The 72,089-nt window shown below is 41.1% G+C and overlaps 1 protein-coding gene and 1 long non-coding RNA gene across 2 annotated transcripts; one reads left to right on the forward strand and one right to left on the reverse strand.

Moving 5' to 3' along the window:
* Window positions 1-9,890: 9,890 nt before the first annotated feature.
* Window positions 9,891-60,523, forward strand: si:dkey-157g16.6 (uncharacterized protein LOC561837 homolog). The gene is made up of 3 exons (XM_034172326.1): window positions 9,891-9,997; window positions 11,722-11,865; window positions 57,914-60,523. The coding sequence occupies exons 2-3, from the start codon at window positions 11,841-11,843 to the stop codon at window positions 59,956-59,958; spliced, it is 2,070 nt and encodes a 689-aa protein (XP_034028217.1). The 5' UTR covers window positions 9,891-9,997; window positions 11,722-11,840; the 3' UTR covers window positions 59,959-60,523.
* LOC117512308 lies at window positions 14,924-20,002 on the reverse strand. The gene is made up of 3 exons (XR_004561269.1): window positions 19,755-20,002; window positions 19,159-19,161; window positions 14,924-14,950 (listed from the first exon to the last, which is right to left on the reverse strand). It is a non-coding gene; the product is annotated as an uncharacterized LOC117512308 (long non-coding RNA).
* Window positions 60,524-72,089: the final 11,566 nt, after the last annotated feature.

The following is a 72,089-nucleotide window of genomic DNA, read 5'->3' on the forward strand; positions in this document are numbered from 1 at the left end:
CAGTGACCCGTCATCACCTGCAATATTTTAAAGATAAGATAAAGAATCTAACTGGAGATACACAGTCAAGCACGCTATCTGTGTATTGCAAAGCAGATGGAGTGAGCACATGAGCTTTCATTTTCTGTTAAGGCTGGTATCAGTGATTTGTGTTTGGAATGTATTTTTGTGTCAAAGCACAGGTTGTAAGTAGTTTTTTTTTTTTTTTGTACCCCCTGTGAAAACTGAGTCCCCAGCACAACCCTCGGTCATCCATCTCATCCAGACAGCCCCAACCATCAACCCCCAAGGAGGAAGAAAAGCAGTGTAGAAAGATGTTATGAACTCTTTATTAAAGCATTATTAAGTTTTGTTTGTTCCATTAATGTTTAGTTTTATTTTATTTCATGGTTGTTTTCAATTCCTTTGGTGTGTGTGTGTGTGTGTGTGTGTGTGTGTGTGTGTGTGTGTGTGTGTGTGTGTGTGTGTGTGTGTGTGTGTGTGTGTGTGTGTGTGTGTGTGTGTGTGTGTGTGTGTGCAGAGCAGGTGCATTATGAGCCCCCCTATGTAAGGTGTGTCTGATTGTTAAATATACTCTGCTCCCAACTTTAAACCAGGTTTTTGCTGGTCTATGGCAAAAATGTGTCCTGCTATCAGATGATACCAACATAGCACTGCACCTGACCACACCTCATTTTCAACAAACATGCCCATGGTCCAGTGGTGGGCACAGATAACCAAAAAATTAACTTCAATAACAGATAATCAGATAACTAAAAAGTTATCTTCGATAAAGATAAAACAATAAACCACCCAAAAATGTATCGGAAGTTACAGATAACCGATAAATTCCAATATTACCTCTGACACATCTACAACTAGTAGTAGAACAGATTTAATAGCTTATAATAATATTAAAAACAGCAACAACAAGCTCTTATTTACTATAGAGCTCCGAACACAGAGGCACTCCGAGAGCAGCCATAAAGCCAACTCTCTATTACGACGCTCCGGTCAGGCGCAGGTCTTGAAAAATAAAGTCATGCTGACTTATGGTTTTGATTATAAATAACATTAATACCGATAGAATAACTCCATTAATGTCAATTATGTCATTTGTACATAGTTAAAATATAACATATATCTTTTAATGTTGAATAATGCACTAATTCTGAGGTTTTGTAACAAACAGACAGATCGCAAAGGATTCTGGGTAAAAGTGCCTCTGCTAAACACTGGCTGAGTCTCTCTTTTTGGAGCGAGGTGGAGGGGAAGGCGAAGGGCTACAAATCCCTCCATTTGGAGGGGTAGGAGGAGCTTACTGCTGTCTCTGAAAAAACAAACATGGTGCCGAAAGAGCCACATAAATGAAGCGGATTTCATTACAAATTACGCTGTTTAGAAAGTTAGAACTTGCCAAAAAAACTTTACAGGCAGTTGTCTATGACAGCAACGTGTATGCTGCTGGATGCATGTTGCGTATGTTGTCGTTCTGAAGAATATCGTAACGTCGCTCGTGCGCTGCGTTATAATGCACATACACACGAACGCTACAATAAGACACTTTTATATCTCACAATGGAGAAAATCATGATAAAGTGTAAGCACGTTAATTTGTATGTTCATAAATCTTTGGATAATATCAATCCCTGCTGTTGGATTTCAAGGTCTTTAATGTGTGTGTATTTTGTAAACAAACGGAGCCCTGAACACACTCATCTAATAAGCTTTCAGGCAGAAAATGAAAAGTTTCATCAATGGGAATAAGTTGGAAAATATATACACACACATGTATATGTGTAACACAACCTGACGTCCTAATAGACTGATATTATTTGTCAAGGAAATTTCTAAAGGAAATAAGGCTGGATGCAAAAAATGGGAGAATATGAAAAAGAAATAAGGTTGTAATTCCATTAAAAAAGTGAAACTTGTATAATGTATACATTCATTGCACACAAAAAAAGCCATTTGCAAAGCCAAAAAGTTGATTTGACAATCATCTGACATAACCGGGGTCAAAATAAATAGAACACTGCTATCTACTGGTTCCCACATGCTTAGTGAACACTACTGACCAGTAGATGGCAGTAGAGGCCTTGAAAACAAAATTCTAGATACAGTAATCCCTGTCTACTACATTTAAAATGCGTGGAATTTAACAAACGCAAATAAAACCAACATCTATAAATGCAGAGAATATATTCAAGAGAGTTTTAGGCACTAGAGTTTAATGCTGTTGTCCGTGGAGCCTGAACAGAGTGTCTGAAATGCATTTGTCCTGTCGTGATGTACTGAGATTACATCATCCTACCCAAAATGCATTGCGGGTCACAGGATGTGCTCACAAAACCTTAAAAATTAGCACATTACTTTAAAACTAAAACATATATCTGATATTTTCACTTAATAAAACTTCAGACATGACAGTAATTTTAAATAACTTGTCCAAAATTTGTTTGGTTAAAATTTGAACCATAAGTTAAAAATGTATGCCTCTGGATGACTTAGGTGATATCGCCAGCCTGTTGGTATGGTGTTAATGAAAATGTTTTTTTTTTCTTTTGGGGCTGTTTCTCCTTTGCTTGCAGAGGATTGAGATGCTTTTTATATAAGCGGCTCTCTTCTGTTTGCAAAGGTTATAGCTGTGTGTCTGTTACAAAACTTTTAACAGGTGAGTGCTAAACTAATTTTAAAAATGCTTGTTGCTATTCAGTTTTGTTTTTGTTTATTGGTGGTTTTTAAAGTTATCTAAAAAGATAATCCGATAAAGAAAACATTATCTTTGATAATTATCTGTTATCGGAAGTGTGCCCACCACTGCCATGGTCACACAGTTGAACACAATCCTACTTGCAATTTCCATGGCGTGGTCACCTAACGTGAAAATCACAAATGAACCAGGGAGAAACTACATATGATGCTTGTGCTGCATTGTGTGGAACTTTGTGGCAAGTGGAAGGGCCCATATGTTCAACGATGAGGTAATTGTTGTGTGGGCCGCTGAAGAGGAGGTACTGCTGGCCCACCACCACCAGAGGGCGCCCTGCCTGGAGTGCGGGCTCCAGGCACCAGAGGGCGCCGCCGCCTCACGGGAGCAGCCTCGGTGACAGCTGTCACCCATCACCTGAGACAGCTGACGGCAATCATCAGTGGGGTATATCAGCAGGACGGCATCTCCACCTCATTGCCGAGATATCGTTTTTACCGGAGAGGTAACGTATTGAAGCTAACAGAGTGTATCTTTTTGGATTGAGCTAGTTATTTGGATTACTGTTCCAACAAGAGGTGGAGGTAACTTTCCTGCTGTTCGGAGTCCTGGGTGCAAACGCGCCCCCATCTGACTGTACTTTGTTTCCTCGCCAGCAGTACCAGGTCCGACACGCGGAGGCAGTGGCCACCTGGGAGTTCGGGACTTGGCGGCTCCAGTATTCCCGGGGTCCTGTGGCGGAGGAAGCCGTGTGGTTCCGGTCTTACCTTGGAGAGGCGTCTCCTATCTTCGAGCCTGCCCACACGACACTTTTGTGAATTGACTGTTGTCCATTTCTGTGATTGGTTGTATTCGTTGTGCACATTCACAACAGTAAAGTGTTGTTATTTGACTTACTCCATTGTCCGTTCATTTGCGCCCCCTGTTGTGGGTCCGTGTTCCTACACTTTCCCAACAGTAATGATGTTTAGTGATGAAAGATGTAACTTCATAAACCATGTCAGCTATAGTGTACGTCCTCACTGCTCTGACAGATAACACTCTGGACAATCCTGTCACATTAAAGAGTGCAAGGGACACTGCGGACACTGACTCACTGCATTTTCAGCTGGCACGCTCACGGTTTACACGCACAAGTGCGTGTGTGTGTGTGTGTGTGTGTGTGTGTGTGTGTGTGTGTGTGTGTGTCTTAGAGCTTTACTGGAGTACCGGCTCCATGTAAGTAGAAGACCGGATCGCGTAGCGCTAAAAACAGCCTGACAGCTGTGTGTGTGAACGGAGAGAGAGGATGAATGAATGGAACGGCACCTGACCGCGAGATAAATGCCACTCTGAAATATTTTTGAGTATTTGTTAAATTTAGCGTGGCGGCTTCTGGTTACATTCTTTACCAATGAGGCCTGTTAACTGTTTGCTGTTCATTATTTAGTCTATTAAATAAAATAGTATTAAATTTTTCAATTCAATTTATTTAATTTATGCAGCGCCAAATCACAACAAAGCTGCCTCAAGGTGCTTCACACAAGTAAAGTCTAACCTTACCAACCCCCAGAGCAAGCACACAGGCAACAGTGGTAAGGAAAAAAGTCCCTCTGATGATATTGAGGAAGAAACCTCAAGCAGACCAGACTGAAAGGGGTGACCCTCTGCTTGGGCCATGCTACTGACGCAAGACTTAAATGCCATCAAAATTCCAAGGTGACAACTTCAAAAGACCTGTTTTGTTTGAACAGATCAAACAACACAAATAAAGATAAAAACAAAAGTCACTCAGAAAAATGAAACAAATGTTTGTACTTTTACTTGTTCAATGATTTATAATTGTATATGAAAAGAATTTTAATAATTTTCTGTTGTTTTCAGCTGCAATAAAACTGCACAATAAAATGTATTCTTGACACAATTTTAATTGAAATATTTTTGCTGGAAATACTAACAGTCTTGTGTGGCAGTATTGAAACAAATCTTTACACTTGGGTTCAAAATCTAGGATTTTAATGTCCTGCCACAATGAACATTATCATATTTACTTCTTTCTGTGTGTGTGTCTGTGTGTGTGAACACATTCTGGTAAACATGTTACTTATAATTACAACTAGAAAGGCACTCAGAGAGTGCATCCCTCTTCCAAAGTCAACTCACTCACCTTTTGATGTCTAATTACATTGTGTGAGGGTTATTACTTTGATGTGTTCTTTAAAATTATTTGATCCTAAATGCTGCCCTTTTATCCTGATTGCTGTTCTTGTAATCCTGATCTTGACCTCTGTTTCTAATTTCTGAGCCCCAATCTCTGTAAATAAAAAATGAAGCCTACATGGAAGTGGCAAACTGTGCAGTTCCTTGAATGGCCCGTTGATGCTGGTTTCAAAAATTAGTCACCCCCGATAGAATCCCAAGTGAACATGTCTAACTTTACAGTAGAAATAATAATGGATTATTAACTGAGCGAGAGGTCTGTACAGGGAAATATCAGACCGAGGTGTTGACAGTACGGACCAAGCGTCACCTCAGTCTGATATTTCCCTGTACAGACCAATGGCGGGCTCGGTCGCTTTCTTCACCTCCACTAGCTTAACAGATGGTCCGGTCGTTAGCTGTTAAGTTTTCAATCTGTGTTTTTTTTCCAGTGCTGTTTAGATATTTATGGAGTACGTTCATGTCCGACTTGGTTTTTCTCATCGTGTTTTCTTACTGGTTTGTAACGAAAATACAGGTTGCGTACCGATTGACATGGTAACCGGCCTGATATGGGAAAATATCCGACCGGTAATCAGCCAATCAGAGCGCACGTAGCGCCACAGCATGTTTACAGTCTGGCACACACACACACACACACACACACACACACACACACACACACACACACACACACACACACACACACACACACACACACACACAAAAAGCTTTTGTTCTTTATAGCTAGTTTCCCCCTCCGTGACAACTGTACGCAGGGTGAATCTTTATTTATTTATTTATTTTTGGTAACTCATCAGTTTAAGCAATTTCAAGCCATAGCTATGAATAATTAGGGGTGGAGTTACTGTGAGTGATGGCTAGTGTGCTGGAGAGATGATTTAAGGCCCCGCTAGCAGCCAGTGCTAGCTGGGCCCTGAGCTTTTTATTACAAATATCTGAGATAATATAGGTTGCTGTGTTATTAACTGCAGTAATGAAACATCTAAAAGTTTGTGCTTCAGTATTTCTATTGTGTGAACCTTTAGTATGATTTCATTTGTATGTTAGCACTAATTAGCAGGTATAACTGTAAAAAAATTAGGTTCACTGATGGTGCAATGGTTACTGAGGCAACATGCCAGTCATACATTTTAAAACTTGCACGCAAGTCAGCTGTTATGAAAACCACCACCCAGCCCATAAAAATATGCCATTGATCAAAGACTCAAACCAAAGTTAGCCTGTTAGTTTGAACATCTTTGGTAACTGTGAGATGGGGGCACATGTTCAGGCTTCATCTGTCCTGCACAAGTCACTCTAGTCCTGCCAACACTACACCTCTTTACTGGCTGATCATTTAGAGCTGCTCTATTTGAACTTCAGTCCTGCTCTTCAGAAAACCTATGGGTGACTTCACCGGGGGGTTGTCCATTATATATGCAGTCAATGCTGTTCACTCTTCTTTGTACATACCTGATTTAATACCTTCAGTCCTGAACTTTGATTGACATTGGTGAGCTCTGATGCTCATTGTTCATCATTCATCACTGAACTTCACCAAGGAGGTTACATTTTTGTCTGTCTTGTTTTGATCTTGAGTCTGTTCTCGTGCCTCCTGTTATCCTGGGGGCAAGGGGAGAGCATCTGTGTACTGACAGTAGCAACATGGCCTATCTATGTGACACATGGAACCTTTTTGTTTCCAAACTTAGTGTCTTCAGTTGAGCATCACCTGATGACAATATGAGGGGTTGCTACACCTTTGAGTGTCGTAATAAGTCAGAGAAAAGGCACAGAAGGCACAAGATCCCTACAAATCCTGAAAGGAGAAAGAAATAGGAGATCAATGTCATTTGCAAAGGAGGGAAACCTCCAGCAATGAAATTTGAAATCAACATAATGAGTGAAAAGGAAAGAAAAAGGTGACGCAATTTAACAAAGTATAAATAAAATCAGAAAACCTGACTCTTGACACTTCACTGTGATGCAGATTATACAATTGAAGCTATATCATGAATATGGGCCAGGATTTTGAAGTATAATTTTTTTTAATTAAGTAAAAAATATTAAAACTGCAGCCAATGATTAATAATAGTATCTTATTTCAATATTTATACTTTTGTTAATATATTTCTTATAAATATATATATATATATATATATATATACACTGAACAAAAATATAAATGCAACACTTTTGTCTTTGCTCCCAATTTCATGAGCTGAACTCAAAGATGTAAAACATTTTCTATATACACAAAAGGCACAGTTCTCTCAAATATTGTTGACAAATCTCTCTAAATTTGTATTAGTGAGCACTTCTCCTTTGCTGACATAATCCATCCCACCTCACAGGTGTTGCATATCAAGATGCTGATTAGACAGCATGATTATTGCACAGGTGTGCCTTAGGCTGGCCACAATAAAAGGCCACTCTGAAATGTTTAGTTTTATCACACAGCATAATGCCACAGATGTCACAAGTTTTGAGGGAGCGAGCAATTGACATGCTGACTGCAGGAATGTCCACAAGAGCTGTTGCCTGTGAATTGAATGTTCATTTCTCTACCATGAACCATCTCCAAAGGTATTTCAGTGAATTTGGCAGTACATCCAACCAGCCTTACAACCGCAGACCACGTGTAACCACACCAGCCCAGGGCCTCCACATCCAGCATGTTCACCTCCAAGATCGTCTGCGACCAACTACGCGGACAGTTGCTGCAACAATTGGTTTGCAGAACCAAAGAATGTCTGCACAAACTGTTAGAAACCATCTCAGGAAAGCTCATCTGCATGCTTGGCATCCTCATCGGGGTCTCAACCTGACTAGAGTTCATTGTTGTAATCGACCTGAGTGGGCAAATGCTCACATTTGATGGCGTCCTGCTGCTGACCAACTCTATGCAAAGGAGATATGTTGCATTGCATGAGGCAAATGGTGGTCACACCAGATGCTGACTGGTTTTCTGCCCCCCCCCCCCCCAATAAAGTGAAACTGCGCATTTCAGAGTGAGTTTTTATTGTGGCCAGCCTAAGGCACACCTGTGCAATAATCTTGCTGTCTCATCAGCATCTTGATATGCCACACCTGTGAGGTGGGATGGATTATGTCGGCATAGGAGAAGTGCTCGCGAGCAGAAATTTGGACAGATTTGTGAATAATATTTGAGAGAAATAGGTCTTTTGTGTATGTAGAAAATGTTTTAGATCTTTGAGTTCACCTCATGAAAAATGGGAGCAAAAACAAAAGTGTTAAGTTTATATTTTGTTCAGTGTCTATCTATCTATCTATGCACACACACACACTATATATACACTCAACAAAAATATAAACGCAACACTTTTGGTTTTGCTCCCATTTTGTATGAGATGGACTCAAAGATCTAAAACTTTTTCCACATACACAATATCACCATTTCTCTCAAATATTGTGCACAAACCAGTCTAAATCTGTGATAGTGAGCACTTCTCCTTTGCTGAGATAATCCATCCCACCTCACAGGTGTGCCATACCAAGATGCTGATTAGACACCATGATTAGTGCACAGGTGTGCCTTAGACTGCCCACAATAAAAGGCCACTCTGAAAGGTGCAGTTTTATCACACAGCACAATGCCACAGATGTCGCAAGATTTGAGGGAGCATGCAATTGGCATGCTGACAGCAGGAATGTCAACCAGAGCTGTTGCTTGTGTATTGAATGTTCATTTCTCTACCATAAGCCGTCTCCAAAGTCCTTTCAGAGAATTTGGCAGTACATCCAACCAGCCTCACAACCGCAGACCACGTGTAACCACACCAGCCCAGGACCTCCACATCCAGCATGTTCACCTCCAAGATCGTCTGAGACCAGCCACTCGGACAGCTGCTGAAACAATCGGTTTGCATAACCAAAGAATTTCTGCACAAACTGTCAGAAACCGTCTCAGGGAAGCTCATCTGCATGCTCGTCATCCTCATCGGGGTCTCGACCTGACTCCAGTTCGTCGTCGTAACCGACTTGAGTGGGCAAATGCTCACATTCGCTGGTGTTTGGCACGTTGGAGAGGTGTTCTCTTCACGGATGATGCGAAGGAGATGTGTTGCACTGCATGAGGCAAATGGTGGTCACACCAGATACTGACTGGTATCCCCCCCAATAAAACAAAACTGCACCTTTCAGAGTGGCCTTTTATTGTGGGCAGTCTAAGGCACACCTGTGCACTAATCATGGTGTCTAATCAGCATCTTGGTATGGCACACCTGTGAGGTGGGATGGATTATCTCAGCAAAGGAGAAGTGCTCACTATCACAGATTTCGACTGGTTTGTGAACAATATTTGAGGGAAATGGTGATATTGTGTATGTGGAAAAAGTTTTAGATCTTTGAGTTCATCTCATACAAAATGGGAGCAAAACCAAAAGTGTTGCGTTCATATTTTTGTTGAGTATATATATATATCCTATATAAGAACATGTAAAATAATTTAACTATATTCAGTTTATCATATTGCAAATAATAGTAATTTATCTTATGTGCTAAATGTTCATTGATACTTTGTGATTTATGTCAGCTTGCTGAAGGCTGAGAGAGATTTAAAATAATGCCATCATGACAGACCTACGTACACATGCAAAGGTGATTGATGCTTTGCAATACAAGGTACTGGGCCGGATGAAGTCATATTTTTGTATAGCATACATGCGTGGATGTGCATACGTAAACGTGTACACATCTCTGCTTTATGTTGAATGCACAGTATATACACTGGATCATAATGAAACTATGGATCCATGGTTTAGTGCACTGTTGTGATTTAACACTGGAAACAAAATGTTCAAATGTTCAGTTGTTGCTACTCTCAATATATAGGTACTCTAAGGCTAGGGGGATGGGAGATCCATGGGGGAAGGGGGCTGACTGAACACAGTGTTGTCACTGGAGAGAGAGAGAGAGAGAGAGAGAGAGAGAGAGAGAGAGAGAGAGAGAGAGAGAGAGAGAGAGAGAGAGGAGTTGTGGTATTCCATGTGTTAAAAAGCATAGCAGTGCGCACACACACACACACACACACACACAGGGTCTGCTTGGCTCCAGGGATTATCCCAACACTTTGAGATATGACGGAGGACATGCAGGTATGAACAGGTAAGACTGTCTGTCTCCTCTGCATCTCTGTGCATGTGCTGTCACTGTACTGCTGCTGGACTAGGCTGTGCAGGATGAAGTTGGAGATGAACATCAGACATTTCACTGAGCACAGCGAGTGCCTGTGCAGTGTGCACACACACACAGGGCTGTGTTTAGTTTCAGTGGAACCTGCGGTCTGTGGATTCTAGGACAAGCTTCAGAAGTTGGCTGTCAATTGCCAGAGAAAGGGGTCAGAGGTACAGAGGCGGTGTTGTGTGTGAACCCTGTGGGTGTTGTGAGGCAGCTTTGTGCTCGTTGCGTAATTTCTCTTCCATATTAATGTGCACGACTGAAACAGTAACTGACATTAATTTTATTTGTAGGCATGTTAAGGAAGTACAATTCACTATTGTGCAAAAGCACAAAAGAAACATATGTAAATATATAAGATTTACTTGTCTTCAATATGTTGTATACTTTTTTGATTGTGCAGCATTTTCCCTGATGATTTATTTTAGCCTTGAAACAACTGGTTAATTTATAATTTACTCCATCAACAAAAATGAATTGTGAAATATTCTGAATAATAGTCATGACATGACATGATGATTTAAATGTGCAAAAAAACAAAAAAAGCAAACCAGTTTGACTGGTTTCAGTGTCTCAAAATGTATTTTCTGCTTTTCTCTGTTATATATTGTATGAAGTATAATATGACATTGTATTGGGCTCTGTAAAGTTGTGATCTTTTTTGTTTCTTTGTTTTTTTGTTTTTTTTACATGATACAGATCAAATCAAACAAAATATCAGCAGAATAATCAGCAAAAATAACAAAATCATTGTAGTTCCAGTCCTATTTTTTTTTCACTCTAAAGTTGTTTTTTTTACACAAACTAATGACAGAGAAAATGATCATTTATTATTATTTTCAAGAGATTTAAAAAATCTGTGTTGTTGAAATAAATCCTTTTGCAACAGCATATAAAATATTATGTTGCAATGTTCACATTATTAACAAGTATTGCAAATTGTTGCCCTGAAAAAAATATATTTTTGTATCGTTGTTTTATTCTTATCAGTCACATATGCTTTTCATAACAGAATGAAACAGCAGAAGGTGTTTAAATTTGTGAAAGATTACATGTTACAAACATAAGAAAATAATGACTTTGCCTTATGAACATTCTCCTAAGAAATACGTTAAATCAGAAATTCTCAAAGATCAGCTCCAATAATTCATCTTTATTTATTGAAAAACTGGAATTTCAAATGTTTGTATGCTTGTTTGTTTGTTTTCTTGTGCTCGCTACTCCACATTTATCTTATGCAACTCCAAAAGGGTTTGGTGTCTTAAAAATGCCGTCTTTATTGCCTCAGTGCACAGAGCGATGGTATGCACGAGTGTTTTTGTGAAGGAGATTTAGAAAGCCCTCTTTGGAGCCCGGACACAGCTTCACAATCAGCTTAATGCCTGACAATAATGAATACCCTTGTGTGCGTCAGTTTGGCAGACCGTGTGTGTGTGTGTGTCTAAACTTTGTTTTTGTTACATTGATAGGCTTCTCAGGTTGGTCAGTAATTCTATCGTGCTCTGAATTCTGCTGTGTGTATGTGTGTGTGTGTGTGTGTTTGTGTTACTGTGTGAGCTTGTGTCAAAGGACTAGTTGTCATGTGAGTGTTTGTCCAGACATTGTGCAGCAGTCTGTAAATGCCCCCCCTCCTCTCTCTCTCTCTGTCTCAGGGCTCTTCTGTTGTCAGTGCTGCGAGCTCATGTCAGTGATGGACTGCAGCCGGGTGGACACTAACCTTAGCTGGCATTCACAAAGCAGCATTCCTCTTTACTGAGACCAGCCCCACAGAATGCTGAGTCCGATTGTCTCCTATAGTGAGTACGCTGCATCTTACTTTCTGCTGCATGTCCCACTCGTCTTGCTTGGACTTTGTCTAAATCAATGAGTTCCCAATCTGAACAACAAGCGAGGTTGAATGTGGTCTTCTGTCATTTGCACAGAGAAGTGTGAAAATGTATGCTGCAGGGCCTTGGTGCAGAAGTGTGACTTTTTTCCTTGATGTGCACAGTGGAAATGCTAAACCCTGGATTCTGGCCCTGCCTGAATGTTTCATCAGCAGGCAGAAGACACAGCTGGGGAGGGAAGAAAGAGAGCAGGAGGTTGGAGGACTGATGGTTTAAGCAGCAGAAACCCCACTGATTTGCCAGTGTCCTTTTACCTCCTCCTCAGTCCTGCTCGCTCTCTGCTTCCTCTTTAACACTTTTTTCGAATACCTGATCTGTCCACTTTGTACCCCCACCTTTTGTATCCTCTCACCAGATTTCATTTGGGTCCAGTGTGCTACGTTTCCAACACAGCATTGTTTGCTTGCCAGCATGGGGACGCCTCTGTGGCCTCAGCCTCAAGAGACCCCTTTACGTTAACTGAAAAGGCGCATTATTGGCATAACAGTCACAAGCAAACAGAGGAGGGAAATCAAACAGATTTATTTTGAAGGTATTATTTTGTGATGAATGGTTAAAAAAAAATCTGTTATATTTTCTGGGCATGCCGAATTGGATTGCAGTATACGGTGCATCTGGAAAGTATTCACAGCGCTTCACTTTTTCTAAATTTTGTTAAGTGACAACCTTATTCCAAAATGGAGTAAATTCATTTTCCCCCCTCAAAATTCTACCCACAACACCCCATAATGACAACACGAAAAAAGATTTTTTATTTTTTTATTTTTGCAATTAAAAAAAAAAGAAATCACATGTACGAAAGTATTCACAACTTTTGCTCAATACTTTGTTGATGCATCGTTGGCAGTAATTACAGGCTCAAGTCTTCTTGAATATGTTGCTACAAGCTTGGTGCACCTACCTGAACAGTTTTGCCCATTCCACTTTACAACACCTCTCAAGCTCCATCAGGTTGGATGGGGAGCGTCGGTGGACAGCCATTTTTCAGATCTCTCCAGAGATGTTCAATCAGATTCAGGTCTGGGCTCTGGCTGGGTCACTCACGGACATTCACAGAGTTGTCCCGAAGCCACTCCTTTGATATCTTGGCTGTGTGCTTAGGGTCATTGTCCTGCTGAAAGATGAACCGTCACCCCAGTCTGAGGTCAAGAGCACTCTGGAGCAGGTTTTCATCCAGGATGTCTCTGTACATTGCTGCATTCATCTTTCCCTCAAACCTGACTAGTCTCCCAGTTCCTGCTGCTGAAAAACATCCCCACAGCATGATGCTGCCACCACCATGCTTCACTGTAGGGATGGTGCCTGGTTTCCTCCAAACATGATGCCGGACATTCACGCCAAAGAGTTAAATTTTTGTCTCATCAAACCAAAGAATTTTGTTTCTCATGTTCTGAGAGTCCTTCAGGTGCCTTTTGGCAAACTCCAGGTGGGCTGCCATGTGCCTTTTACTAAGGAGTGGCTTCTGTCTCCCCATCTCTACCAAACAGCCTGATTGGTGCATTGCTGCAGAGATGGTTGTCCTTCTGGAAGGTTCTCTTCTCCACAGAGGAATGCTGGATCTTTGACAGAATGACCATCAGGATCTTGGTCACCTCCCTGACTAAGGCCCTTCTCCCCAACTGCTCAGATTAAATAGGCGACCAACTCTAGGAAGAGTCCTGGTGGATCCAAACTTCATCTGTTTATAGATGATGGAGGCCACCAGTGGTGGCCATAGCTAACCAAAAAGTTAGCTTCGATAACTGATAATCAGCTAACTGAAAAGTTATCTCTTTTAACGCTAAACCGTCTAAAAACTTATCAGAAGCTACAGATAAGCGATAACTTTCAATTTTGCCTCCCAACGCTCTCAGCTACTAAGAAGCTGATTTTGAGTTTAAACACCGCCAAAGCCTCTAATAGAAACAACGGCGATGACAAACCCAAACAGCCAATGAGCCAGCACTTCTGCTTTGTGCACTCTGCCCTCTGCTGTAGGAAAGCATCATTTATCCTGACAGGATACAGTGGTCCCGCGATGAGGCAGAGGTCTTGAAATGGAAAGCAGGTTTGAATTATGGTTTTGCTTTATAAATAAAATTATTTCAGATAGAATAACTACATTAATGTAAACTCTTAAAATGTACAAAGTGATATACGTACAGTGAGGAAAATAAGTATTTGAACACCCTGCAACTTTGCCAGTTCTCCCACATAGAAATCATGGAGGGGTTTGAAATTTTCATCTTAGGTGCATGTCCACTGTGAGAGACATAATCTAAAAAAAAAAAAAAATCCGGAAATCACAATGTATGATTTTTTAAGAATTTATTTGTATCTTACTGCTGCAAATAAGTATTTGAACACCTGTAAAAATCAATGTTAATATTTGGTACAGTAGCCTTTGTTTGCAATTACAGAGGTTAAACGTTTCCTGTAGTTTTTCACCAGGTTTGCACACACTGCAGCAGGGATTTTGGTCCACTCCTCCATACAGATCTTCTCCAAAACTTTCAGGTTTGGAGTTTCACCTCCCTCCAAAGATTTTCTATTGAGTTCAGGTCTGGGGACTGGCCAGGCCACTCCAGGACCTTGAAATACTTCTTACGGAGCCCCTCCTTAGTTGCCCTGGCTGTGTGTTTGGGGTCATTGTCATGCTGGAAGATCCAGCCATGACCCATCTTCAATGCTCTTACTGAGAGAAGGAGGTTGTTTGCCAAAATCTCGCAATACATGACCCCATCCATCCTCCCTTCAATACGGTGCAGTCGTCCTGTCCCCTTTGCAGAAGAGCACCCCCAGCATATGAAGTTTCCACCCCCATGCTTCACGGTTGGGATGGTTTTCTTGGGGTTGTTCTCATCCTCTAAACATGGTAAGTGGAGTTGATTCCAAAAAGCTCTATTTTGGTCTCATTTGACCACATGACCTTCTCCCATGCCTCCTCTGGATCATCCAGATGGTCACTGGTGAACTTCAAATGGGCCTGGACATGTGCTGGCTTGAGCAGGGGGACCTTGCTGCCCTGCAGGATTTTAAACCACGACAGCATCATGTGTTACTAATGTAATCTTTGTGACTGTGGTCCCAGCTCTCTTCAGGTCATTGACCAGGTCCTCCTGTATAGTTCTGAGCTTTCTCAGAATCATCCTTACCCCACAAAGTGAGATCTTGCATGGAATCCCAGACCGAGGGAGACTGACAGTCATCTTGTGTTTCTTCCACTTTCTAATAAATAATCATAACAGTTGTTGTCTTCTACCAAGCTGCTTGCCTGTTGTCCTGTAGTTCATCCCAGCCTTGTGCAGGTCTACAGTTTTATCCCTCGTGTCCTTAGACAGCTATTTTGTCTTGGTGGACAGGTTGGAGTGTGATTGACTGAGTGTGTGAAAAGGTGGCTTTTATACAGGTAACAAGTTCAAACAGGTGTAATTAATACAGGTAAAGAGTGCAGAATAAGAGGGCTTCTTAAAGAAAAATTAACAGGTCTGTGAGAGCCAGAATTCTTGCTGGTTGGTAGGGGTTCAAATACTTATTTGCAGCAGTAACATACAAATAAATTATTAAAAAAATCATACAATGTGATTTCCGGATTTTTTTTTTTTGTTGTTTTTTTAGATTATGTCTCTCACAGTGGACATGCACCTAAGATGAAAATTTCAGACCCCTCCATGATTTCTAAGTGGGAGAACTTGCAAAATTGCAGGGTGTTCAAATACTTATTTTCCTCACTGTATAATACATATCTGTTAATTTTAAAATAATGCACTAATTCTGAAGATTTGAACATTAACACACCAAAGGGTTTTGGGTAAGTAAGCCTCCGCTCATACTGATTGTTTGATTCATTCGTTGTATGTAAAAACCAACACAAGTGAATCAATGTAACGTGTGTTAGTGTTTACAAATAAATGTGCTTTTGTAAAATATGTCATTTTTCTCATTTATCTAAAAAAAAAGAAAGAAATTTTCAAGAGACTGCTAGACAGTACATAAGTGCACGCGTGATGACATCACAACTCTATCCGGTTAGGGAGACAAGGTTGCTTTCAATAACAAGAACTGTCAAAACACTTTCTCGTGTGTGGTTGCTGGAGTTCTGTGGCGATGGGATTCGCTGTTTGAATGCTTGAATAACAATGTCAGTTGCACAAAGAAATCAAATCATACTGAAAACATGTTCGGTGCTGTGTCATAACGCATCAATCAGTCACTCCGTGAGGCGTCATAACATCCGATTGGTTAGTGGCTCGGTTCGGTGTTATAACAGATCAATCAGTCGCTCTGTGTGGTGTCATAACAGACTAATCAGTCGCTCTGCAAGGCGTCATAACATCCGACCGGTTAGCGGCTCGGTGCAGTGTTATAACAGATCAATCAGTCGCTCTGTGTCTTGTTATAACAGATCAATCAGTCGCTCCGCGAGGCGTCATAACATCTGACCGGTTAGCGGCTCGGTGCAGTGTTATAACAGATCAATCAGTCGCTCTGTGTGGTGTCATAATAGATCAATCAGTCGCTCCGTGAGGTGTCATAACATCAAGCCTGGTTCACATGGCAAGATAATTAGGCCAATATTGGACCTGATCTTCCCCTTCCAATCCGACAATCTTAAGGACACCCTGACAATCATGATGATGCTAAATATAATCTTATCAGATATTCCTGCCGTGTGTGGTGTGTTAAGAAGGACGTGAGGAGCTAAATGTGACATGCAGCCAATCAGAAAGCAAGGTGTTTGACCTGGGAATGTTCATGTGTTAAATCTGTTCCTGTGTGATGTTTTTTTTACCATGTGGCTGACACCACACTCTGTACAACTAAACCTGTCAGATCTACATTATTATTATTATTTTTTAATCTCCACATGTGTGGTCTCAGGTTTTGGAAACCTACAGATAATTTTAAAATCCTGTGGTCGACAACACTGTGATATAACTGGTCACCAGTAGATGGCAGTGTTCTATGCATTTTGACGCCGGTTATATAACATGGCCTGAATCACAATTTAACAGAGTTTTTGGCTTTTGGATGGGCAACCTGGGCTTCTTCTGGCATTTTTACATAAAACAACCACAATAACAACATCTATAAACCCAGAGAATATATTCACGAGAGTTTTAGGCACAATATACAAAGAGTTTAATGCTATTGTCCGTGTGAAGCCTGATCAGAGCGTCTCAAATGCGTTTCTGCTGTTGTGAACTTTTACCCAGAATGCACTGCGCACACACCATGTCCACACTAAAACCTTTAAAATTAGTCCAATACTTTAAAACTAAAACATATATCTGATATTTTCACTTTATAAAACTTCAGACATGACGTTATTTAAATAACTTGTCCAAAATTAATTTGGTTAAAATTTTAACCATAAGTTAAAACTGTATGCCTCTGGATGACTTGGGTGCTATTGCCAGCATGTTAGTATGTGGTCAAAAGAAATGAGTTTTTTCTTTTCTATGACCAGTTCTCCTTTGCCTCCAGAGGATAGAGCGGTTTCTTCTATAACCAGGTCTTCTCTGTTTGTAGAGGATAGAACTGCGTATCCACTACAAAAAGGTATGTCTGCAAAAATGTTAGCAGTCCAAAAACTATCGGACCAGAACTTATTGGAAGATAATTGATCCGATGATGGTTTTCAAAGTTATCTAAAAAGCTAATCTGATAATGAAAACATTAACTTTGATAATTATTGTTTAGCAGATTAGTGGAACTGTGCCCACCACTGGAGGCCACTGTGTTCATTGGGACCTTCAAAGCAGCAGAAATGTTTCTGTACCCATCCCCAGATTTGTACCTCAAGACAATCCTGTCTCGAAGGTCTACAGACAATTCCTGTGACTTCATGCTTGGTTTGTGCTCTGACATGCACTGTCACCTGTGGCAGTGGCACACACCTGTAGACAGGTTTGTGTACCTGTAGACAGGTGTGTGCCTTTCCATATCTTGTCCAATGAACTGAATATACCCCAGGTGGACTCCAATTAAGCTGTCGAAACATCTCAAGGATGATCAATGGAAACCGGATGCAGCTGAGCTCAATTGTGAGCTTCATGGCAAAGGCTGTGAATATTTATGTACAAGTGACTTCTTAGTTTTGTTTTGTTTTGTTTTTAAATCAATTTGCAAAACTCTCAAATGAATCTTTTTTTACATTGCTATTATGGGGTATTGTGTGTAGAATTTTGAGGAAAAACATTGATACCATCCATTTTGGAATAAGGCTGTAACAAAAAATGTGAATACTTTCTGGATGCACTGTAATTGCAAAGATGCATGTCAGACTTGAGAAGTGATTTTTGCCTCGAATAAAGGGAAGAATAAATGATGTTGATGTTACGGGGTGTTCCAGTTGTGCTTGGAGGTGCTTGAATTTCCAATTTATAAGTAGAATGTTTTAACCCGGAAATTTGGAATTTCCAATTTGTCAACTTGTTCCAAAACCACATAATCAAAGTTCATAATCCAACATGGCTGCGTCAATAAACAGTAGTAAAAGCTTTAGTATTTACTGTTTTTAGGGCTTCTGTTTTTTTAGTGTCCAGTTTAATAAATCATACACACAGTGCTTTCCTGCTGCTGTCTGTGGACATGTTGCTACCTCATGTTTATGTGTGAAATACACCATTATATTTTTATGAACTCGTGTTGTTTGTATTTGCTAACTGGTAGATTTTTCTAACAGTGGCTGTGATACAAAGAGCAATAACCTGAAGCACGAATGTACCTTCTGCACCAGCTGTCCTCTGGATATTTATTGCTATGGCTGCTTCAAACATGCGGTTGTCTCAGTTATCACCCAGGCAATGACTGTGGTGTTGTTATGATTCTGATTCAGTAATTAGCCCGTAAACTGGTAATATGCTGACAAGCGAGGAGAGTGTGTTGAGAAGGTGGAGCGAATATTTTGAACATTTGATGAAGGAAGAAAATGAAAGAGAAAAGGCTGGATGATGTGGAGAGAGTACATCGGGAAGTGCAAGACATTAGTAACAATGAAGTCAGGGCAGCTATGAAGAGGATGAAGATTGGAAAGGCAGTTGGTCCAGATGACATTCCAGTGGAGGCATGGAAATGTCTAGGAGAGATGGCAGTGGAGTTTCTAACCAGATTGTTTAATAAAATCTTGGAAAGTGAGTGGATGCCTGAGAAGTAGAGAAAAGGTGTGCTGGACATGTACAAGGATAGTGTGACAGCAGTGAGATGCACAGTAGGAATGACAGTCTCATTCAAGGATTACACAAAAGATTAGCTCTGAGTCCTTTCTTGTTTGCAATGGTGATAGACAAGTTGACAGATGAGATCAGACAGGAGTCTCCATGGACTATAATATTTGCAGATGACATTGTGATCTGTAGAGTAGAGAGCAGGTTGAGTCTCTCCAGGAAAGGTGGTGATATGCTCTGGAGAGCAGGGGAATGAAAGTCAGTAGGAGCAAGACTGAGTACATGTGTGTGAATGAGAGGAAGCCCGGTGGAATAGTGTGGTTACAAGGAGTAGAAGTGGTGAAAGTAGATGAGTTCTAATACTTGGGGTCAACTGTCCAAAGTAATAGTGTGGTAGAGAGGTGAAGAAGAGCGTGCAGGCAGGGTGAAGTGGATGGAGAAAGGTGGCAGGAGTGATTTGTGATTTGTGTGCAAGACTGAAGGGGAAGTCTACAAGACAGTAGTGAGGCCAGCTATGGTGTACAGCATAGAGATGGTGGCACTAACAAAAAACAGGAGGCAGAGCTGGAGGTGACAGAGCTGAAGATGTTGCAATCCTCTTTGGGAGTGATGAGATTGGACAGGATCAGGAAGGAACATATCAGAGGAAACTCAGATGGGATGGTTTGGAGACAAAGTAAGGGAGGCAAGATTGAAATGTTCGTACATGTGCAGAGGAGGGACCCAGAGTATATTGGGAGAAGGATGCTGAGGATGGAGCCACCAGGCAAGAGGAGAAGAGGGAGGCCAAAGAGCAGGATTATGGATGTGGTGAGGCAGGACATGCAGGTGATTCAGAGGAAGTTACAGAAGACAGGTGAGAAGGAAACAATTCATCTGCTGTGGCGACCCCTAATGGGAGCAGCCGTAAGAAGAAGAAGAAGAAAAATAAACTGAACTGCAGTTAGATTTGTGAGATTGCATTGTGTGACAAGGTTGGATAATATGGTAGCTTCCTCTGTTTTGGACACACTTTACTTGACACCTCATCAAAAAGTAGTGCTTTCAAGAGGGTTTGTTATTAAATATACAACTTAACCATGTTGATCTCATTGCAAACAATGTCTGTGATTAAGTCAAACAAATATCTTTCCTAAACAAGCAATTCCAAGAGAATATATTAATCATGGGTGCATTATGTATATGTGACGGTGGCCAGCATATGGTAGTCAATAGCCTCTCTCCCCCAACAGTTACTGGAGTCTCTTGCCAATCAGGCAAGAGCTCAAGTCAAAACATCCGCCTCCCATGCTGGAGAATCTGAGTTCGCCCCCTGATTTACAAACTCAAGTTCAAACAACTTAATTAATTCAGGTTTTACCAATTGTAATGCTTTTTAAAGTTGGTTCTTCTTTTTTCAGAGTGGTATCCCAATGCAATATATATATATATATATATATATATATATATATATATATATATATATATATATATATATATATATATATATATATATATATATATATACATACAGTGGTGGGCACAGATAACCAAAAAATTAACTTCGATAACAGATAATAAGATAACTGAAAAGTTATCTTTGATAAAGATAAACCGATAAACCACCCAAAAATGTATCAGAAGTTACAGATAATCGATAACCGATAAATTCCGGTGTTGTCTATGGGACATTTGCAGTTACTAAAGAGCTGAAATTGATTTTTAACACAAAAAGACCTAAAGAATAACCAAGAATGTTTGACCATGCTGCCCCCTGCAGGAACCAGCACAGACAAATCCTGAGAGCACCCACAAAATCAACTCTTTACTAATCATAATCATTTTTCTTTCAACATTCTGCTCCTGCTGGAAGCTCTTGTTTACAACAACACTCCCACCACAGAGGCACACCGAGAACATCCATAAAGCCAGCTCCCTATCAATTTCAACACTCCGGTCAGGCGGAGGTCTTGAAAAATAAAGTCATACTAACTTACGGTTTTTTGAGAATACTGATAGAATAACTCCATTAATGTAAATTCTGTCATTTGTACAAAGTTAAAATATAACATATATCTTTTAATGTTGAATAAGGCACTAATTCTGAGGTTTTGTAACAAACACAGACCGCAAAGCATTCTGGGTAAAAGTGCTAAACAGTGATTGGTTCAGTAATCCATTATGTAAACCAACACGTTAATGTGACGTGTGTCGTGTGTGGGTTTAAAGATAAATGTGCTTTTGTAAAATATTCCATTTTTATTTGTAAAAACAGGCATTTTTACGGAGCCCTGGAAGTGTCATCGCAATTGCATGTTTTAAAACTTTTATGATGTTGTAAAACGTGCACTCAATATTAGTAAGTAAGTAAGTAAATTTATTTATATAGTGCCTTTCACAGACATAAGGCCATGTACACACGTTGTCGGGTATTTGTAAAACCGAATATCTTACCCATTTGGGGTAAGATAACTGGGTTTTCCCCAGTTTGGGGAAAAAACTTCATCCACACTACGTCGTTTAAAAAAAAATCCATCCACATCGAACCGCATAAATGTGTTGTAATTAGTCTGCCAAACCTTTGGGTGGCGGTACTGATTAAAATTCTATCCAATCAGGAGCCTTATTCTCTTGTCGTCACTTCCACAAAACTAAAAACTGCGCCAACCTCGTTCGTGTGGACCGATAAGGAGTCGGAATTACTTCTAACCGTAGTTTTAGAATACAAAGTTAAGTACCCAGACGTTTAATACTGCCATGAACACTCCTGGCCAGTAGATGGCAGTAGCGGCCTTGAAAAAATGTCAAACAAAATTCCAGATAATCCCCAGAGCAACAGTGGTAAGGAAAAACTCCCTCTGAGGAAGAAACCTCAAGCATACCAGATTCAAAGGGGTGACCCTCTGCTTGGGCCATGCTACAAAACATAAATTACAGAACAATTCACTGAACAATTCACGGTCAAATATACAAGAAATACTATTGCGCACTTGACAGGAGGATCGCCAACACGAATACAACTCCCATCTCTGGATGGAGCTGCACTTTAAACAGAGAAAAAACAGAATCAGGCATCAGAAAGACAAAAAATACTGTATAATTTGCCAGCATTAAACAACAAGAAAAACAGAGAAATACTAAGGTGATCGCCGGCCACTAGCCCAAAACTTCACTAAAAGACCCAGAATTTAGGTCAAGCTGAGGCCGCAGCCCGCTCCAATTACTATTAAATGAATTAAAAGAGTAAAGCGTAAAACAAAACTGTACCAGTATGCTAGCCATATGAAAGGGAAAATAAGTGCGTCTTAAGTCTGGACTTGAAAATCTCCACAGAATCTGACTGTTTTATTGACGCAGGGAGATCATTCCACAGAACAGGGGCACGATAAGCGAAAGCTCTGTGACCCGGAAACTTCTTATTCACCTTAGGGACACAAAGTAGTCCTGCACCCTGAGAATGTAAAGCCCGGGCCGGTACGTGAGGTTTAATTAGGTCAGCTAGGTAGGGAGGTGCCAGTCCATGAATAATTTTATAGGTTAGTAGCAGAACCTTAAAATCTGATCTCACTGGGACAGGAAGCCAGTAAAGGGATGCCAAAATGGGTGTAATGTGGTTGTACTTTCTGCTTCGTGTCAAACGTCTGGCTGCAGCATTTTGAACCAATTGGAGACCCCTAATGCTAGACTGTGGTAAACCAGAAAATAGAACATTGCAGTAGTCCAATCTAGAAGAGATAAATGCATGGATCAGGGTCTCAACATCAGCCATAGACAGGATGGGACAAATCTTCGCTATATTTCACAGGTGGAAGAAAGCAGTCCTACTAATATTTCTAATGTGTAGGCCAAAGGACAATGAAGGATCAAAAATTACCCCAAGGTTCCTCACTTTGTCAGTGTGATGTATGACACACGAGCCGAGGCTGAGCGTTAACTGGTCAAATTTATGCCGATGTCTCACTGGACCAAGAACCATCATTTCAGTCTTATCAGAGTTTAAAAGTAGGAAGTTTCTAGACAGCCAACTTCTCACTGCTGCAAGGCAATCTTCTAAGGATTTTATGTGAACGAGATTACCAGCAGTTATCGGCATGTATAACTGAGTATCATCTGCATAGCAGTGAAAGGTAATCCCAAAACGCCGTAATATGTGCCCAAGGGGTGCTGTATAAAGGGAGAAAAGCAGGGGGCCTAAGACAGACCCCTGTGGAACCCCAAATTTCATGTCGCTAAGATTAGTGGTAGTGTTACTGTACAAAACACAGTGAGAACAACTGGTCACATATGACGTCAGCCATGCAAGGGCACTCCCAGTAATCCCAAAATGATTTTCCAGCCTATCAAGTAGAATATGATGATCCACTGTATCAAATGCAGCACTGAGATGTAACAGCAACAGAACCATAGTGGTGTCCGAATCCATTGTAAGCAGAAGATCATTCACCACTTTAGTGAGAGCTGTCTCTGTGGAATGATCTTTTCTAAAAGCAGACTGCAGTGGCTCACAGAGATTATTCTCAGTAAGATAGTCTACGAGCTGCTGTGACACCACTTTTTCCAGAATTTTAGAGAAAAATGATAGATTTGATATCGGCTGATAGTTTTTCAGTACACTAGGGTCAAGATTGGGTTTCTTAAATAATGGTTTAATCACTGCAGATTTGAAACATTTAGGAACAGATGCAGAAGTTAAAGAAAGATTAATAATTTCCAGCACAGTCAGCCCAAGAGTGGGCCACAGGTCCTTAAACAGTTTTGTTGGTATAGGATCAAATAAACAGATTGTGCTTTTTGTTGACATTACGAGTTTTGTCAGCATGCCTAGTGAGATACTATCAAATTCTGTAAATCTAGGTAATACCTCAGTAGTGGCACCCACCTCAATAGCAGGGTGTAGTGGCTGGGTTAAGGCATATGTTTAACCTGATGTCTTCTATTTTCTTCCCAAAGTAATCCAGGAAATCTTGTGCTGTAAAAGGAGAGTGAACTACAGGTGGTTGTCCATGCATAAGTGTTGCCACCGTGTCGAACAAGAACTTTGAGTTATGCTTGTTTTTGTTAATCAAATCAGAGTAGTAGGTCTGCTTTGTAGCCAATAATGCATGCTTATAGTCTAAGATGGCATCACGCCACGCAAGGTGAAATACTTCTAATTTTGAACGACGCCATTTCCATTCTAGACCTCTTGCTTTGTGCTTGAGGTCACGCAGATAATCATTGAACCAAGGTGACTGTGATTTGGGGGAGTGCGGTTTTAACACAGGTGGTGCAATCATGTCGAGTGTAGTTTTGAGCACTGAGTTTAAACTATCCACAAGTCTGTCTACTGACTAGGTATTTGTCAAATGTGAAGCTAAGACATCAGGCAGTCTAGCTTCGAGTTCAGTCTTAGTTGAGGAGTTGATGCATCACCGTAATGATATATAAGGTTGTTGTTCCACTAAACACGGCAGCGAAAACTGTAAACTTAATAAGTGAGTGATTAGACACCTCTGATGTAAGAGGCATGATGTCAATATTCGTCACAGCAATACCACATGCGAGAACCAGATCCAGGGTATTTCCAATAATGTGCGTCGAATCCCGAATGCATTGCCAAGAGCCTAATGCATCCACAATTTCCATAAATGATTTGCAGAGGGGATCAGAAGGCTTATTTATATGAATGTTAAAGTCACCAATGATCAGAATGTTATCTACACTAGTTGACAAGTTAGAGATGAACGCACCAAATTCAGCTAAGAATTCAGAATATGGGCCAGGAGGCCCATATACAGTGACAAAGTAATACGACTGATTTTTTTTTTTTCTTCTGACCTTGGCAATGTGTAATATCCTGAGCAGAGCGGAGAATCAGATGCTCAAACGAGTTATATTTGTAACCCCCAACAGCTAATAAGCTAAACCTAGATTTATAAATAAGAGCAACACCCCTGCCTTGCTTTGCATCATGAGGGACGTGACTAAATGTATATGCTGGTGGGCAGGCCTCATTTAAGAGGAGGACAGCTGTAGGTTTAAGCCAGGTTTCACATAGCCCAATCATATCTAAGTGATGATCAATAATTAGATCACTGATCAACAATGAATTTGAGGACAGTGATCTTATGTTAATGAGACCCAGTCTAAGGACCTCAGTGGGGTTGATAGTTGCACTATATGGGTTTAGGGGTGGTTCCAGAGTAGCATATATAAGATGCCTAGAAGTAGGTTTAGGTTTGAAACATTCCACGCGCGTTGTAGGTAGCAGACACGAAATCTTTGCTGGAACAACCACTGGGCCATCCTCAATTTCAACATCATCCAATATAATAATGGGTATTAAGTTTGGAAAGCATATCCCTCTATGATTTTTATGGACACGACTACGGAAGCAGGCCACAGTCTCAACTTGTTGAAATTCCATCCATCCATCCATCCATCTTCTACCGCTTAGTCCAATTAAGGGTCGCGGGGGGCTGGAGCCTATCCCAGCAGTCATAGCGGCGTGAGGCAGGGTACACCCAGGACAGGACGCCAGTCTGTCGCAGGGCCTTGTTGAAATTCCCTCCTTGGCAAATAAACTGCACTGTCACCATAGTGGATTTTCTGCACTAAATTCCCCACTAAGCTAATGGATTACACACTCATATTTGTCATGAGCCATGCAGGGTCTCTAATCACCTGCTCCGTGGCCTGCTGTAGATTCCTAATGTTACCCTTCTTGTAGAGCTCTATCTATGTTCGTAGACGCAAAGGCGTAGATTTTCAGGCGTAGGCGCCTTCCCCAGTAGGGTGGAGGCCGTCCGGCATCAGCAAGCCACAGCGGCCCCAGAACTATGGCCAGTTATCAATAAAGCTAAAGCCTTGCTGTCTACCAAACTGCGGCAGCCACCTATTTAACGATGTCAGCCTGCTAAATGCCTCATCAGTACCCCGGGAGGGGAGGGGACCAGAGACTATTAAGACTATTAATCGATGCTGGCACATCTTTCTGGCAAGGTCACAAGTCCTCTCTATGTCCATTTTTGTGACCTCTGAGTGCCTCTTCCTGATATCATTGGTGCCAGTGTGAATAACTATGTGACTAGATCTCATGTCATGTTCCTTCGTCTGTCTTCCCTTCTGCAGCGTCAGCACCCTAAGATGAGATGCAATGTCGGGAGCTCTGGCCCCAGGAATACATTTAACGTCAGCCGGCGTCTGTAACTTGACTTTACGGGTGATAGAATCCCCTATCACTAAAGTCTGGTGTTTCGGCCTGGAGACAGGAGTGGAAGTCACTTGTGGGCTCAGAGAATTCACATCAGGCAAATCCAAGGGGGAGAACCGATTCACAGTTCGCACTGGCGAGTGTGATCGGGGTGCCACAACTGGGCACCAAGCCCTACGGGGCTTCCTCTGCCTAGCCACAGTCCGAATGTGACTGTAGAATGTGACTTTTTCACCTCTTTAAAATACCTATTAAAATATGTCAAGGTTAGCCATCTTTCAACTTGTCCAAGGTCTGTTTCCCAAGAATGTTCCCTGTGAATTTGAAGACTGTGGCAGTAATAGAACTGGACATATGCTGAGCACAGATGGACAGATGAACGCAATGTCTTCGCAATACCTGATGGCCATACGTGATGGCCTTGGGTAATTAGAAGTGAAAAAAAATTAATGTGGGTATTGCCACATTAATTCAGTTTTGCCAGTCCATGATCAGACATCAATGGTGGATAACGACATTACCAGAGAAACTCTTCATGTTCAAAACGTTTTCAACTTTTTTTCTGCTCTTGATTGCATATAAAGTGTTTACTGTCAATATGATTACAGTCTTTTACTCAGAAAATGCAAAAAAAAAAAAATGCTAGTTTGGAATTAGTGATGCCCCAAGTTGAGTGAGTTTGCAATGTCCCTTTAATCTGAAGAATTAACTTTCAGTAAAATAGAAATATTTGCATGATCCTGACTAGGGATGGGTATTGATAAGATTTTATCGATATCGATGTCATTATCAATTCTGCTTATCGATCCGATTCCTTATCGATTCCCTTATCGATACCTCTTGTGAATTTTGTACTAAAAGTAGACTTTACAGGTTTTCTATGTATTTCATTGAGTCTTAAACTAAATAAATTGGTCACTATATCCTTGATCTCTGGACATAAGTAAAAATAAACAAAATGGTGTTTCGCTTTGAAGTTATTAATTCCAACTGGACTCTATCGTTCTAACTTGACTCAGCAGAGTATTTGGAGCTGTGTGAACAGAACGGAGGACGATTCTCGTTTCTTTCTCGCAACAAGACAGGAGTCCCAGTTAGTAACTTTAATCCGCACAAAAGTGACTCACGATTGACACATTGAGAGATGAAAGTGGTGAAAAACAAAAAAAAGCTGAAACCCAAAATTACCCCCTAACACCACCTGCACGAAAATGTTTGAATTCTAGAAGCTCTGAAATGCAATCTGGGACTATCCGGTTGTTAAGTGTGACATAACTCATCATGTGATTTTCAACTTCTGGCTCCAAACAAAAAAGGCGCGCTGTCATTAACATTGAGAACTGCACTGAGACAATCTGATCAGGCTGCACTTACACCGTTGCACATGGACAACAGAATTAACATCACAGCATAAAAGTCTTTGTATATTGTGCCAAAAACTCTCCTGGATATATTAACTGGGTTTTTAGACGTTGTTACTGCGTTTGTTTTATGTAAAAATGTCAGACGCTCAGGTTGTTTCTCCGTTATTTTCAGTGGGAGTTGCTGCGAGCTGCGATCGCTTCCTGTTCATGTCGTTCGGGGAGAAAGTGAAGTTGCACTTTAACGTCTTGTTTATTCTAATAAATAAATTTTTATTAACAAACAGACATGTATATTTTACCTGTGCATAATAAAATATGTAAAGTAAAAGGAAAAAAAGTTTTATTAAGTGTTCTGACCATAGAACCAGACAAATGCGGTTAACAGAGGTGGAGGCGGAGAAGGGACGGACGGAGGTTTGCGCACAGTGTAAACACAAACTAAACTTAAACTGTAGATCCTTAAAAGGATCAAACAGACATAACTTTAATTGTAAACTTGGAGGTCTTTGGACCCGGAAACAGATTTATCACGTGATGCGTTACGTCAGCGCTTAACAACCGGATTCCAGACAATAAACTGCAGTGAGTGCAGCATCCATTTTGCTGAGAGAAAAAAAAACAAACAACTTTCCTTATTCAAATTCATTCCAGTAGTATTCTGCTCTTACTAGGATGCAGCAGTTTTCTTGCTTGGCAGATAGTTCTGGAGGAAATCACTGAAGAAATTAACAAATTAAAAATATGGTTTGACCGAAACAAGCTGTCATTAAACTTAAATAAGACAGGGATGAAATGGAGGTGTAAGAGTCACTAGGTGTTCACAGGAAACACTTATTTATTTCTGTATGTATGTATTTATGTATGTTCATTGTTAGTTGGTTTTATATTTTCTGTTGTGTTTCTATTCAGGTTCTTTTTGTCTCTTTCTCTAAAATTGTATAGAATTACTAATCATTAGATTATTAATATATAAACAAAAATAAAAAAATTACAATTTGCAATACATTTGACTCTTTTACGACAACAAACGCTTGACAGCTGTAACTTTAACATTGTAAATGCCATAGATATGCTAACGTGTTAGCATCGGTCCCGTTTTTACGTTATAAAATACATCTATCAACTGTTTCAGAAGACCATAACAGGTCAGTTTAACATAAAAAAGGTAAATAATACTCACAGACGTATGCTCTTTAGGGTTTTAGTGGGGGAAAATTAAGATAAACGAAAGAAAAAAATGAATCAACAAAGCAATGATCGAAGCACTGCTTCCATCTGCGAATCACTGCTTCGATTGGTTCAAGGTTCAAAGCAATGCCGCGCTGCAGAAAAGTTGATTACAGACCCGCTGCAGGTCTGTAATCAATGTAGAGAAATTATAATTTTCCTGACTAACACCCCCCAAAACAATGGCCACTCTGAAGGACCGATAAGAGAGTCATTAAGTAAAAAGGTTATTGATGTTGGTGGATCGAATCATTTCTTAACAATACCCGAAAGGAACCGGTTCTTGATACCCATCCCTAATCCTGACGATGGAAGATGGAGCACACAAGTGGCCCCATTCCACATGGATTGGGATTAATCCATCCTGCATCCAAAGACATGCAGGTTAGGTGATTTGGAAACTTTAAATTGGCCGTAGTTTCAAATGAATTTGTCTGTCTATTTGCGATAAACTGGTGTCCTGTCCAGGGTATAACCTGCCTCATGCCCGATGACGCCCCCTGCGACCATTGATTGTAGTAAGTGGATATAGAAAATGAGACATGGTCCGTGTGCATTTGCATATAATGTTCACGCAGATTTGTCACAGAGTAAGTTTACTCTATGTTCACCAACTTAACACTCAAACAGAGTTGATTTAACACTAGGATACAGTTTATTTTAGACTATTGTGAATAGAGAAAGATGTACTCGCTGCAGTATTAATTTAACAATGCAAAATTTACTGTGCAGTTCCGCCATGTTACATGAAGGTTTGGATGGTTTAATCCTGCTCGTGTGTGTATGTGCACAGTACATACACACAATTGTATCAGTGTACTCTCAGGCCAGAATCACACAAATGTTTAACACTGTCATCACGACTGTGTTCAATACAAATCCAACTGTGAGGGAGACTCGATATGTCCAGGACATGTGAAGACTATCACCTCAATGTTGGAATTCCCTTAGTGAGTATTCCCACGTGTCCTACTGCAGACATGTCTCTCCATGCACATGGATAGGATCCCACCGCATAAGATCATTTTGATCCTGCATTCAGCCCATATTGCATTTGTGTGTCCAGCACTAGTCTTCCTCTCTGGCCAGTCCAGAGGACTTCAAGCTGGGGTGAGAAGCCATGACCGGACCTTAGAAGAAACCTGAGAGAGATTCCAGGGGCTATGGATACTCCTGGAGGGATTTGGTGCAAAGAATCTGTAATCTTCACTTCAAACACACTCCTAAATCAGTCCCAGGCTGCCAACCCAGGAGTGCCCTAACTCTTGTTCTTGGGGGAGCGCTTTGTAGCGATACCTTTTCTTTTAAAACAGCGCATGCACACACACACATGGAGCAACTACACACCAGGGTCCAGATCTGTGAGTGTTTATAGCTCTCCTCTGATTGACCCCTCTCTCACTCTGCTTTCTGTTTTTGTGTTCTGCACTTGTGTCGCTGTGAATGACTTGACTAAGTCATGGAGTAGTTTGTGTAAAAAAAAGGAATGGATCTCATCCCGGGTCTGTGCAGGAGTAGGCTGGAGGGCTGCGTCTGCATCTGTGCCTTTTGAATGTGGAGCGCTGTGAGAGGTGCAGCCGAGGCGCCTGTGAGGCCCTTGAATAAACACACACACTGCTAAAGTGTGTATGAATAAGAGCTGGGCTCATTAGTGTGGGTGTGAATGGGCTCTAATTAGCCCACTGTGGTGGTGTGTGTGTGTTTATGTGTGTGTGTGTGTGTGTATTCGTCAGAAAAGGAGGTTAGGGACCCAGGACCCTCTGTTTTCTCTCTCTCTCTCTCTCTCTCTCTCTCTCTCTCTCTCTCTCTCTCTCTCTCTCTCTCTTTCTCTCTCTCTCACTATCTGAGGGTTCTTCAGCTCATTAAGGGGACCTGCGCACCAATTAAGAATCAGGGAGGTCAGGCTCACTGATGGCACCACTTCAGTAGATTCCTGAGACAACAGAATTCAGAGTAAATGAGACATAATGCCGTTCACACAACATCTAAGTAGCAAATCAGTGCACTTGAGAAAAAAGATTGTCCCGTTACGATTAAAAACAAAAAGCTGACCTTGCGCCAGAGGCCACTTGATTAGATTTTCAGGCAAATGCAGATTGAGGATCATACAAAGAGGTTATGTTTTCAGAGCTGATTGACTGTAAAGGCCCCCTGACACTTGCATGACTTTGATGCACGCACTGTGTTGTGCAGGTAAGGAAACTCGTTGTTAGACTGAACGTGAGAGGGATGCCGGTGCGTGCAATTGCACAAAGAGAATTTTGGAATGTTCAAAAAAATCTTTCACGCATAAATGTCGTGTAACAAATGTGAAGTGGCATTGAACTTTGTGCAATCTACTCGCCAACACTATGTGCAGCTCATCAAATCAAGTAAAGAAGAAGTGAACAGTGTGAGTGATTGCGTCAGCGCACCACATCAGAGCGCAGCTCATCTGAACGATTATAACGAGATGTTAAATCTATCATAAACATACTTTTACAGCTGCACACAAGAAGGAAAGAACATCCAAGTGTTTTACCAAGCTATTACAATATAAACATGACAAATAATTACCTTCTTAGATGGCTCCAAATGCTTTCTCCACCTCGTTCAGCCCGTGTGTGCATGAGAAAAGCAGCAGCTGGAGCGTTCCTCTGTGATTCCGGAAGCGATTAGAGGTATTTTCAACAGCTAATTCGGACAGAAAATGATTAATCTGCTACAAAATAATTATTTTATATATGCAGTGTCCAGAGCATAACGCATGGCAGCCAGTGGAACAAAGCATGGCGTCCAGCCGGGAACACAGCGGTTGGGATCGTCACGACGATGTGCGTGCAAGTGCGTGGATCAAATTTGTGCAAGTCTCAGGGCACCTTTAGCAGGGATACACAAAAGCAGCTTGGTGGAGTATGTGGCAAGGAGGAAACCATTAACTTTCAGATAAGCTCCGATTATGGTGGACAACCCAGAATTTTTTTCCCCCACACTTTTTTTTCAACATTGTGAGATAGGGCATTTTAAAAATATTTTTCTGAATTTCTCAAGAGAAAATACCCAGATATCTGTGCATTATCTTTCTATCCTTAATTTGATCCACTCCAAACCTTAATGGTTTCCTCCTTGGCCGATACCTTACCTTTCCACCAATTTTAAATAAAATCAGTTCTGTAGCTTTTGTGTAGTCCTCTTTACAGGCAAATAGTACTGAAAACTTGGATTGACTATTGACACGGAACTCTCTTTTAAAGTTCATCTTAAACACTTGATCTCCAAACTGAAGCTAGGCTTCCTTTACAGAAACAAGTCATGCTCCTCCTTAAGTGCTCGGACGCTCCTTTACTTATCACCAACGTTCTCATGTTGATGTTAACCTGTCCACTGTGAGGTGTGCTGCTGCCTTTCTTCTCCAGGTCATCCTTGTAAAAGAGGTTTCAATCTCAACAGAATTCTACCTGATTAAATAACGGTTATTATTATTATTATTATTATAAAACATAACTGTTTGCAAATTAGGAAGAAAAAGGCATATATCGAGTACAAGTATCTAAGAACAGGTGAGACTTGCATTGCTGGTAGAGGTATGTTGGTGACATTTCAGTTTAAGAACATTTTCTTAATCTCTTCCATTTATTTACATATTTGTATTTTGGCAAAGGTTCACCCCCCAGCTGCACTTCAACTTGGTGAAAGATGGGTAAAAAGAGGGCTGTTGGGTGTTGTTGGAGGCATGTGCCCTTTAGTTTGAGGGTATAATTGGCACAGAAATCATGTGCATGGAGTATAAACTAGCACACAGAGGCCAGAGATTTGGGCAGAAACAGACCAAAAAAAAAAAAAAAAAAAAAAAACCCAAACAAACAAACGGAGATTCTGAGGAAATTAAATGGTGAGATCAAGCAGAGATCTGGTGAGTGAGACAGATGGAAGGGGAGGCTGGTCATCACAGAGCCTAAGGACAGCTGGCCTTTGATATATTAGTGGACACAATGACCTAAAGCCAGCCCACAGTCACACAAAATAGGGACCCTGTTTTTCTTGAAGAGGAGGGGGTGGATGGGCTCCTTCTGCCATTTGTGGGTGTGTGTTTTTAGGCACGGGGGATGGTGGAGTTGTTTTTAAATCTACGAACATGAAGTGACGCATCCCGCAATTATTCTAGAAGCTTTCTGCTTTTCTAGAGTGCTGAGAAAAAGGTTGTAAATTGAGTGTCTTCTCCAATGGGATTTGCTCATCATTAGCAATCCTACAAACATGGATCAGTTAGTCAGTTTCAGTTAAAAACTATCACATAGTTTGGCTCTTGTTTCACCCCCTCCATCTCTGTAAAATATGTCTTAATTAATACTAACAAACTGTAGCTTTATCACACAGACCTGTGATAAATCTTGATGCTCAGACAGCAAAAATGTAAATGAGCTTTTGTAGACAATAACTGAAAAACAATAAATGCTATCATCTTGTAACTTGAAACTTATCCAATGAACAAGAATCATCAAGGGATGACACATCTCCCTGGTTCCCACAAATTAGTAACAGTGTCGGGGGATCACCAAAGTACACCCTTGTGCTGATTGTGAATGAAATTGTTCATCTGGTACTTGAGATATTGCACTAACAAGGGTGAGAATGACAATATTTTGAATAACTGGCTGTGACCTTGAAATTGACCCCAAGGTTACTGTAATCGATTGACGTTGGGAGATCACCCAAGTGCACGTTTATTCTAAATACTAATGAAATTGATCAACTGGTTCTTGAGATATCGCACTAACAATCGGCAACAGACGGAACAGACAGACGGACAGACAGACAGATGGACGGATGGATCGTGCTGATCGCTATATCCCCCGGTAATAAATACGGTGCCTTGTACATGGGCAAATTTGCAATGAAATATACAACAAATCAAGAAAGTAAAACTGGAGTTTTACTTTAAGTTTTAAATGTTTGAAATGAGTTTTAAATGTTTGAAACACTGGTTTCAAACATTTCAAATCCTTTAAAACACCTGTGTTTGGACCATTCTTTCAGAGTCACAACAAAAGGAAGAAATTCGGTGCTGTGCTGCGACCTGCTGAAAACTGACACCTGCTGGACGGTTCGGGATTGCATATCCATATCAAATATCATTTGAATTTCATTTTTGCAGCACAGTCAGACTGTTCTTTGTTCTGTTTGACTTTGTTTTTGAACAATAGTATCCACAGTCAGGTGAGATTTGTTAGCTGGTTTTGTGTCATACTGATGCTTCTCTCCTAATAAAATAATAACAGCACATGCTGACAAAAACTCTCCTGACAGCAGAGCTGAATCATTTCCAATAGGGACTTTAAAAAAAATGGAGTAAGTCAGGCTGTCATTTTGATACATAGGGCAGTATAGATAGCACTATTCCACACCAAAAAAGCAGAACGTTCAGCAATAGAAAGCCGCATAGAGAACATTCCTCAATGCCACTGTAGGTGATGAGCTCCATACTCCTGGGATTGGACTGGTGAGCTACGTGCAAAAAGACCTGCGTCTGCTGCAGCTCTGGGCAGCAGGTGTGAAAACTCCAGAGCTCCCAGACCTCCACAGCTGCTGTTATTACAGCTTTTGGAAAAAATGTAATAACAGCAGATGTACCCACATTATGCTAGTGACTTACAGAGTGTTGTTGGGAGAAAGGTAGGGAATGAGCTTGGCATGATATTGAAAGTTTTCAAATTCTTCTTCTTCTTCTTATGATGATTATTAGACATCAAACACTGTCCACAAAATGTACAGTCGGAGTGATATTTTACATAGATCTGCCCCACAGCATCATGCTGTGGGGATGTTTTTGAGCAGCAGTAATTGGGAGACTAGTCAGGATTGAGGGAAAGATGAATGCAGCAGTGTACAGAGACATCCTGGATGAAAACCTGCTCCAGAGTGCTCTTGACCTCAGACTGACTGGATGACGGTTCATCTTTCAGCAGGACAATGACCCTAAGCACACAGCCAAGATATCAAAGGAGTGGCTTCAGGACAACTCTGTGAATGTCCTTCAGTGACCCAGCCAGAGCCCAGACCTGAATCAGATTGAACATCTCTGGAGAGATCTGAAAATGGCTGTGCACCAACGCTCCCCATCCAATCTGATGGAGCTTGAGAGGTGCTGCAAAGCGGAATGGACAAAACTGCCCAAAGATAGGTGCACCAAGCTTGTAGCATCATATTCAAGAAGACCTGAGGCTGTAATTGCTGCCAAAGGTGCATCATCAAAGTATTGAGCAAAGGGTGTGAATACTTATGTACATGTGATTTCTTAATTTTTTTATTTTTAATATTGCAAAATTAATAAAAAAAAAAACTTTTTCATGTTGTCATTATGGAGTGTGAATTTACCCCATTTTGGAATAAGGCTGTAACATAACAAAATGTGGGAAAAGTGAAGCGCTGTGAATATTTTCCGGACGTACTGGATTTCATGAAAAACCACAAAGCTTCTTCAGGTTTATGCTATTGTGCTGCAACACATAGACACTGCCCCTGCTCACCTTTTGTTCACCACTGGTGGCAGAGGTGTCAAATCCATCTTCAGAATGTAAACATCCAGCCACATATTTGTTCCATCTTCCCAATAAACCAGCTGATTGTAATTAGTTCAGCTCTTCAGGCAGGTGGATGAGCTAATTATTGAGATCACCTGTTTTAGGTGCACAGGTAGAAGCAACACGTGGGAGGGTTTTTACTTTCTGAAGCCGGATTTAACACCTCTGCCACTGGGCTAGCACTGCATACAATGGCAGAAAGCGCAGCAAATAAGAAGCCCAGAAGAAGAAGCTAGCTGTTGTTACCATATCATAAATAGTATACCATAAGTTTCCCATTATGAACTGAACATAAAGTTCAAATGGGTATGTATACATGTTACACTGCCTACCACTTCCCAACATGTTGATTTTTTGTTTACTTTGCAAAATTAACATTTGTATGTCTCCTGAGAGCCTGATGCCGACCTTTGAACTTTTACAAGAGTTTGAAGATGTAGTAGCAGCAAAACAAACATTAAAATCGATTCATAGTACATTTAGACTGATACAGGGATCAGTATATCAACGTAGTCCTATCTGTTACTTTTAAAATGATTATCGGGCCACATTGGTTAGTTGTTACACCCCTATCATAGCAGCTGATAATGGTCTAGTGGTTCAGTATTGGGCTTGAGAGCAGAGGATCCTCGGTTCAAATCCCAGCCTGATCGGAAAATCACTAAGGGCATTTGGGCAAGGTCATTAATCCCCAACCAAATTGCTCCCGGTGTGTAGTGAGCACCTTGCATGGCAGCACCCTGACATTGGTGTGTGAGTGTGAATGTGTGAATGTGAGGCATCACTGTAAAGTGCATTGAGCATCTGTTGCAGATGGAAAAGCACTATATAAATGCAGTCCATTTATTTACCATTTATAAAATGTTTGTGTGGTAATATCCTGTGATTTGTATTCTGAAATTCTGGCACGTGTTGTGGGACATACACAATCCTTGGGACTTCATCATATTTTGTCAGTACACTTGAAAGAAACTGTGAAACACCTTATAAAATGTGTATTTCATATGAATGTGAAAGGCAATTTTCTGCTGTCTCCACCTGCCATCCTATGAAATGTGGCTGGCCTCTGATTATTGTTTTTACGACAGACCAGGTAGTACGCAGGACGGCCACAGCTTAGTGAGAGTGCCGCACTCAATATTAGTGTCATAAATCATTGGCAACTTTGAAGAACATTGTTCTTATGAACGACTGCAGAACAAGGCCCAAAGTCCTTCTTAAACCCATTTGTGCCATTTTCACAAAGATTTTGACATTCACAAATGCTGTCTTATTTGTGATTAATTCTTAGGTAAGAACAGAATCTATGCATACATAAAAAGCACAGTTATATTTTAGCACTGACATGTTTGTGCCAAATTATTGGTTATTGCATCTTCCTCAACTGAACAGTAACTCTGCTATTCTGGTTCAATGGCAACAATTTGGTAGCGCAGTCTCATTTGAGGGCAGGTGCTAAAGGGGTAAAAAATGATGCATATGACACAATCATACTACATTCAGGGACAGCCCTCATATGTCCCCAACAGAAACATGGCACTTTCTCTGAGTTTGTGGGGAAATAACACAGAAAACAAAGTGAAAATGCAAAGAAAAAGTAATGATATTTTGGAAAGTGGACATGTGTTGCGATTTGTTTATGACCTGGAGCTTAAACATGTCGAGGTGGTTGTGCAGGCGAGAGAACACAGCTACTTTGTCAAAGTGTGTAGCCTAGCACTTACCAACATGGCCTCTCCCATTTGCCTCGTCTTCCCTTCTTTACTTGGAACCGAAAAACCGGCACTTTTCACCACTGCTTTGGTGATTGCAGTCGAAAACAAGACAGTACGCCATTTTTCCGTTATAGGTGATGCTGGTTGTGGGGTGAGACTAATCCCCAGGTGGAGTGTGGAAGTGTCAGCACAAACCATTTAGAGGATGGGGGTTTCACCCAAAACCATTTTAAACCGGCACGTCTTCAGCCGACACATCCGCTAGTTGGCAGCGAGTATGCTTTTAAATTTACGGAGCTGGGCCGAATGTTTTGTGCTGAAACTCCCACACTCCACACGGGGATTAGTCTCTCCTGTGTTGGTCCATGCTATCCCCAGATGTCATTACATCCCGCAATATCACACAGGGGTTCAAACGAGACTGTGCTACCCTATTACTTGCCTGTTTGTAAATAAAGGTTTTCAAATTAATTGAACGGTGACACTGTGACCATTTATAGTCCCTGCGCTGGTAACAGATGTAGGGCTTAGACAGCGATAATGTAGATCAGTGAGTGAGTCCTTCCTGGTCATCTTGTGAAGAAAATAACTCACAAGCAATAAATGATATCATTCTGTAATGAAGCATATTAATGGAAAATATAATGGCAAATCCTATTGCATTTTAAATTTTGATATAGACGCCTTTACAGTGTCAAATCTCTCATGTAATCACGTTCTCGCTGGGGAGACCGAGATTTCATTGTCAGTGTAAACAAGTGTTTGTGGCAACTTGTTTGCAACATTGCGTCGTTATGGAGGTGAATTCAACCAAAATATGTATTTAGGTGTTTAACTAAGATCATCATGAGTCTTTAATGTGAGTTTTATTAAAAAAAAAAAAAAAAAAAAAGCATGTTGCTGTTAGGGTTGGGAACCAGTTCTTTTCGGGTATCCTTAAGAAATGATTTGATCCATCTACATCAATAACCTTTTTGCTTAAGGATTCCCTTATCGGTCCTTCAGAGTGGCCGTTGTTTTTGGGGGTGTTTGTCAGGAAAATGATCATTTCTCTACATTGATTACAGACCCTGCAGCAGGTCTATATAATCAACCGTTTCTGCAGTGCAGCTTTGCTTTGAACCTTGAACCAATGAGGCAGTGCTTCGATCTTCGATCCACTGCTTCTTTGATTCTTCGTTTTATTTCACTTTATCTTAATTTTTCCCCACTAAAACCCTAAAGAGCATGTGTCTGTGAGTAATATTTACCTTTTTTACATTAAACCGACCTGTTATGTATGTTTTATAACTTAAAAATGCGTTATCATGTCTATGGCATTTTCTGTGTTAAAGTTAGCATTAGGTTGAGCCATTATCAAGCCTCCCTCCCCGGTGCGCAACGGATTCTGGGATACTCTAAAACCATGAATACCTGATTGATTGAAAATGTACATATCTTATTGTGCCCATATAATATGTCATGGACATGTCTGCCACCTGCTGGATGGTTAGTAAATGCTGGTTAAATTATTCTAAATAATGAAGACCTGTGGTTGAATTCACGTCCTTTGGTTCCTGAATGCTAGCCACTTCAATAAGACTAGCAATGCACACTGCTAGTGAACAGATCCGACACTGACAGTGGTGTTTAAATATGACATTAAAAAATAGTGTGATGGCAGTTACTTAACTTGTTTTATTTATTTATTTATTTATTCATTCATTCAGCACTATAGGGCATAAATAATAAAAAAAAAAAAAAAAGAAAAAAATTGTTTCAAAACCATTGGTGAGCTATTGAGACGCCATTTATATCAGAACTCATGATGTCTTCTTTTTGATATGGACTCAGGAACAATGTTTTAAAACATGGGCGTTGCAAAGGTTTTGAAAAATTGCTGAACAATGTTTTGAGTCAACCATCACTAATTTACAGTATGAATTTGGTTTGGTGTCTTCTCCAGCCACACACTCTGTCCTTTCTTCAAATCAGGTTTTACTTTCCCATTCTGTTGTATACTTTATCCTGTATTTGTCCACGTAGGGGGCATTGTTTTTCCTCTGTAGTTACTGGCATTACTTGTTAGCTGACAGTCACATAAATGTGGGCTCCAGTGGGCAGAGCTCACCTATGACCACATAATGTACCCTATATTCAGCAGGTGGCAGAAAAAACACATGCAAGTACCACATCTGTTTGTAACTTTCAATAATTTATGCAACATCCACTAGCCATCCAACAGGTGGTGGACACGTCTATGAAATATTAGGTAGCCAAAAGAAAGTTTCTGTTATGAATTATCTGGTGCTTCAAAGGTAACCACCAGCTAACCAGTCCTTTCTCTTTATGTGCTCTTTTAATTTGGCTAGTTATATAATGATGCCATATATTTTTTTTAGTTACTTTCTTGGCTGTGATGAACTAATCCAGGGGTTACAGACCTGCCCCTGGAGATCAACTGCCCTGTATTTTTTTCAGACAAATATTTCTACTATGCAGCTGTGCCCAGCAAACATTTCTACATTGTGAAAACTTCACCTTTTGGTCACTATGACATTGATAATGATGTCATGACGTAATTGTGTAAACTCCCTGCTATGTCATGGAGTGACATTGAGTGTTGACCAGTCCACAACCAATAAAAAAAAAAGAAATAATTTCTTTCTGCTTCGCTCTTTTTTCCCTCGGGGTGATTACAATTGACCTGATATCTGCATGTTGACTTGGCACCGGTTTTACATGGGATGCCCTTCCTGACACAACTCCACATTACACAGAGAATGGGTGTGTGTGGTCTTGGACCAGGAACCTTCTGCTTTGGAAACAAGCATACTAACCACTTGGCCACCATGACAGTGTCATGATGTAATTTTGTAGACTCCCAGCTACTTTGCCACTACATCAAGGAGTCACATGGTGTTGTGATCATGACACAATAAAAAAAAAGGCCTTTATATGACTATTTGATCAAAAATAGAGAAGACTTTCATGTAGCTACAATATAAACATCCCTTACAATAACAGACTTCTTCCTAAATGTCTAAAATATTCCTGCGAACTGATTTACCACTTTTCCCCTGCAGGAATGATGCGCTGTCGACTACATTTCTCCATGCCCTATTCTTTCATGTGTCAAAAAAATACAGGCAATCTTGCACTATCTGTATGATGTCTGCTGGATGTCATCAGACCCGGATCCAGACCGGTTTGGACCAATGCAATTGCATCGGTCAAATTTTTTTACGCATCGTTCGTCATCGGTAAAATAAAAAAATAAAAATCTTGAATAATCCTGAATAGTGCCAAACGTGTCCCCGCGGCGAACACAGCTTTTCAGTGGTCTTCACGTCAACCTCAGAATCATACGGACGTACAAATAAAGTCGGATATTCAGGGTTTGGTCTGCAGCGGCTCCATAATCAACCGTTTCTGCAGCGCGACTCCACTTTGAAGCCGTGAACAATTGAAGCAATGCTTCAATCCACTAGTTCGTTGGTTCTTTGATTCGCTGCTCTTCAGAAGTGGTAAGTCCGCTTCTTAACCCCTCTCAAAGCCATTAAAATACCGCAAGTCACTTTTGTGTGGATTAAAGTCACTAACTGGGACTCTTGTCTTGTTGCAGTCAATAAACGAGAATCGTCCTCCGGAATTAATAACTTCAAAATGAATTCCCGCTTTAAATAAAATGACACCTCTTTAAAACGTTGTAATACAGACAAGAAACTACAATCGATTAAAACGTTTTTGTTCCTCCAAAAATGAAACGTGCTGTATTTCTTTACAAATTACATCCTGAAGTGAAGCACAGCAGCTGTAAGAGTTCAGCTCAGATGTATGGAAAGACATTTATGCCAATAATGTCTGAAAGGAAATGTTTTTGACAAAAACTGCAGATTTTGTTTATTCCCATTTATGTCCAGAGATCAAGGATCCACCGTGTAGAGTTTATTATGTCCAAAGTTTAAGGATCCAGTGACCAATTTCATATTTATTTACTTTAAGACTCAATAAAATGTTCAATGTTAAATTTCAATTTAATCAGCTTATAAAGTGCCAAATCACAACAAAATGTAAATATACTAAAACAAATACATCACAATTGTACACATGTCACAATTGTGATATGTGTACAATTGTGATGTATTTTAGTATATTTAGTCATGGACATGATGAATATTGTTACCTGCTGGACTGTTTCTAATTTTGATTGGTATCAATGGAAAATGTCTTCTGTGAACTGTCTGTATCTCAATATATTATTATTAAGAATATATGTAGTCATATTTTTATTGATTTTATCAATTGAAGAAAAAATCATATATAGATTCAGGTATAATTGAAAGATTTGGGCAATAAATTTGATCCTATTTACAGTCAGTTTTTGTTATAGTGTTGTTTTTTAGGACATCGTATTTATATAAATAAGAAGTGTTCACTATGGTCCATGAAGTACAATAAATATATTAAAAGAAGTGTGACAGTGTATGTTGCACATGAATAAAAGAATGAAGATTATTGAATAACAAGACGCGTATGATTTTTATTTTATCATTGGGCAAAAATGCATCTGTCAGATTTTCACTTTGGATCCAGCCCTGGTCATGTATCGTTGTCACAGCATGCGCTGCAAAATGACACCCAAATGACATCGTAATGTCACTAGAATGTCATAATTTGACATCAATTTGTGACATTTCTGTGACGTTATATGACATAACTAAATGTTAATCATAAGTAAATCAAATCCGGACCAGAACCTGATATCATGTGAATGTCATATGCCGGCTGGGTGGTTGCAGTAGGCACACATGGGGGGGGGGGTTAGAGCAGGTGCTCTCCTATAATAACCCATTCACCCGCTCATCTACATTTTTGCTGTCCATGCCTTATGCTTGTTACCAGCGCAGAGAATAAAACATATCATATTTTATTACTTCAAGAAAACTTGGCTTGCCTCCTGCATGTGAGATAGAATATGAAACCTCTGATGTGAGCCTCATATTTATCTGCAACTGTCCAATAATGGTCGTGATGTGTTGGTCCAGCTTAGGAAACTCTGGAAAAAGTTCCCCCACCATAGTCAGTATTTTCTTCTGCATTTGGTATAATAATAATAATAATAATAATAATTATTATTATTATTATTACTACTCATAGTAGTAGTTGTAGTAGTAGCAGCACTAGCAGTAGAAATCGAAGTAGTATTGGCCTGTAATTTGAGATCAAACCATTTTTTAACATTAGTAGTTCTGCACTCTTCTGCAAATATACTGAACAGGTTACAGTATCGCATGCAGATGTTTCCTTTGTTATTCTACAGCCGCTACTGATGCAACTTAATACGACGGTTTGTTTGCATTTCAGTGACTGCAGCATTACCACCACCCGTGTAGTTTTTACCCGAGGCCATCAAATATGGCCATTGGGTACTGCGAAGGCGTTGCGTCCGTCTGTGCTCAGCATAAGTCCAGTCCTATTACTCCCAGAGTCTTCAAATTTACAGGGAATATTCCTGGGACACAGACCTTGGACAAGTTTAACCTTGACTATTTTAAGAGGTATTTTAAGAGGTTAAAAGGTCACATTCTGTTTCTATCCGTTTTGTTTTTTTGTTTGAGTGATGGGTGTGACAGCCAATAGGAGTAGAGCTGCGCTGTGATGTCAGTGGCTGGTCTCTCCAAAATCACTTTGTTTTGTGTTTATATACATATTTTTCATATATTGTGTAAAAGCTACCAAGAAATAAACACTTCTGAACCTGAATAAGCTGTTTTTAGACCCTAATAACACCTCTGAACTTATTTTACACTTATTTTATTTCATGGACGTTAGCATGGTGACATCACAGGCTGATAGCTAGCTGCAAAACTCTGTTTTGATTGTCTGCAAATATAACTTCTGTGTCAGATATTATGTAAAAGCTAGCGAGAAATAAACACTTCTAAAACTGAAAACTCTGGAGTCATTTACAAGACATTTGCAGACATTAGCGTGTATGGTAACGTCCACTAACTCAAAGCTAAGGGCCCCTTCACACATAGTACGATTAAGTACAAATCAGGGCAACTCACGGCGGAACAGCTCGTATGAGCGAACAACAAAAAAATCGGGCAGGTGCGACAGTGTTGTGCAAGCAGGAACACAGTGTAAGCAGCTGTGCAATGTGTAACCGCATTGCGCAGCTCCTGTGAAAAAAATAAAAAATACATGCTGTGATGGTTTTGTGCACATAGGAACACACTGTGTGATGTGTAACCACATTGTGCAGCTGCTTTGAAAAAAAAATACATGCCACCCACAGGATTCAAACCTGCATTTTCCAAAAGCTCTGATTACCAGCCAGAAACTTTACCACTGAGCTACTATCACGGTCCTGTAAAAACTGCGAGAAAAAGCCTGAAATCAAGAAAGACATGAATTTATTTAAAAATAAAACCACACACCATATAAAAACACAGCATTTTATTGAATCCCTCTTATCAAGTGGGCAGTACAAGTTATTTAAAAATAAAACCACACACCATATAAAAACACCGCATTTTATTGAATCCCTCTTATCAAGTGGGCAATACAAGTATGATCCTTCTGTTCCTCTGTAGATGACCCATGGTCACAGACGTACAGTCATGAAATGACATGAATGATGAAACAGGCAGCTCTTATCATGTCCACATCTGCTGGCGGCATGTCCAGCCAGCCCCGTGCATGTGTCCTGCCCGACACGCGTGTCTTGTGGATGACGCACCGCAGGACAGACACTACGTCATGTGGAACAGAGCTCACGTGGGTCACGTCACATTCACATCACCACAGCGTGTTATGATCTGATGGTCCGTTTCACCTGGGTTAGGCTGTCAATGTGTGCGGTGTGTGCATGCTCACTGCAGACCATTGCAACAGTGATATATGTTTTTATGTATGTCCATGTGATGACAGCAAGCAGACACACGCGTGTCACAGTAGGCAGCTGTTAGTCCATGTTTGTCCAAACACGGTACGTGTTCCCCAGCCGTGACATAGAACCACAGATCTCCACAGCCGCTCCTGTCGGTGGCCACGCCTCCTGTCAGTCAGCACACACACACACACACACACACCAACGTGTCACTGTGTCTGTTTGCAAAGCCACACTTGTGAGGCACTTAGACAAATTTCACATCCAGCTTGACAATGATTGTCTGGGGACTGTTGTCATGTTAACAGTGTGAATGGCCACACATTTTCTAAGTGTTCTAAGTGTCTAGATGTTCATGTGTGTCAGCTGGAATTTGGCCGACACCTGCTGCAAGAGGGTTCAATGGGCTCTCACAGCGCACATTCTGTCTTTCAGTCACTGGTGTGAGCCAATATTTGCAGTAACAGGTGTACGAGGCATTAGAGGCAGCTACAATTTTACACGTACTGCATACGATTCCTGCTTCACGCGCACTTCATGCGCAATTGCTTGTTACATGCAAGCTGCTGCTTCTCTTTTAAGGTTTTTGGCTGGAAAAATGCACAATTACTGAAGAAAGGGAAGATCTAATCTACATATTTATGCCAAGCAAGCAGCAGTTTCATCCAATAGCTCATTGATCAGCTTGTGTTTGCTGAATACAGATTAAATGGTGCAGTCATCGCAACATCAGACCTGTGATTTATCAGCACAAATACAGTGTCTGTCACAGCCCAGACTTTTTTTTCTTGTTCTCTTTACTATGCATGTGTGCTTTGTATCAGAATTGGCTGGTATTCACTTCAAGTTTTTTGAAAGTGGTTCTTCTGATGTCTTGTCTAAATCAAATTCCTGACATGCTGACAAAACAGCCAGAGCAGCATTCTCAAGAGAATTAGAAACCACCTTTTCTGAAACCTTTGGTTTTATGACATCAGAAGATTTAGTTTTTTTGCGTTGTATTCTTAGATGAAGTGGACTTTTTTTTTAACATCATAACATTTGTCTGGTATACAGATGGGAATTTCCATAGTGGAAGTCATTGGGAACAATATATTCCTTTTACAGTTTGTCTAATTAAATAATTAATTTAAATTTGATTTGTATTAAGATAACTCTTATCAATATTTGATAACAGACAAGTAACAAAAGAGTGTTGTGTCGGTTTAGAACCACTGTACTTGACAGTGGTTCTGCACTGTGGGCAGAGATGTTGGTGGTTTACCCAACTATATGTGGAGGAGGTACATCCCAATCATGAAGCGCTGCTTGACTGAACTGATCTTTGCATGACTTCAGAAGCTGAGTAACGAATTGGAGTGTCTGGGTTTGCAGCTGTTCTGGATAAAGACTAATATCCAAGCTTTCAATGACTTCTTGAACTCAGTCATTATTAGAAGTGGATGTGTATGCAGCAAAAGTGTTGAACTTGTCTTAGCAATGACATTCATGTCTCTAGATAATAATGGCTGTTATGAGCTTTTCGTAAACATATTGCTATTGCTGTTATTTTTCAGATATGATAAGTTCTATTTTACAGAATAAACAATGAAGAAAACACTTTGGCTGTTGGAAATTGTGTCATTACACAGTTTTTTTTTCCCCAGCAGAGGGCACTCTGGTGACAATATTAACAATTCTTTCAACCATGGCTGGGACCCCCTCACCCTTTGGTCACATTAACTACAAGAGACAGAGGCAAAGCAAACAGGTACCATTCATTTTCAATCAGAGCTGGCTTTTTACAGTGACAAAAAACAAATGTTAGCTATGCTGCCAGCTAGGTGGGGCTAAGATAGACAAGAAGTCTATTTTATGCAAATTCTGAGTAGTGTTGCACGACTAATCACTTTTTAGTCATCACACTGCATGGTTGTGAGACTTGGATGCTAAGTAGTGACCTACGACAATGACTGCATCTCTTTGGTGCTGGGTCTGTTGAAAGGGTCCTGGAGTATCACTGGAATGACTCTTTGTCAAACAAGCAGTAACGCAGGGAGACTGAAATGAGAAGTATCACTTACATTGTGAGGAAGCAGCTACGGCAGTTTGGCCATGTGGCACATTTCTCTGTTCCGGGGTCAGCACACAGGTGCCTCAATGTTCATGACCCCCGAGGCTAAAGTAGGCCTAGAAGACATCCACGTATCAACTGCCTGTGACAGAATAGATGGTTACTATTGATGGATGGGGATGGATTGGTTGTTTGCCTCGGTGGTTGCCCTGGGTCCAGGTCCAAGGGCAGTTCTGTGGTGTGGTGGATGTGCAGGGGGTACATCTTGATTGAACTGATTCATAGCTTGTTTACAGGTGGCCTCTTCACAATCGGCACAGCTAGGCAAAGTGTCCCAGAAGGCTTGTTGTATTCGTGTCTGATTTGTTCCTCAGGGCAGGGAAAACAAAAGTACTGGGAATTGAGAAGGGTCAAGGGACCCCAGGGGAGCTGGGAAACAGCACTGTACCTCCATCCCTGGGCTTCCTGCCAAGATATCTTTTCATCTCACCCACTGATACACCATTATAGGAACGCAAAGCACCTTCTAGCATCTTGACAGCTATTATGGGTCAAAAGCTAGTTTTATGTTTTCCAAGATAACATAAAAGTGACTCCGAAGGTGGCAAATATGAGCATTTAGGATCATGAAATTGTAAATGAACCAAACACACATTTCCTGAATCTAATGTGTGCTAAGTCTAATCTTCAAAGAAAGGCTGATTTTTGCAGAGAAATCCCCTCCACTGTCTTCATCACGCACTCCTACAATAGGATGCAGCCCACACAGGTCCCTCAATAAATCCCAGGCTGACACAAAAGCTGTCGGTGGAGGACTGCTGAATAGATTAATAAGATTTCCATAATTAGACAGCCCCCTGACAATAGAATCCTTCAAGCTTTGTCTCAGGGCCAACTGGATTCTCTGGACCACGCACATTTGCCGTACGGCCGTCCACCACAATGACCACACAGACAGTAAAGCGATCAGCAGAGCAACATCTGCCTCTCCTGGGGCTCAGAAGACACAGAAGCAGAAGTTTCATGTGCATGTACCAAACAATTTTATCATCCACCTTCCAGCCTACTATCACCAATGAAAATAATGGACTAACCCAAGGCTCTCCCACCCTGCTCCTGGAGATCAAATGCCCTGAAAAAACAAAAACAAACCAAAAAACAATCAACCTCACTTGCTTTGTATTAGCATTTTTTAAAATGGTGATTATAAAATCAGCAGTGCAAGTGACACATAATAACATGTACTAAATACTCTTCTTTTGTGGCAGCAGTCTTCAAATGTTCTAAAATGAATGAGAATAAAATTTTATAACACATTGATGTCCTTACATTTGTCACTTCTGAAATGTGGGCTGATAATCCTCAGAGTCCCAATGATGTTCTCCTGCATCCCGGTCAACTTTTCATAATATCTATTAATAGAGCATATCTGTACACAGTAATCTAGACACATATATGTCTCACATTTAGAAAGCTGAGATTTGCCTGAACATTTTGATATGTAACACATTAGCATTATGCAAAAAGAAAGTACCTTAAAAGAAAATACCCTTAAGTCCCTTTCACATCTGGGCTGCGTAGAGTTGTGTTGTGCTGCATATCTAGTACGCAGGAATGGCTGCGTATTTTGCGCGCAGGGGAGAAGATTGGCCTGCCTCTTCTTCTGTGGTTTCGAAGCTTCACTGCTAACAAAGTTCAGCAGAGTCCAGCGGTATGAATAAAACCTAGCAGTGCAGGTATGTACTGATAAAAAAAACCCCAAAAGGATGTTTCGCTGGACTAGTATAGGTTAACGTACAATTGCGGAAACATGGTGTGCAGTAGCGCAGTGTTGCGTATACTTGCGTAGAGCACTGTGGACGCAAAGAAATTAAACATGTTTAATTTTTGCGTCCATTTCACAGACCCCATTCCGTCCCTCAGCATATTGCCACGTAGGGCTGCATAAACTCGGTGTAGTCGGTATGCCACATTACGCAACTCTACGTAGGCCCGGTGTGAAAGGGGCTTTAGGGCTCTGAGGGTTTATCCATACTAGTGATTGAAATATGACAGACTTTATAGAGAAGGCTGTTCTTATGAAGGGTTCATAGTTAAATGGATGAAATGTAATGCACAATAATTCATATATGACCCACGTAGCCAAAAAAAAGGTGTGTGGGGGGATTCCTCTTATTGTTTTACTTATTCTAACCCTAACCCTCACTTCTGACCACTTACTGGAAAACGCATGTTGTGCATGCACATGGATATTTGTAGGATTACGCACAAAATTGTAAATAACTTTTTGCAAGATATGATAAGAACTGCTTCACGAGAATATGCTGGACACGGTGCTGGTAGCTTTAATTGGGAAAGTTGCAGTATTACCATGTACATTATGGAGCCAACACTGTATTCTGGTATGAATAAAGCTTCTAATATGGTGACTTGAAAATAGATTACAAGATGTACAAATTATATTGTCATTCATTTTTCTCATGCTAATGAAATAACAATTAGACTAACCTCCAATTACCAATTTAGTTACATGTTTGTTATTATAATCTATCATCATGCTGTAGCATAAGATATGTCCAGTGCTACCTGTATTATGTCCACATTGACATGATTTCATGATTTAAAGACATGGTTTTAAAGACATTGATTGCCATATTTTAAAGACATGCAGGTTAGGTGAATTGGAAACTTTTTAATTGTCCAGGTCTCCCTTGCAAAAGAGATCTCGATCTCAATGGGACTAACCTGGTTAAATAAAGGTTAAATTAAATTTAAATTTCCTACTTCTAATCTTATCGGTCTTCCTGCATTGTGAATTAATCTGCATAATGGCTCTGAATTCATTGTCAGTTAGACTGTAATATAGGTTCACTGTGTAAATGGTAAATGGACTGCATTTATATAGTGCTTTTCCATCTGCATCAGATGCTCAAAGTGCTTTACAAATAATGCCTCACATTCACCCCAATGTGAGGGTGCTGCCATACAAGGCGCTCACTACACACTGGGAGCAATAGGGGATTAAAGACCTTGCCCAAGGGTCCTTAGTGATTTTCCAGTCAGGCTGGGATTTGAACCGAGGATCTTCTGGTCTCAAGTGTAGTGCTTCTGCCCCTCAAAAAAATCAAAACCATCAGGAGTCAAGACCTAATTACAAGGAAATGGCAAATTGCACTACTGTGCTGCTTTCTTCACCAGTTTTGACTAGTATTATATCATTTATGTAATTTATTGTCTACCTACATAATCACATATAGTACAGAGTGCAACACACCTGTTTAAAGCATATAGGACCTAATGACCCTAAAGTCTTGAGACATTAACTGTTAACTGTTTGGTCAGGTAGAGGCAATTGTCTGACAGGGTCCATTCTGTATTTAGGGTTGACTTGATGATGGGCTAGTCATCGGATAAGGCCAGTGTATACTACAGCACTGCTGTGTGTCACCATTACTTATGACCGATACAGCGATAAGAATTATGGGTAATCAACCAGCATGGGGATTGTTGATGGAATGGCATGCACTTCTCCAACTCTCAACCTTGCGTGGTCACGCTGCATGGGAAAAGAAGTTGACTTGAATTTACAACTGTGGTCCGGTGACAACTGAAAAATGGACGAATTAATTCATTGATTACAAAAAACCCCATCAAGAATAGGAATGCTAAACTAGACTAACAGGCTGAGAAAGGTTTACACTCTTACGCAGCTCTTTTTTTGTCACTGCCCATGGTGATGATGTGGAACTACGGAGGCAGGCAGACGTGCAACCGTCTGTACATATTGGTCAAGATCGCGCCAGTTGGCAGCATTGCCGTAGTCTCCTCAGGCCTTCAGCCAACCTCACCAAGACCTCTAATGTCTAGTCTAGCCCACGTGGATAGGACGAAACGTCTGCTGTCCATTCTTTTTCCTGCCTCCATTGCTCCCTCCCTGCTGTAGATTTTATGAGCTCCCCTGGGCTCTCATCCATCTCTGTCACACAGAGGCCCCATTATTGGGGCTGCTCACAAACTGGTTGGGCTGCAGATGGGAAGAGCCTGCAGGACATATATGGTTTCTGCAGCCTGTACAAAGACCAGCAAGTCAAACCAGAAAAATATGTGATCAACTGGGTGTGGACAAGCCAGTGTCTTCAGTGTGGTTGTAAAAACAAGAGTTTGAGAAGGTATGTGTGTGGCTGTGTGGTTGGCTGAAGCTTAGCGAACTGCTTGAACTGGTGCGGCCACTGGGAATTTAAAAGTGTGGATTTGAATATAAAGGACATGATAATCCAATGGCCATCTGGTCTGCTGGTCTCATCTGACTGAATAAATAACAGGCGTAATCTGAAAACACACATGTGGTGGTTTTGGAAGAGGGTTAAAAAAAAATAGAGGCCAAAGTTTAGGAGAGAGTTTGTGAGTGGGGGAAAGCAGGAGCAGAATCTCAGGCTGTGGATATTGAGATTTGATTTAAATGGCAATAAGAGGACTGGTTACACACACACACACACACACACACACACACACACACACACACACACACACACACACACACACACACACACACACACACACACACACACACACACACACAGAGCTATGAATAATGAATCATCACACGTCCACTGAAAGGAAGGCAGAGCAGCCTGTAATGATGAGATTTGCTATATTCCTCTTACCTTCCGCGTTTCTGGCCGCAGTAGCCCTCACCTCAGGGTAAATCGAGACACTTCAATAATGCCAAGCTATGCGTGGAATGTCAAGCTAATACCACAGCAAGAAGCAGCACTATTCTTCATGAAATGAACTATCATATGGTGATATATTTGCTGTGTGCACACAGTATTTTGCCATTAGCCACATGCAAAAAGATTTTTTTCGTTGTCTACATCTTTTCCACACTTTTGGGAAAGTTGCATAGCAGTGCTGAAATGATTACTAGACCAGTGATTCTCAACCGGGGTGCCGCGGCACCCTAGGGTGCCGTGATCGATCGTCAGGGGTGCCGTGGGTATTTTTCATATTCGCGATTATTTTTTATATTCGCGATTACCGTACATTATTTATTTTATCCACAAAACATAAAACGACTCAGAATCTGATGTCAAATGTGCTGCAGCCTCGCTCTCGTCTTAAGGCGGGACAATAACAAGGAGGCTGACGGCCGATTAAAACAGTGCCGTCTCCTTCAAAAGCCGTGTAAAATGCGGAGCTATCGGTGTGTGTGTGTGTGTGTGTGTGTGTGTGTGTGTGTGTGTGTGTGTGTGTGTGTGTGTGTGTGTGTGTGTGTGTGTGTGTGTGTGCGCGCGCATGCGCGCGGAGTTAACAGGCTGCAGACTGCGAGGGAGGGGAGGGGGTGAGTGAGGGAGGGGAGGGGAGGGGGTGAGTGAGGGAGGGGAGGGGGTGAGTGAGGGAGGGGAGGGGGTGGGTGAGGGAGGGGAGGGGGTGAGTGAGGGAGGGGAGGGGGTGAGTGAGGGAGGGGAGGGGAGGGGGTGAGTGAGGGAGGGGAGGGGAGGGGGTGAGTGAGGGAGGGGAGGGGGTGGGTGAGGGAGGGGAGGGGGTGAGTGAGGGAGGGGAGGGGGTGGGTGAGGGAGGGGAGGGGGTGAGTGAGGGAGGGGAGGGGGTGAGTGAGGGAGGGGAGGGGGTGGGTGAGGGAGGGGAGGGGGTGGGTGAGGGAGATTACTGAATGCAGGCGCGACACGTTCAGTGCGCAGCGAGCGCGGAGCAGAGAGAGGATTTTAAATGGAGTGAACATGTTAACAAAACGAAAACGTGAAGCTTTTACTTCTCTCTGAACTTTCTCTAAAGGTGTGATTCTGCCGTTACCGTCCTGTTCACACCATGTGCGCGTCGTATGCTGAATTTATGAGATCATGAGATGAAATAAACGGTCAAATATCTTTAAAAACATATTTAAAAAATGAGAATATATGAATGAACTGAGATACACACAAAAAAAATGTTCAGACGCACAGATCACAAAAAGCAGGTGAGAACTCTGAACTTTAACAGCTGTTATTTTCCAAAGGTATTTATTTGTTCAATCTTGAGCTTAATGTAGTGTTTAAGCACAAAACGTGACTGATGAGGAGAAACAATTTCAGAAATGCAACAGAAACAACCACAATTCAGAAAAAGTTGGGACTGTATGTAAAATGAAGATAAAAATAAAAATGTTGCACCATTCCCAGTTTCTCCACTCACAGAAGCCAAACGTTCTTCCAGAGTTGTGTAATTATACTACAATAGTAGAATATAAAGAAGGGGAAAAAAATAGACAATATATTCGTCAATCGCAATTATTTGTCTGACAATTAATCGTCTCAAGAAATTCCTAATCGTGACAGCCCTACTTGAGATCAGAGCGCAAAATGCTTGAGGATTTTCGAAATGCGGTGTTTTCGGTATCGATTTTCTATTGCGATAATTGGGTTTTGCGCAAAACCAGAGGTAATAGCATTATAATATTATTTTGGTTGGTGGTGTGCCGCAGGATTTTGTAAATATAAAAAGGGTGCCGCGGCTCAAAAAAGGTTGAAAAACACTGTACTAGACTAATGTATGTGCAGCCCAGTCTCACATTTTTTTTTGTGCTCCCGTGACGAAATGAGTCAAATTTTCGTGACGGGGTTTTTTTAAACTCACTATTCCTAACCCTACTCCTACCCCCAACCCAAACCTTAACCATAACCTAATCTTACTCTTTCCCCCCACCGTAACTATAACCACCCCGGAGCACCCAGAGAGAACCAACGCAAACTCCACACAGAAAAGCCCCAGGTGGGAATCGATCCCATGACCTTCTCGCTGTGAGGCAACCATGCTAACCACTAAACCACTATGCTGCCCTTTAGAAAACCTATGAGAATATATATATATATATATATTTACATATATATTCTCATAGGTTTTCTAAAGGGCAGCATAGTGGTTTAGTATATATATATATATATATATATTTTTTTTTTTTTTTTTTTTTTTTTTTCCATTTTGTGACAATATGACGTTATACCCCCGTCACACATAGCCAGAATGAGGCCGAATGGCTTTAGAATGATGAGTCCGAAAAGTGTCCAGTTGCAGTTCAAAAACGTTCTGACAGCCATGTGTGAGAGTCCTCACAGTTGGTCCCAATCAGCCGGCAGCCCCAAGTGTGTTGCACATGTTCAAAACCCTCCAGGCACCATTGAGATGGGACACCTATCCGACGTGGTCCATGTGTAATCTGAGCACCATCTGACCCCAATTTACATATTCTGATGGCGGCAAAACGGGATCCAAAACAATCTGAGGATGTACAAGAGACCTTCAAGATGGATCTGGCACAGCAAAGCCTGCCGTTATGACTTGCATGTGCCACGTATAATAATGTCCACCTCCAATTTCCCCCCACCCAGAGCGCAAAGGAACTGTTGATATGTATGTGGCACACTTCATCATGTACAGTAAATGTGAACAGTGCGCTATGAAATTGAATGCACCATGCACTAGTGCGTACATGCCGCCGCAAATCTGAACAGGCTGTTATATCAATCAATCAATCAATTTTATTTATATAGTGCCAAATCACAACAAACAGTTGCCCCAAGGCGCTTTATATTGTAAAGCAAGGCCATACAATAATTACGTAAAACCCCAACGGTCAAAACGACCCCCTGTGAGCAAGCACTTGGCTACAGTGGGAAGGAAAAACTCCCTTTTAACAGGAAGAAACCTTCAGCAGAACCAGGCTCAGGGAGGGGCAGTCTTCTGCTGGGACTGGTTGGGGCTGAGGGAGAGAACCAGGAAAAAGACATGCTGTGGAGGGGAGCAGAGATCAATCACTAATGATTAAATGCAGAGTGGTGCATACAGAGCAAAAAGAGAAAGAAACACTCAGTGCATCATGGGAACCCCCCAGCAGTCTAAGTCTATAGCAGCATAACTAAGGGATGGTTCAGGGTCACCTGATCCAGCCCTAACTATAAGCTTTAGCAAAAAGGAAAGTTTTAAGCCTAATCTTAAAAGTAGAGAGGGTGTCTGTCTCCCTGATCCGAATTGGGAGCTGGTTCCACAGGAGAGGAGCCTGAAAGCTGAAGGCTCTGCCTCCCATTCTACTCTTACAAACCCTAGGAACTACAAGTAAGCCTGCAGTCTGAGAGCGAAGCGCTCTATTGGGATGATATGGTACTACGAGGTCCCTAAGATAAGATGGGACCTGATTATTCAAAACCTTATAAGTAAGAAGAAGAATTTTAAATTCTATTCTAGAATTAACAGGAAGCCAATGAAGAGAGGCCAATATGGGTGAGATATGCTCTCTCCTTCTAGTCCCCGTTAGTACTCTAGCTGCAGCATTTTGAATTAACTGAAGGCTTTTCAGGGAACTTTTAGGACAACCTGATAATAATGAATTACAATAGTCCAGCCTAGAGGAAATAAATGCATGAATTAGTTTTTCAGCATCACTCTGAGACAAGACCTTTCTAATTTTAGAGATATTGCGCAAATGCAAAAAAGCAGTCCTACATATTTGTTTAATATGCGCATTGAATGACATATCCTGATCAAAAATGACTCCAAGATTTCTCACAGTATTACTAGAGGTCAGGGTAATGCCATCCAGAGTAAGGATCTGGTTAGACACCATGTTTCTAAGATTTGTGGGGCCAAGTACAATAACTTCAGTTTTATCTGAGTTTAAAAGCAGGAAATTAGAGGTCATCCATGTCTTTATGTCTGTAAGACAATCCTGCAGTTTAGCTAATTGGTGTGTGTCCTCTGGCTTCATGGATAGATAAAGCTGGGTATCATCTGCGTAACAATGAAAATTTAAGCAATGCCGTTATATTGTTATATCCACAATAGACCTTACAGAACAGATATTTGTCCATTCCTTCCCATGGGCGATGTAAACAATGTAAACAATTATTGTCGCCATCATATCTATAAATATAACATGGGTAGCTGCGCCTCTCCGTGGTCTCATGCGCACTAATGCGTCATTGCCCATGTCAGGCTCGGAGCTGAATGGATCTCACCGCTGTAATATACATATTATTACTTGATCACCTTCTAACTCTGTAGGAGATATGACATGGAACTGTTGTGCCAGACAACATTAATAAACATGAATCTCACCTACAAGAACGGCCCAGGAGTGTTTCACAGCGCAGTGTGGACATGGACCGGAACTGCAGCATGTGGTTAAAATCCTCTCACCCAGCTGCTGTGTGCTGTAATCATCTACACAAAAATAAATCCCATGTGATGATCCAACCATGTTCTTGTTATATATGTGTGACGGGGGCTTAGGGAGACACAGGTGAGGATTATCACTTGCGCTGTTAGGGGGCATCAACAACAGTTTAGCCATCTGATGCATTTCTGTGGACATAATCCAGCACACAGGTGCCTCAGTGTTGTGTGCCCAGTGTCTGAAGAAGGCCAAGGGGGACACACAAGGTTCAGCTGGCTGTGACAGGTAGATGGTTACATCTGAGAGGTAAGGATGGACCAGTTGCCATCCAAGACCCAAGACAGTTCCATAGTGTGGTGGTGTATCCACACAGTGACATTGTGACATTTGGTCTAATGCTGTGTTTACACATAACGACCACAAGTCACGAATGCCACGAAGTATACATTCTTGGCCGCTGATCACGAATGTGATGATTTGGGGCAGAGTCATCAGGGACTGTTGCACCCTGTTTCCATGCATTACGATTAATCGCACCTATCGCTGGCGAATTATCATGAACCATTACGCACGGTCAAGAATAATGTTCCATGCTGTTGCTCGCTATTTAAGTAAGTACAACGTTTTCTGAAAACTTTGAGTTTACACTACTTAATCTTTTTAATTAATTTGAACATTCAGGTTTACAGTGTACAGATTTAAGGTTTTTCAAGTGGCTGGATTAAAGACAGACAACAACAACATCAACAACAAAGAACAGAAATAAATATCTGACATATCAACAGAGAAAATACTCATTAGTTGCAGCAAAACAACATACTCACTTGAGAATATATTAAGCAAACTGAAAAATAGCAGCTACATGTGCAGAAGGATTCTATGTGTTTCGGGTGCAAATATTTTACTGAAAAATTAAGTCGACGCATGTTGTATATGGAAGGGGAAAGAGCACATGGAACAATATCTCTTTTCACCTGCTCTCTCTCCTATTAACTCTGTTATGTGCAGCCATGATCAATCAGACCCCAGCAAGTGCTGAAGTCAGCCAGAGGAACAGACATTCCACTTTCCCAATGTTCCATGGGAGACTGTGCTGATGAATAGCACACTATGCAGCAATTCCAAACCCTGCACCCCTCTGTCTTTATTTCTTTCTCACTCTCTCCACACCACTGTCCACACACACACACACACACACACACACACACACACACACACACACACACACACACACACACACCGCCTTCCCCTTGCCCTCCCTCTGTCTACTCGGCCACTGAGCCTTTGGAGCCCTGATGTACGGTGGGTGGTAGGAGGGGGTGCAGGGTGGAGAGAGCAGGCATTCAGAGCGACATGCACAGAGAGATAACAATAGCTCCTCTGGGGGACCTGCAGATGCTAGCAGTACTAGGAATAGTAGGATCTTATCACCGCTCTAACATAAGCTGGGAAACTGCAAAACAGCACAACGATTTGCTTTCACTCTCTTCTTCTGCTGAGTTCTCATTGTTTTTCCATCTATTCACCATCTACTCCATCTGTGGGAAAGTCGAGCTGCTCCGCCCGTAACATGCATGATGGGAACAGTGTCAAAGATTTTCTTGTAAACAGAAGAATGTCCCATTTCCAACCCAGTCTCACAGCAAGTTGTGATTCAGCAGCACAAAATTTACATTAATCCATTGGTTTGTGATATTGGCACAAAAAGCGCCTCATTTTCATCACGGCAGCACAAATTCATTCTAATTCATTCCGTGATGGCTGCACGAAATTAAAAGTGAAGCGGGGGGGTCGGGGTGGTTATGTTTACGGTTGGGGGTAGGAGTAGGGTTAGGAATAGTGACTTAAAAAAACCCTCGTCATGAAAATTTGAATCATTTCGTGACGGAAGCACGAAAAAAAGACGTGAGACTGGGCTGCCCATTTCACAGCACAAGCAAAATGGAAAAATTAAAGACAATATATGCTGAGTTCTTTATGGATTAAAGCAGCGCTGCACTTTAATGCATTCTTTGGCTGTGCTGATTGCAGGCACGGACTATAAGGTCAAGATTTGCTTAGTGTTATGCTCCAAAGGAAGGAAATGAAACATACAGTGTTTCCTATCTTTGCATTCTTACAGCATGATGATGACCATCTCAAAAAATGTGCTTTTCTTGCATGAGTCCAACATCACGTCCTAAAATATGATCTGACAGTTGTGTGATATGTGTGGGATTTTATATAATAACAAGTCCTGTGTCACCATTCAGTAGTAGTAGTAGTAGTGACCATGTACCAGTCGCACACTTAGTGGTAATATACTTCTATGGCCAGGAAGCTGTACAGCTGTAAATCACTAAGGGCCCTTGGGCAAGGTCTTTAATCCCCTAGTTGCTCCTGGTGTGTAGTGAGTACCTTATATGACAGCACCCTGACATTGGGGTGAATGTGAGGCATTAGTGTGTAAAGCGCTTTGAGTGTCTTATGCAGATGGAAAAGTGCTATATAAATGCAGTCCATTTGCCTTTACAGCCCAGGTGTTTTTTATTTATTTAATCATGTTTTTTTTTTTTGTTTTTTTTTTTTACAGTTGTCAGCATTAGCTTAAAATATGATCAGCCCTTGACAGTATTCTGTTTTATGATGTATTTCTAAGTCCTTAAAAAATGACCTGGTTTTCATGTGTTTCTTGTGTCAGGCCTGTTAAAGATGCACTGGAACCCAGAGCATGCCCAGCCCCTCAGCCAGTGGCCTGAGCAGCACCTGGATGTGTCCTCCACCACCTCTTCTCCGGCCCACAAGTCTGAATTTTACACTGGTCGCAGCCGAAGTTCATACAACTATGCCTGGGCCAATGATGACATCTCTGCCCTCACAGCCTCCAACCTGTTGAAGCGGTATGCTGAGAAGTACGCTGGCGTGCTAGACTCTCCATATGACCGGCCATCAAATATGAGCACCTATCCAGAGCCAAGTGCATTTGGGGGCCTCAATGGCCAAAAGACTGAGCTGGAGCCTTGGCCACTGACACATAACACTGATGCTTCCTTTTCCTTGGTGCCCCCTGGAGGCCAAGACAGCCTCTCTAGTGCAAAGGTTATAGCCACATCAGCAGGCCCTCCAGGGGTTAGCAGTGTAACAGTGGTAAATAGTAACCTCTCAGACTCTGGCTATAGTGGCAGTAGCTCTTGCAGTGGCTCCACCTCAACTGAATACTCCTCTGGCTACAATGCCACATACCTTTCATCAGGGTACTGCCCCCAACCCAGTGCAGCACTTCCCCCTGCCTCCCTTCATACACTCCAATCGTCCCCAACTCTGGTTCCCAGCTACAGCCCTAACACATCTGTCTATAGCTATCCCCCAAGTACATACACTGCCCAGACCAGTCTTGCATCAAGCTACAGCCAACCCTCTGCTGCCTACTTGCCCTCGGGTCTACCAGCCCCTACTCCTCTACCCTCAAGGCCCACATCCATAGGAGGTAACTATAGTTATCAAAGTACCAACATTGCAACATCTGAATCTCGAGGGACATTAAAGAGAAAAGCATTTGAAATGAGTATAGAAGAGGATGAGGAAGGGGATGACACTCGTTACAGGAAGTATGGCTATGATCCCTTGAAGGGTGGCGAGAACTCTCCATACAGTGTGAATGAAAAAACTGAATGCCAGGGAAACAGCTTTAGCAGTACAGGTAGCACAGACCTTCAGACCTTCAAGCCTAGTAAGCCCTCTTCCCAGACCCTAGTATCTCCTCAGTATGGGACAGCAGGGGAGTACAGCCCTACAACTGGCATTACAGGGGAGAATAGAGTTGGGGATCAAGGCTTCACCCAACAGCATCAGACCCATTCCCAGTCCCACAAACGCCCTGCATTGTGTGGGCCAGCGGAAATTCTGAAGAGCCCTGATCCACGAATGTTGGACCTTGTCAATGGAGAGTTTCTGGACTGCAGCCCAGCCTTAGGTTGGGGTGAACTGGCTGGGCTCACTCATGTTAAGGCTGCTTTGGAGGAGGACGTACTGTGGCCTGTGTTGAGGCCAAGCCCAGTGGTACGTCCACCAAGAACCTTGCTGTTGTTTGGCCCCCGTGGAGGGGGAAAGATGACTCTAACTCGATCTTTGGCTTCACAGCTGGGAGCTTCCTTTTACCAGTTGAGTGGAGCCACACTAGCTTCTAAAGGGAAGGCTGAGGCAAAGCACATTTTGGAGACTCTGATGCAGGTGGCAGATGCACGGCAGCCTTCAGTAGTGCTACTTAACCAGGCTGAGACCTTGGAAGAAGAAGGGCTGAAGCAGATCCTGCTGACGACTCTAGAGAAAGCCCAGGCGGGGACCACAGGTCTAGTGATTCTTGTGTGTACCACTGGCAGGCCTGATTTGCTGCAAGATGCAGTCCATAGGAGCTTTGCCAAGCGGTATCATGTTGGCCTGCCTGATGCTAGTATGCGTAGGCAGGTGCTGCTTCAGGCACTGGCACCTCAGAGCTGGAACATGAGTGAGAGGGAGCTGAGCATTGTTTTGCAACGTACCGAAGGCTTCACAGTGTGGGAGCTCCTACAGCTCTGCCAACAAGTTCTCTCTTCAGCATCTCAGACTGGCACCATGCATGTCCTACCACCATCTCCTAAAGCCCCAGCATTTACAGACTTTGAGAATGCCTTCTGCAAGGTGCGGCCTCACACCACCATAAAAGAACTGGACACTTGTATAGAGTGGAGCAAGATGTATGGCCACTGAGAAGTATAGCCAGCCACTGTACTCGGACTGACCTAACACGCTGTCTTTGCTTTGTTAAAGTGAGCCTTGGGAAGGGTTTATTGTTTTGTTATTACCAATTATGTAGCCAAAAGAGAAAGAGAAGCTCAAAGACAGGACATCGTTGATATGATTATTTTACTGGCATAAGCATGCCATGGTATACGGTTTATGATTCACTAGGAATATCTGCAATATTTTATTTTTCCCAAAGAAAAGAGAGATGAACAGGCCTTGTGGAGTGGAGTAAATTTTTAATTTGTTTGACCAATGGGAAAACCAGACAGCTATTTGGATACTCTCAGAGAACCTGATTACCTTGGTCCAGGACGCAATCAGTTATTTGTTGCTAGGTGATGTGGTCCAGGATTATGGATAGTCAGGGTTTCAAAATTCTCTTTTTGACTGCTACTCTCAGGATCCTATTTATTGCCAGTCCACTCCTGTAATGTCCTCACAATGATTTGAGTAATTTTTCAATAATTGTGTAGTAAGAAGGGCTTAGGATCTACAACATTTTAACAAGCCAAATACATATCAAACCAAATACATCATCAAAATTCTGTGATAGTTCTCAAAACAACCAGTCTCATTATTATCACTAAACATGTGACCTCTATAGTGGAGCAGATAACTGTAGCAATTGTTCATTTCTGGAAACAAGCACCAAAATTGGAATACATACTCCTCAAACATTACTCTTTTGAAAAAAACTGAGTATCCACTTGAATTTTCAGTAGGTCGGCCAGGTAGGGGTCAATTGAAGAATTACACAGGGGTCAAAATATAAAAATGCTCCAATCATATTGAAAGCTATACCACATTATTTGTCTGATCACAATGATACCAAAAAGGTATAGTTTGGACTATCTATGACTGAATGTTATGGCGTTATGGGGTAAAAACAACAAGAATGGTGACAAAGGTCAATTTCAGTTTGTACAGGGGTTAGAAGTTAAAGTTGCTCCAATTTCAGTAAAAAGTGGTGCAAAGTATTGGTTGAACTAAGAGGATTAATAAATGAAATAGTTTTGACTGTGTTGAATGCTTGGTCTGCAAGGTAAAGGTAGAGCAATGTCGACGTCCATTGGATTCTATGGACAGACACCCTCTCTACTTTTAAGATTAGGCTTAAAACTTTCCTTTTTGCTAAAGCTTATAGTTAGGGCTGGATCAGGTGACCCTGAACCATCCCTTAGTTATGCTGCTATAGACGTAGACTGCTGGAGGGTTCCCATGATGCACTGTTTCTTTCTCTTTTTGCTCTGTATGCACCACTCTGCATTTAATCATTAGTGATCGATCTCTGCTCCCCTCCACAGCATGTCTTTTTCCTGGTTCTCTCCCTCAGCCCCAACCAGTCCCAGCAGAAGACTGCCCCTCCCTGAGCCTGGTTCTGCTGGAGGTTTCTTCCTGTTAAAAGGGAGTTTTTCCTTCCCACTGTAGCCAAGTGCTTGCTCACAGGGGGTCGTTTTGACCGTTGGGGTTTTACATAATTATTGTATGGCCTTGCCTTACAATATAAAGTGCCTTGGGGCAACTGTGTTGTGATTTGGCGCTATATAAAAAAATTGATTGATTGATTGATTGATTCTATGACATGTGACATATGTTACCCTGTAACATGATAACTAAGCATGCCACATAGTGCAAACTATTCCTTTTTAAAACCCTATTAACTCAACCAATAATATGCATCACATTTTGCAATATTTAGAGCAACTTTAACATCTGACCCCTCTACAAACTAATGGTAACCTTTGTTACCATTCTTGCTGTTTTTACCCCATAACTCCATAACATTCAGCCATAGATAGTCCAAACTATACCTTTTTGGTATTGTTGTGATCAGACAAATAATGTGGTATAGCTTTCAATATGATTGAAACATTTTTAAATTTTGACTCCTGTGTAATTCTTCAATTGACCCCTACCTGGCTGCCTACTGAAAATTCAAGTGGATACTCAGTTTTTTCAAAAGAGTAATGGCTAAGGAGTATTTGTGCCAACTTTGGTGCTTGTTTCCAGATTTGAAGGATTCCTCTGTAAATATTCTGTTATCTGCTGCACTACTATTCCAGCGATTCAAACAAATACAGGTGTTCCAGTGAAAACCTATATTCGCCAATTTTTGGTGGAGAAACATATTCACTTACTATATGTAACATGTAAGGTGGTACAATTCACAGATAGTATCCTTTATCATTTTTGTTGTCATTGACCTCACAGTCCTCAATGACTTACAGTTGTCCTGAGAATCCAGTTAGCAGATGAACACGCACAAGCCAAGCTTCTCACATGGAGCCTCTGTTCCCTATTTTGCTTTTTCCCTTTTCTTTTCATAGTATGTAGTCTTGTTTGAAATGCTCAGGAAAAATTAATTTTACCTCAGAAATATAAAATAAAGAATGTATGTAATCTTAGGGTCTTAGTAGAGAGTGGCATGGAGCAAGCACGAGAGAGGAGCGACCTGACCGTCTTGTCCTGTCCACCACAGCTGGGTTTTTACATTGAGAAAGAAATGTGAATATGCTAACTAACACACAGACCAGAGCTCAGTAACGTTGAATGTAATTCAGGTATTTCAAAGGATATTTGATGCCATAAATCCATGTGTTATTATATATAAATATATAAATACTTTTTTTGTTCTTTTATCCTTTATTTTTTTATTGTAGTTTATGGTGGAGTGATAATTGTCTTTATTAAATGTTATGTAGAATACTGAAAATATTTCTTTTTTGTTGGACAAACTGAGTCTAGCATCTAGATTTACATCTAGTATCTTCATCTTTTCATTACAATTTTATAGTAGGAAAATTCAAGTTGGAGATACAACTATAATCACAATCACAATCATTAGAGTGCACATGTATATTCGCACAATAAATACCAAGCAAATTGACAGTGTCACAGCTGCATAAATGATTGATAAAGGCAATACCTGCATTTTTCAGTGTGGGCTCGACTGGGTATTTGTAGATGTTTTGAGTTCTACTGTTCTCTTGGGACAAAAACTGTGATAATCCATCCGGTACTGAAATATAACACACCACCAATGGCCAAACAGCTATACAATAGCTCTTGTTCTATTTCTTGCTGTCAATGAATAGCTGAAAGTGTCTTTAGAAATGTCTGGTAGCATAGAGAGTATGTCTATTGAGGTACGTGTGTACTTTTACTGCAGTAAACGAATGAAAGAAAGAAAACTTTGTTCTTCTGATGTGGCAGCACCTCTCTCCACTACATCCTTACAAGTCTGCTTACAATTGGAATAAGCCCCTCATCAACAATCAATTTGTATGGACCAGCATTGCCAAAGAGGAAGAAGGCATCATTTTTGTCTTGAGTGAAAAAGTGAACCTAAAAACATCTAAAAATAGAGTTCAAGTTGAAAAATCCTGGAGTTTCCCTTTAAATAAGAAAACATTGTGTTTCTTTCTGAAAATCCCAAAGCTAATGTGTACATATTGTGGTTGAACCCAACATGTAGACAATCCAGAGAAAACCTTCCTAATCTATTAAGCCCACATTTTCCTATTAAGGACCTGGAAAATCCTGGTCAGGAGAGCACAGATGTTTAGGTCATATGTATTTGGCTGTTGCCATGGTCCTAAGGAGGTTCACAGAGAATGACTTTATATTTTCCCAGCACCCTCTTTCTCCCTCATTATTCTTTTTCTCTTTTCCCACCCCACTATCCCCCCTTCAGTCTCATTAGATTAGATTTCCCCCCTGGCCACGAGCCCCAGCAGCATCTATCTCCTCCCCGCCCCATTTCCTTATCCTGATTTCTGTAGAATGGAACTGGTCTGATTGATGTCCAGCAGCCTGACGTCAAAGCTTCCCACTACAGCTGGTGGATCAATCAAAGTGACCGCTGCTGTGCACACTGCTGATCGCTGACTAAGAAACTTAAAATACTTTGACATATTATAGAACAACACACATCTCAATCAGTATGATCAAGATCATGCTTTTGATTATTCACATGTAATTACTGAAACTTAAATATTGCAAAGAGTTGGAGGTCGTAGCCACATTAGTGTGATTTGTCCTTCCCTCATCTCCAGTTTGTCCAATGAAACAAGCTGATATTTTAGTTTTGCCCACTTTGATCTGTTGCCACAGTAACTTTGTTCTTGGTTATTGTACATTTTCTGTAACCATTTCTACCTCATTTTGCGGCATATTGTACATGAAAGTATTTATTTCATGTCTTTTTTGATGTTTGTTTTAAAAATTATAATGTTCTTGAACTGTATTGGTCTACCTCAGAAGAGACTGTATTTTAAGAGAAAAGTATCATACAATATTAAACCAAATTTGTCAATATTACAGTGCATTTATTTCTGTTTTTTCCTTTGACATCAGTACCTAAGAAACTGCAGTGGACTAGCATGCAGATATAAGATGACGGTGGAGCTCGCCTGATACATATCCAGGTTTGACACCAATATCAAGGCCAACACGGCTGCTTAAAATAATTGTTATTAATTTTACCACATATAGCACATCACCAAATTTTGGATTGCAATAACTCTTACTTATGTTTTCAGCTGTTGAACCTGTGCAGCAATAACTCAAAGCTACATAAAGGAAGAAGACATGTTTTTGTTTGCTTATGTGCACACAGAGCTACATGTGTGTTTTTTAAGGTCTGGAACAGCAACAACTGTGGTGCTAGCACGCCCCTGAGGTTTCAGACCAGAGTTCAGAGGCCCTTCATCCCTGTCACTGTCTGTAAACAACAGATCGTCCCAGTGGCTCGTTCCATGCTATTTCTGGACTTGCCTGACATCTTTCAAAGACTCAAAATAACTGAAGTAAACTGTGCAAAGAGGTGAAAAAGTAATCACAGCCTGAAACAGGATCAGCCCCGATGGACACGAATCTCAAAGCTGTGAATGAATCCCAGCAGAGTGGTCATTCTTCTGGTGTTGATGTCAGAGTAATTGTACATACATACATACATACATACATCTTCAACCGCTTATCCGGGATCGGGTCATGGGGGCAACAGCTCCAGCAGGGGATCCCAAACCTCCCTTTCCTGGGCCACATTAACCACCTCAGGTGTATACTGAGGCGTTCCCAGGCCAGTATGGAGATATACCGTAATTTCCGGACTATAAAGCACACCTGAATATAAGCCGCACCCACCAATTTTAAAAAGAAAAAAAAAATGTACATAAATAGGCCTCACTTGTCTATAAGCCGCTGGTTTCCACATTGTAACATGAAATATTTACACAGAAAGATGTTAGACAGAAAGATTTTTTAACTTTTAAATAAATTTTAAATAAAAAAAAAAAAGCTTTTTTTTTCTGAAGGTGTTACACTACCAGCACGGCATCCAGCACACACACGGTGGCGCGCAGTGTGTTCACAGGGAGAACAGAGTTAACTGTAACTTTTTTTTATTTGTGGACCATGAGATAATCTCATTGCGTGCATCGCCTGGTCTCTGTGGTAAATGAGACGTTAATGAGGCGCTGTGACTTTTTCAACTTGCGGCGCAAAGATAGAGACGCAGTGAGTGGGGGGGGGAGGGGGGCTCTGCTGACTGATCTGACAGACCAAAGTGCCTGACAGGGACTTTTCTTCAGGAATGAAAGTATTTTCAGATGTCACTTTCCAAAATTAGGAGGCTTTATGTGGATAATTTTCTTCAGGACGTGATGATGAATCCACTAAAATGAACAGGTAAGACTTCATATTTACTTTGTGTGAATTTATGCTGCACGGGGGCCACAGCTTCCAGCGAATCAATGGACAGCATCAAATGACATTTTTCGACTTATGAGAAAGCCTGTAAAAACCCATAAATTAGCCACATCATTGTTTAAGCCACAGTGTTTAAAGCGTGTGAAAAAAGTAGTGGCTTATAGTCCAGAAATTACGGTAATCTCTCCACCTAGTCCTGGTCTTCTGCGGGTTCTCATCTGAGCTGGACGTGCCAGGAACACCTCCCTAGGGAGGCACCCAGGAGGCATCCTTACCAGATGCCTGAACCACCTCAGTTGGCTCCTTTCAATGCGAAGGAGCAGTGGCTCTACTCAGATCTCCTCATGGATGACCGAACTTCTCAGCCTATCTCACCTATTGGGTGGGTTTCCTCTGGGTGCTCTGGTTTCCTCCCACATTTAAAAGACCTGCAGGTTAGTTGAATTGGAAGCTTTAAATTGTCCAGGTCTTCCTTACAAAAGAGATCTTGACCTCAGTGGGACTTGTTGTTTCCCATTTGGCTGCTCTCGTTTTTTGTTCTGGGTCGCCACAGCGGATACAGCCAGATGCGCATTGGTATATGGCACAGGTTTTACACCAGATGCGCTTCCTGATGCAACTCCAGTGTAACCTGGAGAAACACACACAGCTGCTGGTGTTCCAAAGAGGTCTCCTATCCAAGTACTAACCAGGGCCCGCACTGCTTAGCTTTTGAGATGGGATCAGGCTGACACAGAGCAAATCAGCTGCCTTGACCTCAATGTGACTAACCTGGTTAAATAAAGATGAAATTAAAAAGGATGAATGAGCAGTACAAATGCATATATCTCATGCATTCTTCAGACCATATTTATGTATGATTTCCAGAGTATGTCAAGCCTGATATGATGAAGTAGACAAGAAAAATAAGTTGAGACCGAAGTGAACATAAAACAAAGCAGGAAATTTGTTATCATTAAATATTCTTTGCACACAAAGATCCCTATATTAGGATAAACACAGGTGCATGATGGTGCAGTGGTAGTGTTCTTGCCTCCCAAACAGAAGGCAGGGATTCAAAATTTGCCTATCCCACAATCTCACTTGTTTATAATCATGACTAAAGCCAAATACACAATGTTTGACCACAATGTCATCAAAACCATCAAATCATGGCAGGTCTTGGGGATATCTTCGACAGTTTCTTGGACACTCTTGATAAGTCTTGACAGTATAAGACGCCTGCGGTTTCTTTCATACTGTGTCAAACTTGTGAACTGTTATGGAACTTTTGCATAATCCTGTTGCTGTTGTGCTCTAGTCTTGCTTTATCTTGTTGACTTCTTGAAACCAATCCTGAAAATTCTTGGATATTTGTGCCAAGTTTGGCTTATATTCTTATCAGAACATACAGTAACACTATGCAACATTGTACCATAACAGAAGCTTGACACTGTTGTGTTAAATCATGATAATTCTGGGTTCAGTCACGACGGTTATGTCATAATTAGGTCACGGTGTCATAGAGAAGTGTTGGGAGTTGACAGGACATGGTCAAAATTCACCACAGCTACTTTAACGGGGTGTATTTATGCACAACCAAGGTCAAAATTGTGTGAGGGCCTTACAACTGCACAAAGACAGAAATGTGCATTCACCTTCTTAATACCAGAGTCTTTAAGCCATGTGTCTACATGGTTGTTGATAAATTTAGTTGTCATGGAAGTACATCTACATACATGGGCCTGCTGTCTGCTACCATCTTCAGTCATGAATGGATGTAGGTACACCCTCAAATAATTATTTGCATATAGTGTGTGTGTGTGTGTGTGTGTGTGATATTATAAAGGGGTGGACATATTTTCTCACACCGGAGCAAAAAAACATGAAAAATGAAGAAGTACAGATGAAGCATAATTTCCCTGACACGGTGATGAGAGAGGTGGAAAACAACACATATTTCCTCCTTTGGTGGTCTTAATTGCTTCACCACCAAAAACAAACATGGAATGAGAATCCTAATCCAATTACATTTTTTCAGTGAATCTGATTGGTTAATCGTGTGACATATCAGGCGTATAATATATGTGGAATGGTGGCCAAAGATGTATTACTCTGCGCCCTGATCAGTGTTCTGATGAGATGTCATTACTGTTGTGCTCATATGTCTAAGGGTATTTTAGCATTGCATTATATTTTAACATTAAGTAGATTCTGTTTGATTAGTACACTTTCTAATAAAAAAAATTTATTGAAATGTACTTGTTCATCTCCTTCCTTTATTCGCCATGGATGCTGAGTTGGACTTGACAGCTCCAAGGTGTCTGGGGCTGTGTGCAGGTAAAGGTGCAAACTTGCAATGTCATCAAGGAATGTTAGAGGTGCAGGTATCATCTACGTCAAATACAAAAACATGAATTCACACATCAAGCACACATCCCAGCATGACATGTTTTGTGGGACTCCACATAAAAATGATATTTATCTTGAAGCTGTCACATGGGCAGTTTGCAGTATAGGTTCCCATATCCACCTGGCCGGTGCATCCGCTTTGTCCGGAGTACGACAGCCCAATTTCCTCATGTGTGACACAGCTAAAACTAAGGTTATCTTCCCTGTAGGAATGCAGTGCTAAGTCTTCTAGGAAAGCATCATGATATATGACACTTTGGTGATGAAACCAGGGTCAATGTATTGATAGAAAGTAGTTGATCTTTATGAGTCCAAAGATAGACCTTAAAACCAAAAACAACAACAACAAACCTAAGAATAGACACATTCAAAAATCAATGAGTCCAAGCTACAACATGTATTATGTTCCTGTATGGAGCAATATGAAATCATTTTTTAAATATCCAGGCACAAGATTTTATCTTGCTATTCAGAATATGTAGTCAATGTGGATATATTAGTTTATCACAGCTTGTCTTTTTGTCCAGAGTAATTTTTGTCCTCTAGGAAGTTAATCATTTTCCTTTTCCCTCATGACTGGAGGTAATTAGGCAAGCAGAGTATGTAACTAGATAATAAAAGATGCTAATGAACTGCCATCCTACTGTATTTACTGAAACTGTGGTAGAAAGTAGCAGGGCAGTCTCCAGGTTTCCTCACTATTCAGAAATTTAATAAGCCATAATTAAAAATAATTCACAATAATTAAAATAAATACATGTCTATTGTCAAAATAATTACATTTATATACCTAGGTAGACTACTAATCAGCCTGAATGTCTTATATTCATGACTGTCACATGTATGTACAGTTTGTATGTCACTCCAAAGGACGTTTACAAAAACTTGGAAGTTATTTATAACAACAACCTTCATAAAAAGGTCATTCCATGAATTTCATTTTACAGCTACCTTTCCAAACTCAGCTATGTTGCCAGGGTGCTGTTGTCCGGGCCTTGATACTGACAAGGTTGACATCAGAGGAGAGCTTTGACACTGGGTGAGTTAGGAGTGCCAGCTGTTAGCAATCAAAACTATTTTGAAGTCAGGGACACATGGACCCCCAGGGCCAAAGCAGCAACTAGCTCAACCATCGGCCCCACCACCCCCATTCTAGGCCAGCAACCTCCGAGGCCCCTGGTCTCACAGATAGCCAGCACAGCTGGATTGGTTCCAGATGCTGCAAATCTGCAGTATGGGTCTTTTACCTGAAAGGACCCTAAAAATGATGACAAACACAAAGTGGTAGTGCAAAAAACCCCAAAGTAAAAGAAAAACAAAACAAAAACCCATTCAAAAATATAAATTATTTTATAAAGGTGATGCAACCGAAATGCTGCTGACTGACTGCTAAAAAAAAAGCTGACTGTATGTAAACATATCTGCCTGTGTGTGTGTATATATTATATGTCCAATATAACTTTTCTTCATCCAATATTTCTCTATGTTGGACGACTTGCCATCCATCAGTTGTTATGTTCTCCACCCCCCTCCCAAATTAAGCCGCACCTCAGTGTAAAATTTTCAGAACAACTTTGCAAGCCCTTGCCTGTCAAGTTTTGTCCAGTGACAGTTTGTTGATTCAGCTCCAATTGCTGTGATCGATGATTTTGTTGCGATGAATACTTCTAAAACGTCAGTAGCGTGCTTGTCTACCTTCTTAGTGTTTTTGGCATCCTTGGAATTCAATATTTCCACCAGTTCCTCCTCTGTGAACTCAGCAAACCTCGCTGGCAGACGATTTTCTGCTGTTGTTGACATGTTTGTTGCCATTTTTTCAACCAGCATCTGTCAGCTAGTTCCTGACCTTCGTATGCTGCGCTCTGATTGGCTAGCTGTTGGCAGTAAGCTCTAACGCTATTGGTCAGTGGGAACCAATCCAGTATAACTTTTGGTCCTAGCCTTTTTGGATCCCTTTGGATCCAATATTACTTTCTGGTGCCAAGCATGCCAAAATACAGGTAAATGATGGACAGAAAGGCTAATCTGTGATTGGCTATTGCAATCTGAGTGGAGAACATATGAGGTCTGTTAGAAAAGTATCGGACCTTTGTATTTTTTTCAAAAACCATATGGATTTGAATCACGTGTGATTGCATCAGCCAAGCTTGAACCTTCGTGCGCATGCATGAGTTTTTTCATGCCTGTCGGTTGCGTCATTCGCCTGTGAGCAGGCTTTGTGTGAGCACTGGTCCACCCTCTCGGCATTTTTTTTATTGCGAATAAATGTCTGAACGATTTGGAGCTTTGCTGCATCAGGTTTTTTCCAGAAACTGTGAGAGACCTCCAGGTGGACACCGTTCGGAAAATTAATATGGCTGTCAGGGACGATTTTATGGGCAATACACAGATTAAGGAGTGATCCAGACGGTTTAAAGACCGCCCACAGCTGCTGAGAGCACGCCGCGCTCCGAGCGCCGATCGACAGGCTCAAATCCCGCTGAAACAACCAGATCATTTCCAACGTGAAGGCTTTGTTGATCCAGGACGTCGTCTGACTTTCACAAAAAGGCAGAAGGCGTGGACATCAGCACTTTTTCGGCACATTCCACTGTTACAGGAGTTTTTTTCATGGAAAGAAAAGCGGAGGGACGCGCCACGGAGCTTCGTGACGCGGCACAAAACCACCTCTGTGTTGGTCTCACAGGACAGCTTTGAGATGGCTTTCAGGCGGCTTCCGGTTGCTTTTCAGTCGTGTGATTATCCAAGAAATTGAGCATGAGCTGGACATGCCCCAACATGTCCTGTGAGGCTTCATCACGGCGTTGCTTTGCATCATGCTGCTCCACTGTGACGCGCGGAATTCCTCCGCAAGTCTGTCTCAATGTGCCAAAATTCCTGTGCTAGTCAGATGACATACCGGATCAAGACAGCGTCCAGTTTAGAAATGACTGGCACATTCCACTGTTACAGGAGTTTTTGTCATGGAAAGAGGAGCGGAGTTCCGCACGTCGCGGTGGAGCTGCATGGCGCAAAGCAACACCGTGATGAAGCCTCACAGGACATGTTGGGGCATGTCCAGCTCATGCTCAATTTCTCGGATAATCACACGACTGAAAAGCTACCAGAAGCCGCCTGAAAGCCATCTCAAAGCCGTCCTGTGAGACCAACACGGAGGTGGTTTTGTGCCGCAAAATGAATGGCTCCATAGCGCGTCCCTCCGCTTTTCTTTCCATGAAAAAAACTGTAACAGTGGAATGTGCCGAAAAAGTGCTGATGTCCACGCCTTCTCCCTCAGACCTCGTGTATATATATATACGTATATATATATGTATATATATATATATATATATATATATATATATATACACATACACGTGTGTATATATATATATACACATACACGTGTGTATATATATATATATATATATATATACATATACGTGTGTATATATATATATATATATATATATACACACACACACGTGTATGTGTATATATATATATATATATATATATATATATATATACATATATACACATACACGTGTGTATATATATATATATATATATACACACATACACGTGTGTATATATATATATATATATATATATATATATATATATATATATATATATATATATATACATACATACACACACACACAGTGGTGGGCACAGATAACCAAAAAATTAACTTCAATAACAGATAATCAAGTAATTGAAAAGTTATCTTTGATTAAGATAAACCGATGAACCACCCAAAAATGTATCAGAAGTTACAGATAACCAATAAATTCCAGTATTGTCTCTGGTACATTTGCAACTGCTAACAAGTTGAATTTGAGTTTAAACACTACAACTGCTTTTGGAAGCATAAAAAGCAACAAAAGACTTAAACAATGAGTCAGCACTTCTATGTTTGAACATGCTGCTCCCTTCTGGAAACTACACAGCTACAACACTGAAGCACCCTGAGAGCAGCCACAAAGCCAGCTCTCTACCAATCACAATGC

The sequence above is a fragment of the Thalassophryne amazonica genome, chromosome 6 (genome assembly GCF_902500255.1).
Source record: "Thalassophryne amazonica chromosome 6, fThaAma1.1, whole genome shotgun sequence".
NCBI lineage: Eukaryota > Metazoa > Chordata > Actinopteri > Batrachoidiformes > Batrachoididae > Thalassophryne > Thalassophryne amazonica.

Coding starts and splice junctions, on each gene's coding strand:
- si:dkey-157g16.6 (XM_034172326.1), top strand. CDS start 11,841: ATGCTGAGTCCGATTGTCTCCTATA. Junction 11,866..57,913: donor GAGTCCGATTGTCTCCTATA/GTGAGTACGCTG, acceptor TTCTTGTGTCAG/GCCTGTTAAAGATGCACTGG.